Genomic DNA, 72,089 nt, shown 5'->3' with positions numbered 1-72,089 from the left:
AGATAAGGCTTTTACCATTCTTAATAAGTCCTTTACCCAAGCCCCTATCCTCAAACACCCTGATCCTGCTAGTCCGTATGTGGTGGAGGTGGACGCCTCGCAGGTAGCCGTGGGAGGTATCCTTTCTCAGGCAGACAGAGATACTGGTGAACTACATCCTGTAGCTTATTATTCTCACAAATTAACACCAGCTGAGATAAACTATGCTGTGGGGGAAAAGGAACTCCTGGCTATAAAAAAGGTATTGGAGGAATGGAGACAATACTTGTTGGGCACAAATCATACAGTTACTGTTCTAACAGACCACCGTAATGTATTTAAAATCGGCCAGAGCATTGTCTATGCGACAATTGCGGTGGACACAATTCTTCAATGAATACGATTTTACTATCCATTTCAGAGCAGGCAGACAAAAAGGTAAGGCGGATGCTTTATCACGCTTGGGATTTGAGCCATTACCACATGATGATACACCTCCTTGTATCATTGCACCTCAAAAAATCATAGGATCACTAACAGCTGAAGAAGCATTCACATTACAAGTACAAAAGGCCCAACATGACCCTGCAGCCCAAGACATCCTACAACAACACCAATCCGTAGTGAGGACAAACCTCCATTATGTACAAGGACGGTTGTTCATTCCGACGGTACCCCTTCAAAAGCAAGTTATGGAATGGTGTCATACACATGGGGTTGCGGGGCATCCGGGATACAAGAGGACATTAGAATTGATAAGGAGGTATTGTTGGTGGCCCCAAGTAGCTACAGATGTACAACGTTATGTGCGGACATGTCCAATATGTGCACAAGGAAAACCATCACACGAAGGTTTAGTGGGGTTATTGCTACCACTTCCCACACCTGTAGCCCCCTGGCATTCTGTCTCAATGGACTTCATAGTGGAGTTACCCAAAACACAGAGAGGCAATAACACTCTTCTTGTTGTTGTAGACATGTTCACCAAAACAGCTCATTTCATCCCTTTAAAGGGTCTGCCCACCTCCTCTGTTCTGGCGAGTGTATTCCTGCAGAATATAGTCCGACTCCATGGATTGCCCTCTATTCTGATAACAGATAGAGGCTCTCAGTTTATATCCAGATTCTGGAAACAATTATGTACCTCTTTAAAGATGGAAGTCCGCCTATCGTCTAGCCACCATCCCCAGACGGATGGGCAAACAGAGCGAGTAAATCAATGTTTAGAACAATTTCTGAGGTGCCAACTTCTGCAGGACCAGAGGGAGTGGGATGAGTTGATTTGGTTGGCAGAATTGTCATACAATAACAGTCATCATTTTTCCACTCTATTCTCTCCTTTCTATGCTTCTCATGGTTTCCATCCTAAAGTCTTACCCTTTTCTCCTTTGAGACCTTGTGCAGTCCCTGCTATACAGGATGTAGTTTCGCATTTGCAAACTGTACATTCTAATATCCACGACAATTTGGACCGAGCTAAGACACAGTACAAGAAGACTGCCGATTCACATAGACAGGCAGAACCCAAGTACCAACTACATGATAAGGTATGGTTATCTACCAGACATTTGGCGTTGAAAGGTGCATGTAAATTTAAACCCAAATATATAGGTCCTTTTTCTGTTGTCCAAGTCATCAATCCGGTAGCCATGAAATTGGGATTACCATCTTCTATGAGAGTGCACCCTGTTTTTCATGTTTCTTTGTTGAAACCGGTTTTGCCTGATACCCGCCTGCCAGCTATTCCTCTTCCTATACCGTCGGTGGTAGACGATGGTGATGAATACGAGGTGGGTGCTATTATTGATTCCAGACGCGTGCGTCGCCGACTGCAGTATCTGATACATTGGAAAGGTTTTGGGATAGAGGAGAGATCATGGGAACCTGCCAGCCACATACATGCTCCGCGTTTATTGAGAGCGTTTCACAGAAAATACCCTAACAAACCGAAACCGGTGGGGGGCGTTGTGGGAGGGGTATTCTGTCATGCCTGCCGAGTCCAGGAGAACAATGCGTGGTTGGCAACGGTTGGCAAGGAGGAAAATTTGGAACTTGAAGCATGCGCAGTAGCCGCGCATGCGCGAGAGATTAGCGTTGCAGCCTTAAGCCCGCCCCAAACTCACAGGAAACGCTTCGCGTTTAGCCAGTGAGAGTCCCATCTCGTTCCGGGTCTTGTTGTGGCGTCTGAGGAGCTAGGTGTTCGTGTTGGCGTTTCTGGGCCGTTAGGCTGTTGGATTGCTCGTGGCGGGAGTTCGCAAGTTGAGTAGCGGCTTGCTTCTCAGTTTCGATTGCATTCTTGAGTATTGCCTGTATCGTGTTGCTTGGATTTTGACCGTGGTGATGAACGGTAATCCTCGTGATTGAAAGGTCGTTTTCTAGGAGATATTTCCTATATTTAGTGCCACCAATTGGTGTGGTGGAATAGGAGTTCGGTACCTAAGCTTTCAATCAATCAATCAAGACATTTGTAGAGCGCACTACTTACCCGGAGGGTCTCAAGGCGCTTGGGGGGGGGGGGGCTGCTACTGCTCGAACAGCCAGGTCTTGAGCTTCTTCCTGAAGGAGAGGTGGTCTTGGGTCAGGCGCAGGTCGGTCGGTCGGGAGTTCCAGGTCTTGGCGGCCAGGTAGGAGAAGGACCTTCCTCCTGTTGTCGTTCTTCGGATGCGGGGGACGGCGGCGAGGGCGTGACTGGCTGATCGGAGATGGCGTTTGGGAGCGTAGAAGTTGATGCGGTTGTTGAGGTAGCTCGGGCCTTGATCGTGTAGGGCTTTGTGTGCGTGGGTGAGGAGACGGAAGGTGATTCTTTTGTTGACGGGGAGCCAATGCAGGTCTCTCAGATGTCCGGAGATGTGGCTGTGTCGGGGGATGTCGAGGATGAGTCTGGCTGAGGTGTTCTGGATCCGCTGGAGTCTCTTCTGGAGCTTGGCGGTTGTTCCGGCGTAGAGGGCGTTGCCGTAGTCCAGTCGGCTGGTGACGAGGGCCTGGGTGACCGTCTTCCTGGTCTCGGTGGGGATCCACCGGAAGATCTTCCGTAGCATGCGCAGGATGTTGAAGCATGATGAGGAGACGGCGTTGACTTGTCTGGTCATGGAGAGGGAGGAGTCCAAGATGAAGCCCAGGTTGCGTGCGTGGTCTGTCGGTTTGGGTGCGGTGCCCAGGGCGGGGGGCCACCAGGAGTCGTCCCAGGCAGAGGGCGAGGAGCCCAGGATGAGTACTTTCGTCTTGTCTGGGTTCAGTTTCAGGCGGCTGGTCGTCATCCACTCGGCTGCATCTTTCATCCCTTCGTGAAGGTTGGATCTGGCGGCGGCGGGGTCGTTGGTCAGGGAGAGGATCAGCTGGGTGTCGTCAGCGTAGGAGATGATGTTGAGGTTGTGTTGGCGTGCGATGGCCGCGAGGGGGCTCATGTAGACGTTGAAGAGGGTGGGGCTCAGCGAGGATCCATTAGGTATTGGAGTATTTTGTTTGAGCGTGTTCACGTTATTTGAATTGGTGAGTGACTCTTCATTTAGAGAATAGACAACTGTAGGACTATGTATACCATTCATGAGGTCCTTTTTTCCCTTACAGATACAGTGACTAGTAGCCACCAGTTATACTTTCCTCATTTCCAGTTCATTTCATACGTTCCCTATGTTAGAGGCATTCTCCACTTCTCATAAGGTACATTGGTTAGCAGTACTTTCCATATTGTAGGAACAAATAGGGAGGGGATAGTGTGCACTAATTGTTTCTTATATATATTGCAGTGCTCATACCAGAAGAGAAGCCTCATCTGAAGCAGAGGAGGAGTGTGGAGCGCCATCCTTTCTTTTCCTTTCTTACCCTTGTTTTGTTCCCCTGTGTTCCCCTTGGTTACTTGCTGGTTGTTGGTGTCTCTTCCTGACATCCGGGGGGTGACGAGGGGGAGACAGGGTGTTGAGCATCGTGAATCCAGGATACTTCCGAGACAACAAGGTGCGTGCATTACACTTATTGAGCCACCGTTATGTTGCCCTTTAAAATATGGCTCAGCTCTGCCATAGAAGCCTGTATGTGCAGTTTCAAACTGCCAATATAAACATTGTGCCAGGTCAAAACCACCCTCCTTTTTAATGCATATGTCACTCTAAGGTAGACCCTAAACATCCCAGAAGGCAGGGAGTGTTGTATTTAAAAAGGTGGATATATACTTTTACGTTTTACATGCCCAGGTAGTGAAAAACTTCCAAATCCAATGTTCACTATTTCAAGGCCAACCTCTCTCGTAGGATAACATTGGATTACCTAATTATATTTAATAAGTGATTTATTTTATTTTGGAGCAGGTAGGAATGCCTTGTTTGGTGTCTGCATAATTGGAATTTGAAATCCTCGTCAATGGTAAATTCATATTTTAGGTCACAACCATGAAAATGCCAGTTTTAGAAAGTTTTCATATGAAAGGGGGTTTGGCCCTAAACGACAACTAGAAAGGGCCTACTATTAGAAAAACAAAGAGGATCTAGTCATCACATTCATGTTATGCAATTATCATATGGCAAACCAAGAAACAATCATATGGTTTGGAGTATTTATCTACTCAATTATTCATTATTTTTAAATTGAGCATAGTTATTCACATATGTTCAGAACAGGGAAGACATCACAATTCAAACAGTGAATGTACATTAACACAATTGACAAAAAACAGTTGATGAGAAAACATTACAATGCACATGACCATACAAACCAGTCATGGTTTCGAAAAAGAAAGAAAGAAACTTTAAGACCCTTAACGTGGCGCTGTATGTGTGAAAATGCACCATCTTTTCACTTTTTTAAGTAAACGTTTGGAGTGACATTTGGCACTGCACAGGCGCGTGGTCTGGTTCCTGGCGCACATAGCCATGGTTGCAGCGCACAGAGACCCTCCACTGCCGCATACAGAGGAAAAAATTAAAGGGAACATTGGTCAAGACTGATTTGCATATGGCTAGGTTCAAACAGGAATGGCATGGTGAGCAAAAAAACGATGGATTTAGGCCCATATCTCTGTACTGGGGTGAATGTATGACATTGTTCTGAATTCTGTCCATCAACTGTTGTTTTGGCATTTGTCACCCCGAGTGGGACGGGTATGCTCAGACGTGAGTCCTGTGCTCTCCATGCCACTGGAATCAAGCTATCCTGGCTGATGAGGGCTGAAAGCCCGAAACCAGTCCTAGGATGTTTGTTTCCAGTCCATGGAGGACCTGGCTTGGCAGTTCAGGCTGGACTGTTCCCATGGGGCACATAGTCAAGACTGATTTGCATAAGGCTAGGTTCAAACTGGAATGGCATGGTGAGCAATAAAATGATGGATGTAGGCCTAGATCTCTGTACTGGTGTGAATGTATGACATTGTTCGGCATTCTGTCCATTAACTGTTGTTTTTGCTCATGAGAAAGGAGGGCACTAATCTCTTCCAACCTCCAACCTTAATTTATAGCAAAAAGAAAACCCCTTTTTAAAGTCATGTATTTCAGGGAAACTGAAGAAAGGGATCCAAACTGGGAACCCTGAAGTTAAATACCAAAGGGAGGCCCCATGGAGGTACAGGAGAATGGACCACTGGCCTCTCCGGTGGATACTTCTAAACAAATAAGAGGCCAGGGGGTCAAAAGCGGGAAATTAATTAGCCCCTAATTGGTTTAATTATGGTCCGCTGTCTGCAAAGGGTAGAAACAGCCAATCCAAGGAGAGGCCCATCTCTCAGAAATCCCCAAAACACTGTTCTCCTCAAAGGATGTTGGCAGAAGGCCTGTAGAAAAGCACAATTGGGTACAATTACTCCAGTGCCTCCCATAAGTGTTAAGCTTAGTGGCTCTTCAATAGTTTTGTATGAATAAGGCAATCTTGGAAGAACAACGTAGCTATTCCAGCCTCCGCCTCATAATCGCCAGACCCTCAGAGAGAGCTGGCAGAGAGAGAGATTTCCAGCAAGATGGGAAGTCTGATGGGAAGTTGGACTAGAGAAATTCTCAAAGGAGGCTAAACTGCAAGATGAATCAACCACGGAAGGTAGGGTTTTATCTTCCAAAAGAGAACCACCAAGAGAACCTCCGTACTGTGCTCCTGAATTTTATCTATGATTTTGCTGGTCTGACAGCCTGACAGTGTAACGGATTGAGCCCTCGGTTGGATGGGTAAAGTAAATAAACAGCCAGTAGAGCTGGCTGTTAACCTGTTACGAAAAGCAAAACCCAAAAAAAACAGTAGCATAGATTTAAAATATAATTATCTTTTTTCCCCCACTTTGTTTATATTGCAGAATTGTGCAGTCAACTGTGTACATCACTGCGCACATGGTTACAATGTGATAGAAGTGACCTGCTTGGGGCCACCCAGGTCTCCTCGGACTACATCTCAGCCGTCCATACCAAATAAAGAGTCGGACGAACAGTGGAGAATATTCTAATAATTTTTTGCACTCAGAGCGGCGCCCCGTCTGCACAGTCTCGGAGTGTGGTACAGAGGGAACTGAACTCAACAAGCATAAAGATACATTATGTACGTTTCATAGCCGGGCAAGAACACGCCCACAGTGGAATTTTCCAAGCAGGTGCAGCTAGACAGTGAAATACAAAAAAAGGTTTCAGAGCTCATATTTTACACAAACTAGCATAATCCAAGTTTATCCATCCTGAGCCCATTACTAGCAAAGTGGGAGAGGGCCTCTATCTAGTGAGAAAGCTATGCGCTGACATGAACAGTGTACTCATTACTGAAACAAAACCTAACGTGTCAGAAACGAAACTCAGGAGGGGGCATTTCTCGGAATTAAACAAGATGTTTCGAACAGGCTAAAATGGCATCTCAAAAGAAAATGGTGCAGCAAATGCTAACTTACATAGGGCACTGCGTAAGTGCAAACGGGTCTATTCTAACAAATGTGTGAGATTGACATACAGACAAAGAAATGCACTACATACATCTGAGTGCCCTCCTACTGTCTGCAATGAGCCCAAGAATAACCTGGGACTAGATCCGCGCTCAATATCATAAAGAGAATTTTTCCGTGCCAGATGTATTGCACAAATCCCATGGAATAACAAGGGTAACAACAATAAAAAAGGAAATGGAATGCAAAACCAAAAAAACTCTGGCAGTGTTTGGCGGTGGTGATAAAACCTATACTTTCTTGAGTCATATAGACGGTCTTGAATACATTTTGGAATCCACGTCCCCGTGCTGGACCAGCTACTACTCGGGTTGCAAGACTGCGGGCTATGATACGGTGCATCTGGTCAGGTAGCAATTATCAGTTAACATAGACATGGAGTATCCCCAGTATCCAGAGGTGATTTAATAGAGGACTCCAACTGTTTCCCCCAGAAGACCATTAGGGGATGGCCAGTCCCAGCATGGTCTCCGATGCAGGGGTTACCACTCTCAGCACTCTCCCCCAAACCATTCACCTCCGCCAGTAGACATCATTTGACCAGTGTGTTGGCCTCCTGCGCCCCACCTGTGAGGCGGGGGTCTCTGCCTGTGTCGGGTCCACCATGTCCCCCGGCTGCCTAGCTGACTGTAACCTCTCCAACATGTCCACCCAAATCTCCAAGTCATGTTCAGCATTTTCATCCATCTGAACTGAGCGCAGGCAGTGCTCCTCAGTCACCCCCCATTCACACATATCAGTCCTCTATTTGGCCAAGCGAGGGGGCGCATAATGCATCCAACGTATAGCAATACGGCGTTTAGCCAGCACTGGCCCCAATAGAGTTAATTTATATTGCATACGGGTCGTTGGTTTGGGGGCCAGCAAAACCCCCATAAGACAGTGTTTGGCTGACGCCTCAACAGGGACTCCCGTAGTGTCCCACAGCAATTTGAGGACCCTCATCCAGTATGCCTGGAGGCTAGTAGAAGCTCAGGGCATGTGTGTAAATGTCACAGGTTCAGTGCTGCATCAGGGGCACGTCGATGAGTGTGCTGCATTAAGTTGTGCCAATCAGTGAGGGGTCATGTAAGTGCGATGTAGATAGTGAAATTGTGTGAGTTTAAAGTGAACGTTGCTAGCCACTGCTCAAACCTGCGTGAATGCCTAGCTCCACTCCCCCTCCTTAAGGGGAAATGATAAGTCTCCCAGCAATCTACCTTTATACATCGACTTCATGGTTTGCCATCAGGCTTGATATAGATGGGAAATAAATCCCCTGAAGGAACCCGGATCAAGGATCAACATCAAGGTGTGGGTTTCTTCGGGTTCCGAGTCGTCCACAGCTCACGCGCTGTGCGTGATATTTTTGCCTAGTGTAGAAAATGGACCTCTGGGACCTGGTAACATTCTCACACATCAGCAAAGGAGAGGAAAGTCCCATTGAGATATAGGCCACCTGGTCCCACACAAGCATTGTCAAACCATCCAGCCAAGTCCATCACCGTTAGCATGTGATAGAAGCTGTGGAGCCATTGAAGTGGAAGCAAACGCATATATGGGGCCCTTCACAAAACGTGGGTGACCGCTCGCTCCCTGGCCCACCCTGACGGACTATGAAAGGGCAATCCAGCAAGGTTTGGTAACCCATCATAGGATATCTCGGAAGGTCTACCCCTGTGACCCAGTCAGCCAATAGTTTAATCTCTGTGTTTGGACCCTTGGCACACCACTGCTCCAGTTATAAAAGGAGTCCAGCAAAGTATTAAAGGCCAAGGTGCAGAAGGCCTGAGAAAACAGCGATGCAGTACTTTTTATTGCACTCTCCTTGTGACATCAATGATGCGTCATATTTACAGCATGATGCATCATGTCTCCAGGAGTTACAGATACGTCAGTATTTCTGAAGTATCTGTAGCCGCAAAAATTACTCATTGCTGCAGTGTGTCACAAAAGTGACGCACCTCCAGCAACGGATCATTACACATAGGCAAGTCCCAAGTTAAATGTTCCTGCATCACTCTTACGCCTGCAATGAGGCAGGCTTAAGATATTGATGCATTTTCATCCCAGAAGTAGCGCAGTGAAATCCAATAGATTTCACTGCGTCACTTCTACGACCCTTTCTTGCATAGGAACGTCCCCTCTGCATACATTATACCTGGTGCAGGTATAATGTGGCGCAGGGGTTTACAAAAGTGATGCATCTAACTTGATGCTTCACTTTGTAAATATGGCGTGACATGGCACATTTTTTACGGCGCTGGTGCGTCACAAAGAGTGGCACACGTCTGCGCAAATGTGACGCAAGGGCTCATAAATAAGCCCCTCAGTTTTTATATCTCCAGTTTCACCCTGCTGCACTTCACCGCCCACACTGAGATGAGGAGTCTGTTTAGAGTGGTAAAGGTGGCTCTAGGGATATACCAGAAGGAGTTCTGTAGAACATGGAAGCAGCCAGGGCCCACTCATCCCATAATAGACAGGGTAGGCAGTTCGAGAAACAAATAGAGGATTCTAAGCCCAAAAGAACCGCTCCCATGTTCAAAGGTGTATTGGGTCTCAGCCGTATGGGTACCCTTGATACCTAAATAGCGTAAATGATCACATTCCTATTTAAACTCCAAAGCAGGGAGATCTATGATTCCCAGCCAGAGTTGCCAGTTGGAACATAGCCGACTTCTATCAATTAACAATCAACCCCGACTCGGCCCCAAACGCTGACAATATGTCCACGAGGGTGGGCACCGCTTCCTCTGGGTGACAGACACAAAGCAGCACCTCATCTGCATATAAAGATATGACATGGGTATGTCTGCCCACAGTTATGACCCAGCGGGCCAGATTGCACTGCAGCTGGATCACCAACAGTTCCATTGCCAATGCGAAGAAGGGCGGAGAAAGCGGGCATCCCTGTCTCATGCCCGCGCCGTAGAAATAGCAGCAGAAACTACACAGCCATTGCGGACCCATGCTGTTGGTTGACAATATAGTAAACAAACCCAAGAAATAAAGTCCGATCCTAGGCCCATTCTCCCCAAGAACTCCCTCAAGTCCCACATCAGGGTGTCAAATGCTTTCTCAGTATCCAAAGCGACCGCAGCTGCCTGTACATTCATGTCTGCTGTTGAATGCAGTTTAAGAGAGAATCTTTGCAAATTAATATGGGTTCCCCTACCCAGCATAAACTCACATTGGTCATCGAGGACCAAATGCTTCACCACCCTACCTGGACGCATCACCAGCACTTTAGCCAATAGTTTGGTGTCAACCCCCAACATTGATAGGGACCGGTAAAAACCTGGTATAAGCGGGTCCTTGACAGGTTTAGGTAGCAAAACAATCTGGGCCTCCCGCATACAGGAAGGCAGGACCCCTGCACGTTTGGTCTCCTGTAGGGTCTCTAGCAAACAAGGGAGAAATAGGTCTGCAAGTGTCTGAAATATTCCACCGGGAGACCATCTGAACCTGGAGACTTGCAGTGTGCCATATTCTGCACTGCCTCTTGTAGGTCCAAAAGCCGAAGGCGTCTCCGTGGCCCTCCGTGAGGAGTAGAAGTGCTAGATTGTCAAGGAACCACCCTATGTCAGCCCTGTTAGCCATTGCATCCTCCCTTTATACACGTCTTCAGGTGAGTGTGCAGTTAGGAATTGATACCAGTCTGGGTGGAGACGAGGTGTCCATCTGTCTGTCCAAGCAGCAATATGATCGGAGGGACGTTCTCGCCCAAGCAGCCATGCAAAGAGCCTCCCTGGTTTATCTCCTTCCTGATGCAGCAGCTGATGATACTCTTGGTGGACCAGGCAGTACAGCCTATCCCATATGTCTCCAACCCTGCGCCGAGCGTGCAGCAGAGCCTCACTCCGCGCCTCCATGATGGGGTTCTCACCTTGTAGGACAGCCAAGGCATCCTCTGCCTCGGAAAGGTCCTTCTCTAGGTGCTTCCTCATATCACCCACTTTAGACAGACATTCCCTAGGCATCACAACCTACAGCATGTTCCACTCGAACCCCCTGGTAGAAGTGGACAGCCAGTTGGTAGTAAAGTAGCCGCTAGTCATCTCCCTGAGCTCCTCTTGAGTACACTATCTTTCAGAGCCTCCGGCTGTAGACACCAAAGGGGGACCCTCGGCCAACAACTCTCTACTCCCTGCCCCCCACTCCAACACCACAGGGGCTTGATCCGAAACAACGCGGCTTAATACCCGCGTCGGCAAGACCGTAGGGGGAGCCTTAACGGAGAGCAGGAATCGATCCAGATTACTAAAGAATGTGCATGCAGGGGTATAAAATGTGTAGCCCCGTTTATCCAGATGAGTCATACGCACCGTCTACACAACCCAAGTAGTTCATGGCCCCTCGAAGAGCTAAAATCATGTTAGGTTTTGTTTGTGGTTTCAGGGGATGTCTATTTAGTTTGTGCAATCTAACGTACAGTTAAAGTCACCTGCCTACAGTATAGGAATTCCAACATATAGTAATAATTCTTTCTCCAAATCTAGATAAAATTCACCGTCAGCTACATTTGGGGCATATACGTTCAGTAGGCAAACTTGTATCCCATACAACACGCCATGCACCAAAATATACCTCCCCACTATGTCTGCTACCCAACCAGTGAATTTGAACAGGATCTGCGGGGCCACCCAAATCACAACTCCCCAGGCATAAGTGGAGGAAGTGGCCGAGAATATTTGTCATCTCGATTTTTTATAGAGTTTTTTAGTCTCTGCGTATTGTAAATGTGCAATTCCTGTAACATTGCTACATGAATCCCATGTCTATGAAAATGGGTTTGCATCCGATATCATTTTACAAAGGAGTTAAGCCCTCGTACACTCCATGTTACAAAATTTAAACAAGCTTTTTCTTAATCCAAGATCTTGTGAAGTTCCTTCACACACCTCGTCAATGCTACCGCCAGTAATCGCTATAATTATAAACATCCCCACCCTCCCACCGGGTAAACCCAAGAACTATTTGTGCCTCCCCAAGCATGATCCAACCTGCAACTCCCACCTTAAGAAAATCTGGAGTGAACCAATATACGCAGACACCCCACAACCCTTCACAGTTTGGGAATATATGTAAATGCAAACACAAAAGCAAACTGCCATACACACCTCTCACACAACTGTGAAAGTCAATTAATAACAACCTTTGTCAAGAACTGTACAGGCAAAGGTAACCACTAACTCCACTGATCGTTCCTCAGATGCACCGCAGTCAACCTACTATTATTACGTGCTCAGCTGAGGAGACACCCAAACAGCTACACTCACTGGCGAGCCACGGGTATACCCACCCACCTCCAGCCACGCCACTCACCCAATCACACTTACTCAACAGTCACAGTCTTGCTCAAGTACACACTATAAAGAGAGAATGAGCAAAAGGAAGAACAAAGGGGGGTGGCCAGCCCGCATAAGTACCACTTCGGTGCCCATCCCGCTTATATGAAGGTGAGACCGAATAGCCAACCTGTGATGTACACATAAAACACAGGTTGCATCCTGCCCTCCTCACGCACACCAAACTGATAACTACTACTTATTAACGTTCCGCAGTGAAACTCATACTACTCCAGCATCACAATGAACATTCAGGAATTAATGGTCTGGGGGTGTCCTCCACAACATCACCCATGCTAGTATCTGAGTTCAAAGCAGTGACCACTTCCACCAGCACTGTAGCTTCATGGCATTCAGTCTGCAGAAGTGCAGGGCTTATCCAAGGTGGTTGCTTCCCCTCTCTGTCCGAGTCCAACCACTCTAAGTCCAGAGAGCCATCCTGGAGTGCTGATTCCAGAGCGATGCATGTCCGCCTCGCTGTCCACGGTTGTTCGCTCTCCGCAAGCGCTGTGTCTCAAAGGGTCGCCCATTCGATTCTTTCGCAGCCAGGATCCCACCCTCCACTCTCACCTCTAGCCCATCTCAGTCAGCTTCGGGAGTGAGAAAGAAATGTGTGCTACCTCCATGGATGACTTTCAGCTTAGCAGGATAAAGTAGCATGCACTGCAGGTTCATCGCCCTCAGCTTTTGTTTCACACCAATAAAGGACATCCTCTGTTGTTGTACTAGGCACAAGTAATTAGGTAAAATATAGATGGTGTGGCTTTCAGAAACAGGGTCGTCCACCCGTCTTACCTCCCCGAGAATACAATCACAGTCTCAGTAGTTTAGGACCTTGGCTATGAGTGTGCGAGGAGTAGCGCCCACCAGGGGAGCCAGTCCTAGAGCACAATATGTCTGTTCTATTAAGAAGAGGGGGGAGAGGAAGGCCGTTGGGAGTGAGTTTTTAATCCAGTTTTCAAGGTACAGTTCAGGGGTACTTCCCTCCACTCCCTCCAGGAAGCCAACAAATTGAAGATTACATCTTCGGGAGCAGCCCTCTGCATCCTCAGCCCTGCCTGCTGTTTTCGCAGAGAGGGCCGTCTTCAACTTAGAGACCTCACCTGCTCTTTAGAGATAGTAGCCTCTCCAGGGACCTCTCTGCCACAGCGCAGAGGTCAACCCACAGCAGACTGACATCGAGAGAGACAGCGTCAATCTTGGCCTGCACTGAGGCTTCAATAGATGCAAGGATTTGAGCCCCTGTGGGGTCCCCATGTGTGCCCTCAGCAACAAGATCCCTCTATGGAACTGGCCGTGGTGCACCACCCTGCACTGTGTACTGGTCCATCTTGGTATGCTGAACCCCCCTAAGCGGTCTGTCCTTCCTCATGACCGCTACCATCGGTACAAGGAACAGTGTGTGAGGTAGCCAGAGCCTCGCCTAGGGCAGCTTCAATCCCTCCATCCCCATTTAGTGCGGTGCAGGGTGAGTCTCTTAGGAGGGCGTCACAACCAGGGAGCGCCAAATCCAACACCACTCCATCTAGTTGCCACCCCAAGGCAACAACCTGGAAGGGGTGCAAAAGGAGCTCCAGGGGCAATACAGCGCCGGGGGTATGAGGGCAGGCCGTGACCCAATGAGCCATGTGCCACCACACCAACTCTGCAGGTGGTCAGCCCCCCAGTGCATGCGGGGCAGCAATGGCCCACCACTCCCAGCAACATATCCTAGGTCTCCAGGGCGGGCAGTCCACCGCAACAGAAGCCCAGTCTCAGCTGCAACATGCTACAGGACACTGCACTGCAGGACTACCAACCCCCAGCACCGAACTGGGCACCACACATCAGTAGGAGGGCACCAGCGGTCACCCAGTCCTGTAGTACAGCTGTTCACCGCACTCTCCCGCTATCGTCTACTCATTTTGGTTTAGTAGGCAGCAGCAAATGTACAGCATTGCATGCAAGGGCCCCCAATGCAAAACACAGTTCAATCAATCAATCAATCAATCATGCCATTTGTATAGCGCACTACTCACCCGGGAGGGTCTCAAGGCGCTTGGGGGGAGGGGTATGCTACTGCTCGAACAGCCAGGTCTTTAGTTGTTTCCTGAAGGCGAGATGGTCCTGGGTCAGCCGAAGATGGATGGGGAGGGAGTTCCAAGTCTTGGCAGCCAGGTAAGAGAAGGATCTTCCTCCGGCGGTGGCTCTTCGGATGCGTGGTACGGCTGCGAGGGCGAGGCTGGTGGACCGTAGCTGGCGGGTGGGCGTGTAGAAGGTCAGGCGGTCGTTGAGGTACTTGGGGCCCAGGTCGTGGAGAGACTTGTGTGCGTGGGTGAGGAGCCGGAACGTGATCCTCTTGTCGACGGGGAGCCAGTGCAGGTTCCTCAGGTGGCTGGAGATGTGGCTGCGTCGGGGGACATCCAGGATGAGTCGGGCGGAGGCGTTCTGGATGCGCTGGAGTCTTTTCTGTAGCTTGGCTGTGGTTCCGGCGTAGAGGGCGTTTCCGTAGTCCAGTCGGCTGGTGACGAGTGCCTGGGTGACAGTCTTCCTGGTCTCGGTCGGGATCCAGCGGAAGATCTTGCGAAGCATATGCAGGGTGTTGAAGCACGATGAGGAGACGGCGTTGACTTGTCTGGTCATCGAGAGGGAGGGGTCCAGGATGAAGCCCAGGTTGCGTGCGTGGTCGGTTGGCTTGGGTGCCGTGCCCAGGGCTGGGGGCCACCAGGAGTCATCCCAGGTGGAGGGCGAAGATCCCAGGATGAGTACTTCCGTCTTGTCCGAGTTCAGTTTCGGGCGGCTGTCCTTCATCCACTCGGCGACGTCTTTCATCCCTTCGTGTAGGCAGGTTCTGGCGGTGTCGGGGTCTCTGGTGAGGGAGAGGATCAGCTGGGTGTCGTCGGCTTAAGTTCAGTTCAGTTATGCATCAGTTCTATGGATCAGAGATATGGGTGGGCCGCAACAGCTCCCACTAGAGTTCCAGGCAAACTGATGGGTCACTGTGTGCCTCCCAGCCAAGGATCCACAGCACAGCAAGCTGAGCAACACCACTGTGGCACCTGTCATTGGCTACAATGGGGCTCCGGCATCCACAGCCAGTCACACCACCTCCCGCCAAGATCATGAAGGCAAGAGCCCCTCACCTCACTGGATCAATGCAGCTGTGTGGGGTCATCCCTTTAGCCGCTGCCCCGACCAGCACTCCTACCTGGCTCCAGTGGTGTGGTAAGCTGAAGAAAATACCAGGCCGCCGATTTGCCCTCCTAGCTCTGTGGTCATCCAGCAGCATGGAGCCTGCCTCAGCACCGAACCAAACCTCCGGCACAGTGCTTGGACGCCTCAGGGCAGCTATGTGGGCTTTATAAAAATCATTTTCATTTCATTTCATTTCATTTCACAGCAGCTCCACCTCAGGCCGCAGGTATAGGCGGAGGCATGCCCGGCCGCCACAGAGCTCTGCAGTTCCCAGAGCGGCCCAGGGCCTCCAGTATCGGCAGCTGGCCTAGTCCTGCCGCGCCCACGCCCGCAAGGTCTCTGACGTGGGGGCTGTCATGTACATGGGGCCGCCACTCTGCTCTCCTAGCGATTGGCAATGGTCACAGTCAGTCAGCCCGGTCTCCTGCAGTCATCTTGTGTGACAGTAGGCACCTGCACATGCATGCCCGAGGACTCTCGGCCAGCAGCAGGCTGAAAATAGGCCCCAGTGTCACAGCCCCACCGGGCAGCGTCCTCTGACTCAGGACCGTTTCTCCAGGATCACCGGGGCTCACCACATCCAAGGGGACAACAGTAAAAACAATATTATGGTATGTTGTGTAGTTCCTAAAAATACATAGGATCCGCACGTTTAGACAACATAATCTAAGGGATTGGTGTCTAGACTGATTCCAGACACCCTTGCAGGATATTTTGTCTAAACATGCAGATATTATGTATTTTTAGGAACTACACGACATGGCGCCCTACGTTGGACGCCATGGTGTGTAGTTCCTAGAAAATGCATACGATCTGCACGTTTAGACATCATAAACTAATGGATTAGTGTCTACACTGATTCCAGACACTCCCGCAGGATACGTTAGCCTTTGGAACAGCTAGCTCACAGTGCCATCATAAGCCCCCTAACCTTACCAAGGAGCGAATAGTTTCTGGCAACTATCGAACAAGACAACTCGTAATCCTTCAGGGATCATGGAAACAGTACCGTAATTTTCACTGAGTCACTTGTGCTCATTTGGTCTCAGAGAGATACACAGAATAAACGGTGGGGGCGTTTTCAATAAGCATTTATTGAAGCAGCTTCATTCTAGTATAAAGCACGTATAAGATTACGAGCACCAACAGAGTAAATAGAAGGTCGAATTCTACCATGGTGCTAAAACAGTGAATATATGCAGGCATATATAAACATGATATTAATCGAGCATACTCCTATTATGCGGACCCTATCTAAGTGTACCTAAATGTGCCTAGCATGTATGTGAGTGTAAAGCCAAGAATCCACTAGGAAAGAGCCAACCCCATTACCCGATGGGAGAGAACGAAGGACCCCGTCTTGGTCTGGAGTTGGATACCCTGCAAGGGATGCCAGACCACAGCGTGATGGAGTTTCTGCGTGCAGGGACCTCAGTGTCTTATGTCAGCGTGGAAGCTTCTCCTCTGTCTATCTAGTATAGGTATGGTTTTTTTATACCATACTAGCTTACCAGTCGCGCGTTGCTGCAATCTCTGAAGAAAGGAAATTTAAGGAAACACGTTATAATAACATTCAATTTACATTGTGTCATTTTTATTGAAACATTCATTTTAATATGGAAAACATTTCAAAGTGTCGTTTTAATTCTATTTATTTATTTGAGTGCTTGTGGATACACGATTTTTTTGTTTTTCCGTCTGGTGCGTACATCAGGATTCAAAAGATTATGAGGGCCCTGGGGGGGCCGATATTAAAAATCTTTTATGCCAGAAACCTTCGCGGGAGTGTACTCAACAACTTCCCAAAGTTTCCTGGCGATCGGATGAATGCTGTTTTAATTCTATTTATTTATTCGAGTGCTTGTGGATACACAATGTTTTGTTTTTCCATCTTGTGCGTACATCAGTATTCTAAAGATTATGAGGGCCCTAGGGGGCCGATATTTAAAAAATAATTCTGCCAGAAACGTTCACTGGAGTGTACTCAACAACTTCTTAAAGTTTCATGGCGATCGGATGAATGATGTTTTATTTCAATTTTTTTATTCGAGTGCTTGTGGATACGCGATTTGTTGTTTTTCCGTCTGGTGCGTACAATTCGAAAGATTATGAGGGTCCTGGGGGGGCGATATTTAAAACATTTTATGCCAGAAACCTTCGCGGGAGTGTACTCAACAACTTCCCAAAGTTTCATGGCGATCGGATGAATGGTGTAGTAACGCATAAAGGACAAACAGACAGACAGAAATACATTCGTTTTTATATATATAGATTGATAGCTCTTGGGTTCCTTACACAATCAATGTGTTGTGAGTAGGATTATGTAAATGAGCCTACATCAATACATGCACTTATGCAAAGTAGTTCTTTCGCCCTAGGTTGAAGATGACCATGACTTTTATACAGAGTATATTCATGCTGTTATGTACATCATGTGCAGGGGACTTTTCTAAGAATCCTCGTGCATAATAAATGAGGCTAGTTTCATGGAAACTGATCGACATTTATTCAGCACATAACTGGGTAAAAGGTAGGTGAAAGGTAATTTAGCTATTTAGGCCTATCTCGGGGTACATAACAGGAAGGATGTGCTGGATTACGGAGGCTAGGTAACGGGCCGGCTACGGAGCTCCCTAGAGTGCGTCTATTGTGGCTGCCATCTTGGCCATGCCCCAAATATAATTATCTTAACTCAGGTGATAGGTGTACTTCATCTGAGACACAGAAACTGAAGCAGGCAGCATCTTGCTAGATTCCACCTATTAGTAAACGTTACAGTTGACTTCCTGTGCAGCCATCTTGCTATGGGCATATGTACTTTTTAGGTCGAGACATGCTGTATTTACTTTGTGGGCTTAGACCCCGCCCACTGCTTTTCATTGGTTTGTTTCAGTGACCTTTACTAATCCTTGCTTTTAAGGGTGTATTTGTCCCGATTTTCCCACCTTTTCATAGTTTGTAGCCTTCCACTTGTGTGCATTTAGGCTAGTGGTGAGCACTACTTTTTTCTTTTGTTTCTGGAGGCGGCATGGGAAGGCTGCCTGGTCAGGCTCTCGGAGCGCACAGCTGCTCCCCATGCTTTTTGATTTCAAACCGCAGTGAAAGTAGGTCTGTAAAGAGAGCTCTTGAAAACAAGCCTGCAAATCCTGTTTTGGTTTGTTTTCTGCGCTTGTTCCTTGCTCGTGTTGCGAGCATCACTTTTTGTTTTATTTCCAATTATACCTTCTTATTAGCACAACACAAGGCAATGTGTTTTTGTGCGTTGCATGCCCTCTACAGCCACTGATGCTCCATCCCAGCTGAAGAGAGAGGCAGCAGAGTTGCGGCTGGTACTCCTCCACTTTTGGTTGCTTACCCAGTAGCTCTCACTACAGAGGGGCTGCTGCCATGTTTACTCCCTTCATACTGCTGGCCTTTCTACAAAGTACAGAGGTTTTATTGCCATCTAGTTTCTAAATGGTACAAAAGGGGGTGGTGATGGACGGGGCATCTGAATCAATCAAACACTCACACCCAGTCAAAAGATCTGGGTTTAATCCATCACCGTTCTTTAGCCCACGCTGCCACCCCAGTTCAGACATGGCTATATGCAAATCAGTCTGACCCTGTGCCTCATGGGAACAGTCCAGCCCGAACTGCCAAGCCATGTCTTCCCTGGACCGGAAACAAGCTTCCGAGGACCGGTTTCTGGCATTCCAGCCGTCTTCAGCCCGGCTTGCTTGAATCCAGTGGCAAAGTGAGCAAGGGACTCACGTCTGAGGTCTGAGCATACCCTGCCACACTTATGGCAGCCAAAAGCGGTACAAAAGGGGGTGGTGATGGACGGAGCATCTGAATCAATCAAACACTCACACCCAGTCAAAAGATCTGGGTTTAATCCATCACCGTTCTTTAGCCCACTCTGCCACCCCAGTTCAGACATGGCTATATGCAAATCAGTCTGGCCCTGTGCCTCATGGGAACAGTCCAGCCCGAACTGCCAAGCCATGTCTTCCCTCGACCGGAAACAAGCTGCCAAGGACTGGTTTCTGGCATTCCAGCCGTCTTCAGCCCGGCATGCTTGAATCCAGTGGCAAAGTGAGCAAGGGACTCACGTCTGAGCATACTCTGCCACACTTATGGCGGCCAAAAGCGGTACAAAAGGGGGTGGTGATGGACGGAGCATCTGAATCAATCAAACACTCACACCCAGTCAAAAGATCTGGGTTTAATCCATCACCGTTCTTTAGCCCACTCTGCCACCCCAGTTCAGACATGGCTATATGCAAATCAGTCTGACCCTGTGCCTCATGGAACAGTCCAGCCCGAACTGCCAAGCCATGTCTTCCCTGGACCGGAAACAAGCTTACGAGGACCGGTTTCTGGCATTGCAGCCGTCTTCAGCCCGGCTTGCTTGAATCCATTGGCAAAGTGAGCAAGGGACTCACGTCTGAGGATTTTGGGCAGTTTGTTCAACAGTGGGGGTGCCTCAGTACTTGGTGAGAGTGCATGGGTCTCTCATGACATGACAGTATGACTGCAAACAAGCTTTCAGGCCAAAACTGATTAGGTGGGTAGAGCAATGGATGTGCCGCAAAAGGTCTGGATAAATTCTGGAGTGTGATGGGAGACTCCTAATGTACATATAGTTGCTGTCAGCAAGCCTCTAGGGGCTTTTGACCCTTTGCTTTCTGGGTTTTTGTGGCCATGAGGAGAATTGACTGGTGTCGGTGAGTGTTAAAAGGGAGGTGGTACATTCTGAAGATAGCATTGTCTTGCTATGGGTTGGTACCCACAGGCTTTTGGTCTCCACCAAATGATAAGGTGGAGGTATAAGTGAGAAACGGACTGCAATCTTAAGTTGTGAAGGTGCTTCCTTCATCTGGTTGGCAGCATTCATGCAGAACACTTTGCTAGGCACTCAACGGCCAAGCACTTGTTAAATCAATATGCATTGACTTTGAGACCTATTGACTTTGCTAATGCTATATAGCACAACCAAGGCTGTGCAACATGGGAAGAAATAAAAAAATGCAATGATGTAGCAGTATCACAATGCTCGTATGTGTGTTCCTTACAAAAGTATGCAAGTGCCTTTTTTATATTTACCAATCCGACATCGGTGAGGCAGCAACACAGAGTGTGTGTGCAAAAGAAGTACATCGCCATGAAAGAGGAACACAGAGGGCAGGGGTCAGAGATGCACACAAGAGTGGTTGGGTTTGAGAAGCACACAGGTGAGAGAATGCAACGTGAGCATGAGAGAGAAGTACAAAAATTAGATATAGAAACACAGATAGCTTGGTTAGCAGAATTGCACATGGGCGAGATGAAGAGGGAGAGTGAGAGTGTATAGAGGTACACGTGCGAGAGAAATTAACACAGAGCAGGGGAGTAGAAAAGCAAATGAGAGAGAGAGAAGAGAACACAAGTGCAGGTGGGTGATAGAAGCGCACGGGTGAGAGAGAGCAGCCCAGAGCATACGGGAGAGAAGCACGTGATTGAGACTGCTAAAAAAGACATGCTCTTACATGGAGTGCTCAAGCTAAAAATGTTCCAGTGGGGTACACGGGGCTTTAAGTGGGTCCGGTCTCACTGGTGCTGAGCACCATCAGTTTTTTAAAGGGGGCTTCAAAACGGGTCTCTATCGGGCTCTGTTTTGTGCCTTGGCAAAGACGCTCCATTTTTTCCGGACTGCAGTGACAGCAGGCACATCAATATGGGTGCTCACCCAGCTTACTTATCTCAGTGGAGAAGTTACACGGCATGACATCCAGGGCCGGACTGGGAACCACAACAGGCCCAAGCAAAGCGCTCGGCCACCCCCCCTCCCCTCTCTGGAGGTGCTGCCGAGTTCTTTGCCAGGGCGTTTTTCGGCTGATTTTGGTACAGGCCCTGTAACAAAAACAGCCCCCAGGAGCCCAAAACCGTCCACCACCCGTGCGGCGCACCGGGGGATTGCCCGGTGCCCGCAATGGCCAGTCCGGCCCTGATAACATCATTCCAGGTGAGTGTTGTAGGGGAAGGGAAATCCTTTAAAGAGTCCTTTTCTCTCTGGATTTCCATTCTCTCTCTTGAAACTCAGGAGCAGCAACAATGTTGTGGTGTCACAAGGGCTTTAGGTGGAAGCTTTTTCAATATAATATTCAAGCTATAGTTGCTGCTTATTTATCTTATGCAATTACAACCATTGACAAAGCCAATAGTCCTGAATTGTTGTAGGTATGATGTTACTTGTTGTATCATATATCTGGATGCAATGACAGAAAAAGCAAAATACAAGTCGGACGACACATTATGCTAAGCACAGATTTTTAGCTTACTGTGTTTTAAGCCACGCCCTTGATTACAGTGGCCACGCCCCTTTGAGAGACCCCCCAGTTTTTTCATCCCACTTAAAGCCCTGGAGGTACATACAAAAGATTGGAAGGCAATAAGCTAAAGGAAGCTCTTAGAACGTCACAATAGGTCTGTCACAGTAGGTAGGCTTGACGTTAAAAGTAAAATGTGATACAGTACTGAGGCACATGGTGGCTTAATGAAGCCTAACACAGGTTGGTGTAACCAGTGGCACATTGAGAAACAGAGCCCTAAAAGGTGCGTATTGCTGCAGAAGTGTAGCATGAAGACACTACCACCCAGTCGTTCATAGACAGCTGGGCACAGGGAGCACAAGTGTCCTCTTTAGAGTGTGGGGTGTATGAGTGTTGCTGTTCAAGAATAGACTGAACACTCCAGGGGACGTAAAGCTATTTTATTAAAGAAGTTGAGATTAATGAAAGAGCCCAGCCCTAGGGTTGGACAAAGGGATGTGCAGGTGGGCACAAAGCTTTGGAAACCTTTCTTCTGTCATTTCACAAGAGGCATTGAACAGCATTTGCCAATGAGCTTGGCAACATTTTTTATTAAAGATGACTGCAATATTTTTCACATACCCAATATTAGAAAAGTAAATTGGTTTATTGTCTACTGCTCTATGCTTCCAAAACTTAGCTCCATCACTTATATTTTAATAGATTCACTGGAAAAGTAACAATATGTAACCTTTTGAGATTTTTCTTTCAAGATCCACCCACTGGGCATTGAAATAAATTATGAAAATACTTTGCAATTTTTCTGAGAATTTGATAGGAGTACACCTTAGCTCACTCCCTGGGAGACAACCATTGGTCCCTCCTGCACCTTAAAAATCTCTTCTGCCTTCAAAGCTGAACCCCCCTCTAATTAACAGAATATTGCTCCCTTATCTCAGCACCAGTTCCTGAGGATCCACGGCATGCGCCCAGTAGTCCGACATATTAGTTTATAAACTGCGATGCGGCATGCACCCTTGCACCAATACTGGAATCAGTACAGTCAAACTAGGGGATACCAAATATTACACCACACCGGTAGTGGCTGTGGACTAGACAAGAACGTGGGGCAGACCAAAACTAACCCTCATAAAAGAGAAGGATTTGAAAAGAGCATCACCGGAATAAAGATTGAAAGATAAATAAGGAAAAGTGGTGCAGTACTAGGCTGATATGCACACTGTGCGTCATGACTGAGCTGTGGTCTGTAATATTAAAAACACATGAAAGAACAAACAGAAGCATGGAGGAGGGGGCAAAGGAGAGACAGAAAAGAAACAGGATAGAGTAAAGCAACACAAGGGAGTGCAGGAGGGGAAGCAACACAATACGTGGAAGCTGTGCAGGGGAAGTCAAAAGAGACAGTAAAGGTAACATGAGGTAGCGCATGGGTGGGGAACGCAATAACATGATCCAGGAATGCAAACGGGACTAGCACACAGGAAGGGCACCAATGAGGGGGTGGGGAGAAGCACTCTGTCGACAAAGAACAGGGAGTGTAGGAAGGAGATAACTATACAGGCGACAGATAAAATACATGCCCTTTCATGGAGTGCTGTTGTTATGTATTACCTCTAGATGGTACATTCCATTTCCTTGTTTTCCTTCCCTTACTCTTAGTGTTCTATGCCAAAACGCTGTTTAGAATGCTGGTATTGCACTGGGCTCCCGGTGAAGTCACCTAGATGACTGGTACCGGTACCTGCCACACAATAAAATATACGCACTCAAGTCTCGAAGTATGGGCGGGAGATCCTGTTAGGTCTGCAGCTCTTTTTTTAGGTCGAGCCTATAGCGGCAGCACGCATGCGCTGCTCGCTTTGCGAGGCCTGCAGTATTCAGTATGGCGTGAAAGTTCAGTGGAAGCTCCACACACTTTCAGCCCATCTTTTTCATTGGCTTAGGTCCTAAATGCTGCCTTCTGATTGGTTTTAGGCTTGTTACTCACTCCTCATGACAGCCATGTCATCATTTGTATCCTTCCATGGCCACCTGCCCCTTTACTTCAAACACTATTTTCTTTCTGTGCCTCCCCCTTCCTCCTGCAGTCTGTGACTTCTCAGCCCCCCCCCGCACTCACGGTCATGCCTTCTCGCCCGCCGGCACTCCCCTTTCCAATGCAATAGGTCTTGCGTAAGTGCGAGTCACTGGGGAGAGGATGTAGCCTTACGGCCACAGCAGTGACCACGTAGCTAGGGAACCGGGTTCGAGTCTCGACAGCGACCTCAACATCCTGTGATTCTGGGCAAATCACTTAATCTCCCTGTGCCTAACAAAAAAAAATGAATGTGTTCTTCTGTAATGAAACTGGTGCTCATGTAAAGCGCTCTGATACTCGATGTCTCGGGTCTAGTTTGCACTATATAAAACCCTAAAAAAAATATATATATATTGCATTGTAAATGCTTGTTTTTAGAGTTCTAAGAATTATTTTCTTTATTGAGTTTGTCCTACCTACTTCGGGCAGGATGTCGGGCTTTATTTACAATGCAACACAAATCAGTGAATGACGGATCCATGAACCTAACCTAGGGAGTGGGGGTTCAGCTAAATGTGAGAAACACACCCCTGTACTGAGAAAAGAAAAATCCTTTTCTTTAGTCCCCTCACTCACCAAGGGTGCCACAATCCATGTCAATGTATATAATCCATCAAGATACTGGGACTGGCTTTGTGGAGGATTTAATTGTAATAGCACCCCTCTTGAAATAGATTTCAATCTGGTTAAGCCCCGCACTAGAACTGAATCGTGAAGTTATGAGAGATTGTTTGGCTCTAGATCAAGCAAGTCGTATTCCCTGGTTGAGTCATGTCCAAAGGCTGGCAGCAAAACTGGGATGGCCAGAGCTGTTTAATTCTCCAGATAAACTAGTAAAAGGTGATATTCAATGGGTAAAGAAATCGCATCTGTATATTGCTTCTATGGAAAGAGAAGAAAGGGAGTTGGTTAAACCAACTGTGCATGCTCATCAGTTGCTAAAAACGTTGGGTGCAATGGAACCCTACTTGATTATGGTATCTAATCCTAACCACCGTTCTCTCCTGGTAAGATTTAGGCTGAATCAGCTACATTTTCTTCGATCAATCAATAATTTGTAGAGCGCGCTACATACCCGTGAGAGTCTCAAGGAGCTGGGGGGGGATGGGGGCTGCTGCTACTCGAAGAGCCAGGTCTTGAGAAGTCATCTGAAGGCCAGCAGGTCCTGGGTCTGATGTAGGCCGGTAGGGAGAGTGTTCCAGGTCTTGGCGGCGAGGTGGGAGAAGGATCTGCCACCGGCGGTGGTTTTCCGGATGCGTGGTACTGTGGCGAGGGCGAGGTTGGCTGAGCGGAGGCTGCGGGTGAGGGTGTAGAAGCTGAAGCGACCGTTAAGGTATGCTGGTCCGGCGTTGTGTAGGGCTTTGTGTGCATGGATGAGGAGTTTGAAGGTGATCCTCTTGTTGACGGGGAGTCAATGCAGGTCTCTCAGGTGGGGTGTGATGTCGTTGCATCGGGAGACGTCGAGGACCAGTCGTGCCGAGGCGTTCTGTATGCATTGGAGCCGTCTCAGGAGCTTGGTTGTTGTTCCTGCGTAGAGGGCGTTCCCGTAGTCCAGTCTGCTGGTGATGAGGGCCTGGGTGACGTTTTTTCTCGTCTCGGAGGGGATCCAATTGAAGATCCTGCGGAGCATTCGGAGGGTGATGAAGCAGGAAGTGGAGACGGCGTTGACCTGCTTGGTCATGGAGAGGGCAGAATCGAGGATGACCCCCAGATTGCATGCGTGGTTGGTGGGTTCTGGGGGTGTTCCTAGCGATGTTGGCCACCAGGAGTCGTCCTAGGCTAAGGGGGTGGAGCCGAGGATGAGGACCTCCGTCTTGTCTGAATTCAGCTTCAGTCTGCTCTCCTTCATCCATTCGGCGACGGCCTTCATTCCTATGTGGAGTTTTGTTTTGGCGGTGTGGGGGTCTTCGATGAGGGATATGATCAGCTGTGTGTCATCGGCATAGGAGATGATGTTGAAGCTGTGCTTTCGGACGACGTGGGCGAGTGGCGCCATCTAGATGTTGAACAGTGTCGGGCTGAGGGATGATCCCTGTGGAACGCCGCAGATGATCTTGGTGGTGTTGGAGCGGAAGGGGGGGAGGCGGACGCTCTGGGATCTGCCGGAGAGGAAGGATGTAGTCCAGGCCAGGGCCTTCTCTTGGATTCCGGCTTCGCGGAGGCGTGTGAAGAACCGGGTTATTTATGCTCATAATTCGACACATTTTGGCTCTAAAATTCATTTCTTCAACAGGTCTCTCCATCTTGAAAAACTCCATCCTCTAACCTTGCTGCTCGTGGCGGTAGGGTGTTCCGTGCTAAGGAATGCGTCTGTCAGTCCAGGGAAACGCCCTAGGACCAACCAGAACCGTCGACCTTGTGTCTTCGGTTTGCACTCCAAAGACTTGACGCCGCGACCCTACAGCTGAACCCGGATGGCGGTTCAAAAAACAAAAACTCGATCAAAACAGTTTCTCAGATGGGAGAGCTGAACTTTCAAAAATAGTGAAGAAAAGGATTTTTATTTTATTAGTCCCATGACTCTTGGTCACAAATTATAACGGCTTGTGCCAGGTGTTGTGTGATCGCAGAATAAGAGTTCAGGCTCGGTAGTGTCCAGTCGAGCTGATGGTGGCACAGTTTCTTGCAAAAGATCGTCACTTTCACGCTCAGAACTTGTCTCAATTAAACGTGCATCGCTAAAAGGCAGAAAACAAGGCACGGTTTCAGTTTCAGAATCAGGAATACCCTCCTGGACCCACCGGTCGTACGGCAGAGGCAAAGGGACCCTCTTACAATGTACGCCGTGGATCCAGTTCTTTTTTTCCTTGCACTCGCACTGCAGTTCGCGTTGCTAAGAGTACCAAATAGGGGCCAATCCAGCGGGGCTGGTCGTTCTTTGTCCGCTGAAAGTTCTTGATCAGTATCCACGATCCAGGATCGATTACATGCCCTGGATCTTCAGAAGCCTGAGGCAATGTATCATGAACCTGTTGGTGTAAGACACGCAATTTAGCCGTCAAGTCATACAAGTAATCAAGCAGTATAGGGTGTTCAATCTCACTGAATTTTGTCGGCCTCGGCACTCCCCATATGTTTGCCGGGCGACCAAAAATTATTTCGTAAGGACTAAGTCCCACTCGTGAATGCACAGTCATCCTAGTCGACAGGAGTGCTAGTGGCAACGCGTCAGGCCATTTAAGACCAGAGCTCGCTTGTATCTTTGCCAACTTCAATTTGAGGGTGCCATTATAACATTCTACTAGTCCAGCTGATTGGGGATGATTTGCAGCGTGGAACTTTTGGCGGATTCCTAAGCCTTCGCACACTCTCTTCATCACTTGACCCACAAATTCACTCCCATTATCACTCCAGACCATTCTCGGCAAACCAAATCTAGGGAAAAACTCTTTGACAAGGGCTTTAGCTGTGGACAAGGCAGAATTATCTTTCAGGGGATATGCTTCAACCCATCTCGAAAAGGCACAAACAACCACGAGCACATATTTCAGGTTGTTACATCTCTCCATGTGAATGAAATCTAGCTGCAAAACCTCGAACGGATACGTTGGAGGTGCAAAGTGATCAGCTGGAGTTGGAGTTCCCTTTCCAGGATTGTACTTCAGGCAAACCATACAATTCTTGACCACATTCTCTGCACACTTAGGAATTCCAGCATTTTGCCATACTGGAGCCAACAACTTACAAATTCCTTTCGTACTGATATGAGCCATTCCATGCGCCATTGTAACCACTGCAAGCACGTACGCATCAGGTATCAACCATCGCTGATGCTCTGACAATTCAACCCAACAACCATTCGCATCTAATTTACCCGTACTCTCTCTCCATACACTCAACTCCTTCTCTGTAGCTTCAGCTTGGATAGACTTCACACTCTCTATTGTATCCTCACACATTCCTTTATCCGGAACCCATCTCGCCAGACCCTCAACATACATTCGACTCATCACATCTCTTGCCGTTTCTTTCGCCACTTCATCAGCAAACGCATTACCACGACCAACATCATCGGTAATCTTCTTGTGTGCACTGCATTTCACAATCGCAACTTGCAATGGCAAAGTAAGTGACTCAAGGAGCTCATTCACCAACTGACCATGCTGAATTTTAGTTCCATGAGAAGTGAGGAACCCACGTTCCTTCCACAATCATCCAAAACTATGAGCCACACCAAACGCATACTGGCTGTCAGTATATATGGTCACTTTCTTTCCTTTTGATAATACACATGCTCTCGTAAGTGCAATCAACTCTGCTGCTTGAGCTGAATTATGTGGGATACGTGCAGCTTCAACAATCGTATGCAAAGTCGTAACAGCATATGCCGCAGTCGTATCACCATTTGGAAGCTTGAAGCATGAGCCATCCACCCATAAGGTACCATCACACTTCACAAGAGGAGTGTCCCTAAGATCTACTCTCCCTTTCGTTTCCTCTTCTGTCCTGAGAAAACAATCATGCTGTTCAGAAACATCTGTCTCTGCTGAAATCGGCAATAACGTAGTTGGATTCAACCTGTTGCATCTCTTTATGTGCACATGACTCGCTAAAAGTGTCAACTCATAACCTGACAATCGAGCACTAGTTAAGTGCTGTGTCTTGGTCCTGTTTAGCAAAGTATCCACTGCATGTGGAACCATTACAATCAATGTATTATTCATCACCAAACCAGCAGACTATCGAATAGAAACAGCTACTGCCGCTGTGGCTCTCAAACAACTCGGCAACGCTCTAGCTACCGGATCCAAAGTCGACGAGAAATACGCTCATGGAGGCTGCTTGTCCCCAAAAGATTGTGTCAACACTGACAACGCACATCCTTCTCTCTCGTGGACATACAGTGTAAAGGGCTTACTGTAGTCGGGGGTACCCAACACAGGAGCCAAACACAATGCATCGCGCAATTCCGAAAAACTCTTCTGACAATCATCAGACCACGGGAGGGGATTTGGTGTATCTTTCAAGTCAATGCCAACAAAGGTTTGGCCAGCAAAGAAAAATTCGGTATCCATTGTCTGCAATATGACGTGATACCCAAGAAAGCACGCACTTCTCTCTGTGTAATTGGCACACTCAATTTTGCAATCGTTTGAATTTGTTCTGGGGTCAATCTTCTTCCCTCCTTCGATAAGAGATGACCTAAGTAGGTCACTTCTTGTCGACAATATTGTAATTTCGAAAGAGACACTTTATGGTGCAAATCAGACAAATGACGCAACAACGATAAGGTGGCTTCTTTACAAATCTCCTCAGTATCTGCAGCGACTTACAAATCGTCGACGTACTGGATAAGAGCAGCACCATTAGGTAAAACAATCGTATCAAGCTGTGTTTTCAAAGCCTGACTATATATTGATGGACTCTAACAATAGCCTTGAGGAGCGCGCTTGAACCGGAAGCTTCGACCTCCTAAAGAGAAGCCGAAAATATCCCTACTCTCCTCGGCAATCGGGATGCTGAAGAAAGCATTCTTCAAATCAATCACAGAGAACCAAGTGGCTGAAGCTGGAATCATGGTCAGTAAGGCAGTGATATCTGGAACGACGGGAAATTGCGGAACTACAATCTTATTCACCTCGCGAAGATCGATCACGAACCTATATGCAGGTGGTTGTGAGGAATCAGTCCTTTTTAGAACAGGCAAAACCGGACTATTGCACACATTACCTCTCGTTTCTTCAATTACATCTTTCTCAATCAGGTCATGAATGATCGCTAGCAACGCCCTTTCACCTTCACTAGAGATCTTGTATTGGGGAGTACGTGGCATTTTAACATTCGCTTTCAACGTCACAACATATGGTGGTATTTCCATAAGACCCACATCATTAGGACCAGTAGCCCAAAGAATATCAGGAAGAGAAGACAATTCTGTCGGAATTTTATCCTTCGATAAATACATCGGGGAGACCACTTTCTTACCCAATGTAAGTTGTACTCCCGAAGGAGAACAATACAATGTCGCGTACAATCTCTTCAACAGATCCAATCCCAACAAGTTCTCACCACAACCTGTCGTCAGAATAAGGGGTGCTTCGAATTCACAAGGTCCAACAGAAAGAGACATAGGACTAGAAACTGGGTTTCTAACTGGGGCGCCAGAAAAACCTACCGAGACATTCGTTAAGCCAGACAAAGGTGCGCCAGGGAGTTTAGAGTGCATCATAGAACTCTTTGTAGCACCAGTATCCAACAGAAAAGGCTCTGACACACCTGATGTAATCACTTCAACATAAGGTCCACTCTTATCTACTGGAACTGAAACAACTCCCTCTCTTTGTCTATGGCTGTCCTAGCAATCATCACCTTCCATATTCTCACCTTCTGCATAGTAGTCATCAGCATAGTACTGAGTCGTCCTACCAGACGCGTTATTCTGCTGATCAAAACTATTCATTGAATTTTGAGGAGGAAAGGAGCGTGTGTTCTGGGGGAACCCTCCGCGTCCCCTTCCTCTAGAAGCTTGTGGAACACCCCGGCCTCTTACACTAGTAACACCATTCATACGCTGTAACAAAACAGGGCAGCTACTCTTAAAATGACCATCTTCTTTGCAATATGCACATTGATTGGGGCCTACGGGAAAACGTGGTTGAGAAGGCTCGAACCTTTGCGAGTTTCGCTGAAACTGCTGAGGTTGCTGATAGTCACGCTGACCACTACGAGGCGGGTACACTTTAGTCTTTTTCTCTGCTCTATCCTTCTCATCCTTATCCCTATTTTCGTAGTAATGTGCAGTAGCCAATATCTGTGCTGATGAGGAAACAGCCCAAGAACTCTCGGAATCCTTCAACTTGGTACATAACTCGGGAAGCAAATTATGCACAAACTTATCGACAAACAACCGTTGACCACCTTCAGTACTCATGTCTTGACCACTGTGGTCAATAAATGTTTCTTCAAACCTAGTGAAGAAATCGGACACAGTTTCATCTTTCTTCAGCTTACACACAGATAATTTATCCCAATTTACCCGCATCACAGGCATTAGAGTCTTCATGTAAGTAACTATCTTACCAGGGAGTTCTGCAACTACAGGCTAAGGTTTAGCACCACCAACTTGTCGACCATCCGCAGCAGCAATATTAACCCAGGTATCACATAACTCTTGCGCATGATCCGTGTGGCGAATCAATCCCCATAAAGGCTGTGGGACCACATTTCCAAACAACATGTCTATATCAGCTAAATTCATAACACATGAGTCTGCGGTCTGTGATAATTCCTTATAATACCCTGCAGGATTTTTACGGGGGTCAGGTAAGGTCTGCTTAAGAGCCAAAACTTCAGCTCGCTTCCATGGAACATGTACCCAAACACGCTGAAAGTGAGCCGGTGGGGCTGCAATACCAAGACCTACATCAGCCTGAACTGCTTCCTTCCATACCGGAGGAACTTCTCTCATTGGATATTGTCGCACCTTCCTCCTAACAGAAGGGTCAGGCTCAAACAACGACCGAGAAATAGCCTCACTCCTAAACGACAACAATGTCGCAACTGCTCTCTCAACATCGGAACCCACAATCGTGCCTTTCGCAAACTCGAACCGTACACGGCACAACTCAGGCGGATTGGGTTCCAAATCATTATCCTCCAATTCTTCACAAAGAAAAGCACACATTTTGTCAAAAACATATCTCTGCTTCGGTGCTTCCCATTGGCGGAAGACATCCATAACAGACTCTAACTCATATCTTGTAGGGTCAGTAACCCATTTATGCGCCAAATGATCCAATACTTCCTTCTCTCTAGAATCAGGCAGTTGGTTACGCAACTGTTTACGCTCTGAAGCGGGGGTCGTGCTCAATGACCCAAAGAAAGGAGACAAAAGACTAGTAACAGTATCCGTCATTCTCTGTCGGACAGAAGGAGAAGTTGACAGGAGAGGAGATAAAGTGGATTGAGAGGAAGCTAATGTAGGAGCAGTAGCAGAGGAGGCAGCGAGAAAAGGTGGATAAGTCGTAGGAATTAAAGACGGAGCAGGTAGCAAAGTCGGCGGCCCTTGAGAAGGCTGCACCAGAGGAGTAGGAGCCAGCTGAAGAGGAGCTGGCGGCTGTGCAATAGCAAGAGGCAAAGCAACCTGCCACTAAAGGTTGGGGAGGTGCTGTAGCACTCTGCGCATAAGGGGGTGGCAAACTCAACAAATGGGACTTTAAAGGATCTTTCTCAAGTTCCTTCGCTGCATCTTGCTGAAGAAGCGGCAGAACTGGATAACATTTATCAATTGCCATTTTATGTTGCCTGTGCAACTGCTCACTCGCTTGTTCTTCTTCGTTATCTTTATACTGCATAGCAGCTTGCATTATCGAGATACCCTTTTCTCTTTTATTCCTCTTTGCTAATTTAATTTCTTTCTGTTTGGCTTCCTTTCGCCATAGGCGGAAAGAGTCAAACATCGCCGGCCGGGCTTTCTTCTTAAAAAGTCTAACCTCTAGATTATCTAAAACTTCCGTGTCAAAACTACCATATTGGGGCCACTGTAGGACACCGTCCTTTCTTGTGTATCGAATCCACACTTCATTATACGTGATAGGACCCACGCCATGCTTCACATAGAGCTCATAGGTTGGAGTTCCAATCGGAGGAACCGGACACAAATCATCCAATCGGGAATCTCTATTACAACCACAACCAAATAACTTTCCAAGTCTGCTAAAACCAGGCATCTTCGCTCACTAGTCTACCTTCAAACTTCAAAGGATTATCGAATATGATAGTCTCGTGAATACACGAGCCCTTCGGCTTTGGTACTTGCAAGTTCCAAATCAAAGATCCCAAGGGGATACCTAAAACTAAGGACTGGGAGACGCTCCACTCATACTTAACTGAGGTATCGATGTCGTCACCAGAAGACCCGTCTATCGTCTCGCTTTACAAATCATCAAAGGGTCCAAGACAGGGCGACAGTCAGGGCAGCAGTCCTTTGTAGCCGTCGGAAAGCGGGGAACCTCGCAGCAAAGACTTTCGGACCACGACGACATACAGGGGTCGATGAAGTGGCAGGCCTTCCTCCAGAATTTTCACACGAAGCTCCTCACAAACCTCAGGCTTGGACCGGTACTGCTGAAGTCGCCCCGCGTTGGGTGCCAAATGAAGAACCGGGTTATTTAAGACCCAGCGGCGCCAGGGGAAACGCCCTTGTCTCCGGGTCCACCTGTCTTGGAGTACAGAGACACGGGATACTTCTTGGTGACGTCAAAGATCAAATTTATTAGCTGCAGCCTATAACAGAGATCCTAGAAGTACAACACGGTGTATGTTCTCAGGAGACTGCTCAACCTTACAAAGCCAGTCATCTCTTTTTATACCAAATATTATGCTTCAGGCAAACATTCCTTATTTACAGTTGACCACTCATATGTTTTCACGACAAATTAACAGCAGGAGCATGATGACAAGCCCATTTTGCAGTTTGCCCAGCCCATAATCAATTATTGGTCAAACCTAACATTCTTCATCAGACAGGTCGATCGAACCCATAATAAAAACGGGCACATCCCCCTTGTAAACGGACCATAAAGAAAGGAGCAGAGACAGGAGTAAGATAAGACATAGCTGTGTGCAATAAAAGGGTTTATGATGTCCTATGCCTTGATCCTCAATCTTGATCAGCTACTGGGAAAGGAACTGGTCTAACAAGTTTGGCTTCGGGCAACGGAGTCAACTTGCCCAGGTCACACAGAAGTCAGCTAAAGGTGTACGTGTCCCAAGGACTCGTTCGACCTTAGTCATCGGCCTATGTGAGGGCAACCACAAAATGGCTACCGTACACAAAATGGAACCCGAGGGTTCAGAACGGAATCCCATATTTCATGGTGATCTCGTCACTTGAACATGACGAAAACACTCGTACATCTTACACTCGCCATTTTCGGTCCGCTGATACCAAAATCGTCATGATACGACGACTTTTATGAAACGGGTTCTGAGTTTCAATACCTCACATGCTGTTAGGGTGCGGTGGCAGACTGTGTCGAAGGCGGCTGATAGGTCCAGGAGGAGGAGAGCGGCTGTTTCTCCTTTGTCCATGATGATCCTGATGTCATCGGTGGCGGCGATGAGGGCGGTCTCGGTGCTGTGGTTGCTGCGGAATCCAGATTGGGAAGGGCCCAGGATGTTGTTGTCTTCGCGGTAGCGGGTCAGCTGGCTGTTGACTATCTTCTCCGTGACTTTTGCCGGGAAAGGGAGCAGGGAGATGGGCCGGAAGTTCTTGGGGTCCTTGGGGTCCGCCTTGGGTTTCTTTAGTAGGGGTTGATCGCTGCGTGCTTCCAGCTCTCCGGGAAGGTTGCTGTCTCGAAGGAGATGTTGATTGTTTTCCGGAGGTGGGGTGTGATGGCTTGTTGAAAACGTGGTGTGGGCATGGGTCAGATGGTGATCCGGAGTGGATGGAGTTTATGGTCTTGATGGTGTCTTTGTCGCTGACGTTGAACCAGGCGGCCAGGCGGCTGGTGCGGGTGGTGGTTGCGGAGGTCTTGGTCTCAGCGGCAGAGGCTGGGGTGGCAGGGTGAAAGAAGGTGGCCAGTGAGTCGTACAGACCTTGCAATGGGGGAATGTCGTTGGTGTTGGAGCTGGGGTTGGAGAGTTCTGTCACGATGCTGAAGAGCTTTTGCTGTCGAGGAGGTCCCAGAGTTCGATGGCGTGCTTGCGAGCGGAGCGGGTGTTGAGGAAGATGCATCGGAGGTGGTTGGGTTCTCTGGATAATGGTTTGGCGGTCCGGATGCTGGTGAAGCTGCAATTCCAGCAGGTGAAGGGTCCTCCTTGGGTGTGCTTCGGGGTGGCCTGGTATCAGGAGTGATTACGTCCTGGGTTGAGTGCGTGGAGGGTTCTGGCGTCGTAGTGCAGACCGGTGTTTTGGCGGCTCCGGGGTCCAGGGGTTCTGGCGCTGGGTGCGGTCCAGGCCCAGATGGGCTTGCCTTTGGCGCGCCCGCTGTGCGCGTCCGGGCGGTGGTCGCCATAAGAGGCGAAGAGGGAGGGAGGAGCAGCTGGGAGGCAGGAGCGGGGCGACGAGGGGGCATGGCCGTAAGGGAAGGGCGGGAACAGCTGGGCACAGAAGGCAAAAAGTGGGGGGTTAAGGGGGGGGCGAGGGGTGCAGCCAAGGAATGGAGTAAGGGAAAAACAACAGAAAAGCAACAGTCAGAAAACAAAACAAAGTATGCAAAAACGAGAGACAAACCGCGGCTGATCTGGGCACAGGCTCGAACCCCAGTCAGGACGGCAGCAGTGGGGGAGAGTGCTCACAGGTGGTGCTGAGGCGGCAGGGGAGCGACCCGGCCCTGGAGCAGGGTCGAAGGTCACTTCGGGATGGAGAAGGGTGGAGGACCTGGGTGTATGGTCATGCGATAACGTTTCCGCCCAGGACACATTGCACTTTATTTTCTTTTGTAAGTACTTTTTGCATATTCGAAAGCGTTTTATCCTCCCAATTTTAAAGGACAAAGGCTTTTTACAAGTAAAACCAGCACTTATGTATTTACAGCTGCTATCCAATGTCTGGGAGATTTTTAGTACACAAGTTTTCGTGCTGCGGCAGTTAGAATAAGGAGGAAAAAATGAGAGTGATTTTTATGATCTAGCTTATACTAATTAATTTTAACAAATTGAGGATCTTTTTTATAATGTCACATTTTAGGTTGTTTTGTCCCTGATTATCCAATGTTTACAATTAATGTAATATCTTAGCTGCTAATTAGTCTTTTATCAATTAAAATTTTGTGTATAAAATGCTTTTATGGTTTTAATTACCCGAATAAAGTACTTTTAACTGACTGACTGATATGCATCACAGTGTTTCATGAGAGGGGAAGTTTATATGTGTTCGAAAAGCTCGTGTTTGGGTTCCATGCCGAAGAAAGATGTCAAAAGCCGTTGGTAATGTTTTGTTTTTCTGTTGAAAAAGTTGTAAATGGAAGTGAAGAAATTGGGGTTATGCAGGTGAGGTGCTTATAATGGAATGCTTGACATTTATGCAAGTGTCCAGAGTATTTCTGTTAATAGAGTGCCATATGGAGAAGGCACTGTGATTGGCGCGAGACGATCGCAGTTATCAATTTTCTGCCACACCACATATACGTGTGTAGAGAGGGGGGTATGTTTTTTCAGTGTTTGGGATTGCATAGGCTTCGTAATTGAGCCCTATGCCCAATAATGTTTACATGCTGCCTTGTTTTTTGAGGAGAAGAACACAGAGGAGTTTTGCCCGCTGCCTTCACCTGTCCAGCCAGCCCGATAGCTATCGTGTTCGACAATGGGTCAGCGGGAGTGCCGGTCATTACTGATTGACGGTAGCCATGTCAGATAGGTGCTGGCTATTGCAACATCCATGTTTTCTGCAAGTTGTAGTCATCCCTTCTCATATGGCTGTTTAGGATTTTGTAATAGTAAAACTCTAAAAACTTTCAGGGTCATCCTCTGTAGTGTAGTTCCTATATTCCCAATAGGCTCTGCGCATTGGAATACTTTATTCAGCAGTGTAGACGTAGGACTGAGGTCGACTAGGTCTCTACTGACTATATTAGACTTAAGGTTTGCCAGCTAGCTCAGAGGTCACTAGAAACTTTCTCGAATAAACAAGGAGTTTAACCTCCCTGGATAGACAAGAAGGGATTAGCTTCTGACAACCATAAAACATGACAACTTTGCTCCCTCAGAATAAGAGTGCATCTCTAGAGTCGTGTGAAAACAATAGACAGCTATTTCACTCAGTCAAGTGTGCATACTTAGTTTCACCAGATTGCAGAGAATAGAGAGACGGGCGTTTTCAATAAAAGGTGTAATTTATTGAGCAGTCTTCTTTCTCATGCAAGAGAAATGAATTGCCACAATTGCAATACTCATAGTAAAGTAAAGTGCGTACAGTAAAAGGAGGTTATAAAATAATACTGTAAAAGCATTGATATGGTTTCTTAGCCATATGATACTTTAAAATAGATAAAATATATACATACATATATACATTGACTAACGTACTCAACTGGTGCTTCTAAATACGCCTACCCCGGTGTACCTGACCTAAGCCTAATACGTCGGAAGGAGTAAGTAAGTAGCAGTTTAAGTTCAGTTGGTTTTGCCAAGAATCTGACTCAAGAATTCTCTTTAAGGGTTTAGTCAACTCCGTACCTGGGTATTAGAAAGCAGGAGGTCTGGTATCTCTCTCTCAGGACTCGATATCCCAGTAACCCGCGAAGGTATCTGGAAACACCGGAGCTGGATTTCTCGGCAGGAGAAAAGACAGCGTCTCTCTGAGTGCGTCAAAAGGGAGGGGCAGCGTCCGTGGGCTCTCGCATCAGCTGGGCTCTCGGGCAAGTAGATAGCTGCTCTGCTTCAAAACCACCACCGTGTGTTTGCTTAGGGCAACGTTGGTATATTTATACCTGAAAGGTGCCGGGTTTGACGTAAGGTTGGACATAAGACGTCAATAAAGATGTCACTAAGAACTGGCCGTTCTTACAGTGCTTCACAGGAGTTGTAGGACAAAATCAAAACAAAAGCAATGGGGATTTCCCAGGTTGCAGGAGGTTTGGTTTGTTTAGAGAACTCGCTGTGCTTTCTAGGAGTCTGGGGAAGTAGCCTTGCTTAATGTGACTGCACGGGCTACGACTAAATATGGATATGATTCTTATGCCTTTATAGGGATATTATTTATTATAACCGTACAAGGGCATAAAATCGAAATATCGATTTAGGTTCCTAGATAAAAACACAATACCCACTCCACGATCTAATGTCCATCATTACTAAAACTAAGCAATAGTAAACATATAAAGGTGCTTGTGTATTCCAACCCACCCCAAAATACATTTATTGCATTTGAAATGGTGTATGCGAAATACAGGAAAATGATTATTGGTACTGTACGCTATTCAAACGGTGTAATCATTCAGGTAAAAGGATGCATATATATAACAGCTGAATGATTTGCGAAATTTACACATGAAATGGCTCTTATTACAGAAAAGAAGGTCGAGACCATTCCATCACATATAAATACAGTTGTTGTAAATGTGCTAGAGAAAAGGGGGTGGTGATGAACAGAGTGTCTGAATTAAGCAGACCACTCTTACCCAGTCCAAAGATCAGGGCTTGATCCATCACCGTTATTTAGCTCACTGCCCCATCCCAGCTCAGAACCTGGCTATATGCAAATTAGTCTGTCCCTGGCCCAGTGCATCATGGGAACAGGGCAGACCAAACTACCAAGCCAATTCTTCACCAGAAAGGAGACAAGCTACCGGGGACCGGTTTCTGGCATTTCAGCCTCGTCGGCCCGGCTTGCTTGAATCCTGATGGAGCAGTGAGCAAGGGACTCACGTCTGAGTATACCCTGCCACACCTATAGTGGCCAAAAACGATTCAGAAAAGGGGGTGGTGATGAACAGAGTGTCTGAATTAAGCAGACCACTCTTACCCAGTCCAAAGATCAGGGCTTGATCCATCACCGTTATTTAGCTCACTGCCCCATCCCAGCTCAGAACCTGGCTATATGCAAATTAGTCTGTCCCTGGCCCAGTGCATCATGGGAACAGGGCAGACCAAGCTACCAAGCCAATTCTTCACCAGAAAGGAGACAAGCTACCGGGGACCGGTTTCTGGCATTTCAGCCTCGTCGGCCCGGCTTGCTTGAATCCTGATGGAGCAGTGAGCAAGGGACTCACGTCTGAGTATACCCTGCCACACCTATAGTGGCCAAAAACGATTCAGAAAAGGGGGTGGTGATGAACAGAGTGTCTGAATTAAGCAGACCACTCTTACCCAGTCCAAAGATCAGGGCTTGATCCATCACCGTTATTTAGCTCACTGCCCCATCCCAGCTCAGAACCTGGCTATATGCAAATTAGTCTGTCCCTGGCCCAGTGCATCATGGGAACAGGGCAGACCAAACTACCAAGCCAATTCTTCACCAGAAAGGAGACAAGCTACCGGGGAACGGTTTCTGGCATTTCAGCCTCGTCGGCCCGGCTTGCTTGAATCCTGATGGAGCAGTGAGCAAGGGACTCACGTCTGAGTATACCCTGCCACACCTATAGTATCCAAAAACGATTCAGAAAAGGGGGTGGTGATGAACAGAGTGTCTGAATTAAGCAGACCACTCTTACCCAGTCCAAAGATCAGGGCTTGATCCATCACCGTTATTTAGCTCACTGCCCCATCCCAGCTCAGAACCTGGCTATATGCAAATTAGTCTGTCCCTGGCCCAGTGCATCATGGGAACAGGGCAGACCAAACTACCAAGCCAATTCTTCACCAGAAAGGAGACAAGCTACCGGGGACCGGTTTCTGGCATTTCAGCCTCGTCGGCCCGGCTTGCTTGAATCCTGATGGAGCAGTGAGCAAGGGACTCACGTCTGAGTATACCCTGCCACACCTATAGTGGCCAAAAACGATTCAGAAAAGGGGGTGGTGATGAACAGAGTGTCTGAATTAAGCAGACCACTCTTACCCAGTCCAAAGATCAGGGCTTGATCCATCACCGTTATTTAGCTCACTGCCCCATCCCAGCTCAGAACCTGGCTATATGCAAATTAGTCTGTCCCTGGCCCAGTGCATCATGGGAACAGGGCAGACCAAACTACCAAGCCAATTCTTCACCAGAAAGGAGACAAGCTACCGGGGACCGGTTTCTGGCATTTCAGCCTCGTCGGCCCGGCTTGCTTGAATCCTGATGGAGCAGTGAGCAAGGGACTCACGTCTGAGTATACCCTGCCACACCTATAGTGGCCAAAAACGATTCAGAAAAGGGGGTGGTGATGAACAGAGTGTCTGAATTAAGCAGACCACTCTTACCCAGTCCAAAGATCAGGGCTTGATCCATCACCGTTATTTAGCTCACTGCCCCATCCCAGCTCAGAACCTGGCTATATGCAAATTAGTCTGTCCCTGGCCCAGTGCATCATGGGAACAGGGCAGACCAAACTACCAAGCCAATTCTTCACCAGAAAGGAGACAAGCTACCGGGGACCGGTTTCTGGCATTTCAGCCTCGTCGGCCCGGCTTGCTTGAATCCTGATGGAGCAGTGAGCAAGGGACTCACATCTGAGTATACCCTGCCACACCTATAGTGGCTAAAAACGATTCAGAAAAGGGGGTGGTGATGAACAGATGTCTGAATTAAGCAGACCACTCTTACCCAGTCCAAAGATCAGGGCTTGATCCATCACCGTTATTTAGCTCACTGCCCCATCCCAGCTCAGAACCTGGCTATATGCAAATTAGTCTGTCCCTGGCCCAGTGCATCATGGGAACAGGGCAGACCAAACTACCAAGCCAATTCTTCACCAGAAAGGAGACAAGCTACCGGGGACCGGTTTCTGGCATTTCAGCCTCGTCGGCCCGGCTTGCTTGAATCCTGATGGAGCAGTGAGCAAGGGACTCACGTCTGAGTATACCCTGCCACACCTATAGTGGCCAAAAACGATTCAGAAAAGGGGGTGGTGATGAACAGAGTGTCTGAATTAAGCAGACCACTCTTACCCAGTCCAAAGATCAGGGCTTGATCCATCACCGTTATTTAGCTCACTGCCCCATCCCAGCTCAGAACCTGGCTATATGCAAATTAGTCTGTCCCTGGCCCAGTGCATCATGGGAACAGGGCAGACCAAACTACCAAGCCAATTCTTCACCAGAAAGGAGACAAGCTACCGGGGACCGGTTTCTGGCATTTCAGCCTCGTCTGCCCGGCTTGCTTGAATCCTGATGGAGCAGTGAGCAAGGGACTCACGTCTGAGTATACCCTGCCACACCTATAGTGGCCAAAAACGATTCAGAAAAGGGGGTGGTGATGAACAGAGTGTCTGAATTAAGCAGACCACTCTTACCCAGTCCAAAGATCAGGGCTTGATCCATCACCGTTATTTAGCTCACTGCCCCATCCCAGCACAGAACCTGGCTATATGCAAATTAGTCTGTCCCTGGCCCAGTGCATCATGGGAACAGGGCAGACCAAACTACCAAGCCAATTCTTCACCAGAACGGAGACAAGCTACCGGGGACCGGTTTCTGGCATTTCAGCCTCGTCGGCCCGGCTTGCTTGAATCCTGATGGAGCAGTGAGCAAGGGACTCACGTCTGAGTATACCCTACCACACCTATAGTGGCCAAAAACGATTCAGAAAAGGGGGTGGTGATGAACAGAGTGTCTGAATTAAGCAGACCACTCTTACCCAGTCCAAAGATCAGGGCTTGATCCATCACCGTTATTTAGCTCACTGCCCCATCCCAGCTCAGAACCTAGCTATATGCAAATTAGTCTGTCCCTGGCCCAGTGCATCATGGGAACAGGGCAGACCAAACTACCAAGCCAATTCTTCACCAGAAAGGAGACAAGCTACCGGGGACCGGTTTCTGGCATTTCAGCCTCGTCGGCCCGGCTTGCTTGAATCCTGATGGAGCAGTGAGCAAGGGACTCACGTCTGAGTATACCCTGCCACACCTATAGTGGCCAAAATCGATTCAGAAAAGGGGGTGGTGATGAACAGAGTGTCTGAATTAAGCAGACCACTCTTACCCAGTCCAAAGATCAGGGCTAGATCCATCACCGTTATTTAGCTCACTGCCCCATCCCAGCTCAGAACCTGGCTATATGCAAATTAGTCTGTCCCTGGCCCAGTGCATCATGGGAACAGGGCAGACCAAACTACCAAGCCAATTCTTCACCAGAAAGGAGACAAGCTACCGGGACCGGTTTCTGGCATTTCAGCCTCGTCGGCCCGGCTTGCTTGAATCCTGATGGAGCAGTGAGCAAGGGACTCACGTCTGAGTATACCCTGCCACACCTATAGTGGCCAAAAACGATTCAGAAAAGGGGGTGGTGATGAACAGAGTGTCTGAATTAAGCAGACCACTCTTACCCAGTCCAAAGATCAGGGCTTGATCCATCACCGTTATTTAGCTCACTGCCCCATCCCAGCTCAGAACCTGGCTATATGCAAATTAGTCTGTCCCTGGCCCAGTGCATCATGGGAACAGGGCAGACCAAACTACCAAGCCAATTCTTCACCAGAAAGGAGACAAGCTACCGGGGACCGGTTTCTGGCATTTCAGCCTCGTCGGCCCGGCTTGCTTGAATCCTGATGGAGCAGTGAGCAAGGGACTCACATCTGAGTATACCCTGCCACACCTATAGTGGCTAAAAACGATTCAGAAAAGGGGGTGGTGATGAACAGAGTGTCTGAATTAAGCAGACCACTCTTACCCAGTCCAAAGATCAGGGCTTGATCCATCACCGTTATTTAGCTCACTGCCCCATCCCAGCTCAGAACCTGGCTATATGCAAATTAGTCTGTCCCTGGCCCAGTGCATCATGGGAACAGGGCAGACCAAACTACCAAGCCAATTCTTCACCAGAAAGGAGACAAGCTACCGGGGACCGGTTTCTGGCATTTCAGCCTCGTCGGCCCGGCTTGCTTGAATCCTGATGGAGCAGTGAGCAAGGGACTCACGTCTGAGTATACCCTGCCACACCTATAGTGGCCAAAAACGATTCAGAAAAGGGGGTGGTGATGAACAGAGTGTCTGAATTAAGCAGACCACTCTTACCCAGTCCAAAGATCAGGGCTTGATCCATCACCGTTATTTAGCTCACTGCCCCATCCCAGCTCAGAACCTGGCTATATGCAAATTAGTCTGTCCCTGGCCCAGTGCATCATGGGAACAGGGCAGACCAAACTACCAAGCCAATTCTTCACCAGAAAGGAGACAAGCTACCGGGGACCGGTTTCTGGCATTTCAGCCTCGTCTGCCCGGCTTGCTTGAATCCTGATGGAGCAGTGAGCAAGGGACTCACGTCTGAGTATACCCTGCCACACCTATAGTGGCCAAAAACGATTCAGAAAAGGGGGTGGTGATGAACAGAGTGTCTGAATTAAGCAGACCACTCTTACCCAGTCCAAAGATCAGGGCTTGATCCATCACCGTTATTTAGCTCACTGCCCCATCCCAGCACAGAACCTGGCTATATGCAAATTAGTCTGTCCCTGGCCCAGTGCATCATGGGAACAGGGCAGACCAAACTACCAAGCCAATTCTTCACCAGAACGGAGACAAGCTACCGGGGACCGGTTTCTGGCATTTCAGCCTCGTCGGCCCGGCTTGCTTGAATCCTGATGGAGCAGTGAGCAAGGGACTCACGTCTGAGTATACCCTACCACACCTATAGTGGCCAAAAACGATTCAGAAAAGGGGGTGGTGATGAACAGAGTGTCTGAATTAAGCAGACCACTCTTACCCAGTCCAAAGATCAGGGCTTGATCCATCACCGTTATTTAGCTCACTGCCCCATCCCAGCTCAGAACCTAGCTATATGCAAATTAGTCTGTCCCTGGCCCAGTGCATCATGGGAACAGGGCAGACCAAACTACCAAGCCAATTCTTCACCAGAAAGGAGACAAGCTACCGGGGACCGGTTTCTGGCATTTCAGCCTCGTCGGCCCGGCTTGCTTGAATCCTGATGGAGCAGTGAGCAAGGGACTCACGTCTGAGTATACCCTGCCACACCTATAGTGGCCAAAATCGATTCAGAAAAGGGGGTGGTGATGAACAGAGTGTCTGAATTAAGCAGACCACTCTTACCCAGTCCAAAGATCAGGGCTAGATCCATCACCGTTATTTAGCTCACTGCCCCATCCCAGCTCAGAACCTGGCTATATGCAAATTAGTCTGTCCCTGGCCCAGTGCATCATGGGAACAGGGCAGACCAAACTACCAAGCCAATTCTTCACCAGAAAGGAGACAAGCTACCGGGACCGGTTTCTGGCATTTCAGCCTCGTCGGCCCGGCTTGCTTGAATCCTGATGGAGCAGTGAGCAAGGGACTCACGTCTGAGTATACCCTGCCACACCTATAGTGGCCAAAAACGATTCAGAAAAGGGGGTGGTGATGAACAGAGTGTCTGAATTAAGCAGACCACTCTTACCCAGTCCAAAGATCAGGGCTTGATCCATCACCGTTATTTAGCTCACTTCCCCATCCCAGCTCAGAACCTGGCTATATGCAAATTAGTCTGTCCCTGGCCCAGTGCATCATGGGAACAGGGCAGACCAAACTACCAAGCCAATTCTTCACCAGAAAGGAGACAAGCTACCGGGGACCGGTTTCTGGCATTTCAGCCTCGTCGGCCCGGCTTGCTTGAATCCTGATGGAGCAGTGAGCAAGGGACTCACGTCTGAGTATATCCTGCCACACCTATAGTGGCCAAAAACCGGGCCGGTCCTCGGATGCTTGTTTCCGTTCTGGGAAGGACATGGCTTTTGTAGTTCGGACTGGACTGTTCCCATGGGGCACAGGGTCAGCGCTGATTTGCATATCGCCATTGTCTAACCCAGGGTGGTGTGGAGTGGAAAAACAATGGATTTGGGCCCAGATCTTTGGACTGGGGTGAATGTGTCACATTGATCCACATTCTGTCCATCATTGTTGTGTTTGCAGTTACCGCTCTAAGTGTACTGGGGATGCTCAGACGTGAGTCCCAGGCACTCCACACCACTGGAGTCAAGCTAGCCGGGCTGAAGAGAGGTGTTACCTCGAAACCGGTCCGGTCCTCGGATGCTTGTTTCCGTTCTGGGAAGGACATGGCTTTTGTAGTTCGGACTGGACTGTTCCCATGGGGCACAGGGTCAGCGCTGATTTGCATATCGCCATTGTCTAACCCAGGGTGGTGTGGAGTGGAAAAACTATGGATTTGGGCCCAGATCTTTGGACTGGGGTGAATGTGTGACATTGATCCACATTCTGTCCATCATTGTTGTGTTTGCAGTTACCGCTCTAAGTGTACTGGGGATGCTCAGACGTGAGTCCCAGGCACTCCACACCACTGGAGTCAAGCTAGCCGGGCTGAAGAGAGGTGTTACCTCGAAACCGGGCCGGTCCTCGGATGCTTGTTTCCGTTCTGGGAAGGACATGGCTTTTGTAGTTCGGACTGGACTGTTCCCATGGGGCACAGGGTCAGCGCTGATTTGCATATCGCCATTGTCTAACCCAGGGTGGTGTGGAGTGGAAAAACTATGGATTTGGGCCCAGATCTTTGGACTGGGGTGAATGTGTGACATTGATCCACATTCTGTCCATCATTGTTGTGTTTGCAGTTACCGCTCTAAGTGTACTGGGGATGCTCAGACGTGAGTCCCAGGCACTCCACACCACTGGAGTCAAGCTAGCCGGGCTGAAGAGAGGTGTTACCTCGAAACCGGGCCGGTCCTCGGATGCTTGTTTCCGTTCTGGGAAGGACATGGCTTTTGTAGTTCGGACTGGACTGTTCCCATGGGGCACAGGGTCAGCGCTGATTTGCATATCGCCATTGTCTAACCCAGGGTGGTGTGGAGTGGAAAAACGATGGATTTGGGCCCAGATCTTTGGACTGGGGTGAATGTGTGACATTGATCCACATTCTGTCCATCATTGTTGTGTTTGCAGTTACCGCTCTAAGTGTACTGGGGATGCTCAGACGTGAGTCCCAGGCACTCCACACCACTGGAGTCAAGCTAGCCGGGCTGAAGAGAGGTGTTACCTCGAAACCGGGCCGGTCCTCGGATGCTTGTTTCCGTTCTGGGAAGGACATGGCTTTTGTAGTTCGGACTGGACTGTTCCCATGGGGCACAGGGTCAGCGCTGATTTGCATATTGCCATTGTCTAACCCAGGGTGGTGTGGAGTGGAAAAACGATGGATTTGGGCCCAGATCTTTGGACTGGGGTGAATGTGTGACATTGATCCACATTCTGTCCATCATTGTTGTGTTTGCAGTTACCGCTCTAAGTGTACTGGGGATGCTCAGACGTGAGTCCCAGGCACTCCACACCACTGGAGTCAAGCTAGCCGGGCTGAAGAGAGGTGTTACCTCGAAACCAGGCCGGTCCTCGGATGCTTGTTTCCGTTCTGGGAAGGACATGGCTTTTGTAGTTCGGACTGGACTGTTCCCATGGGGCACAGGGTCAGCGCTGATTTGCATATCGCCATTGTCTAACCCAGGGTGGTGTGGAGTGGAAAAACGATGGATTTGGGCCCAGATCTTTGGACTGGGGTGAATGTGTGACATTGATCCACATTCTGTCCATCATTGTTGTGTTTGCAGTTACCACTCTAAGTGTACGAGGGATGCTCAGACGTGAGTCCCAGGCACTCCACACCACTGGAGTCAAGCTAGCCGGGCTGAAGAGAGGTGTTACCTCGAAACCGGGCCGGTCCTCGGATGCTTGTTTCCGTTCTGGGAAGGGCATGGCTTTTGTAGTTCGGACTGGACTGTTCCCATGGGGCACAGGGTCAGCGCTGATTTGCATATCGCCATTGTCTAACCCAGGGTGGTGTGGAGTGGAAAAACGATGGATTTGGGCCCAGATCTTTGGACTGGGGTGAATGTGTGACATTGATCCACATTCTGTCCATCATTGTTGTGTTTGCAGTTACCGCTCTAAGTGTACTGGGGATGCTCAGACGTGAGTCCCAGGCACTCCACACCACTGGAGTCAAGCTAGCCGGGCTGAAGAGAGGCGTTACCTCGAAACCGGGCCGGTCCTCGGATGCTTGTTTCCGTTCTGGGAAGGACATGGCTTTTGTAGTTCGGACTGGACTGTTCCCATGGGGCACAGGGTCAGCGCTGATTTGCATATCGCCATTGTCTAACCCAGGGTGGTGTGGAGTGGAAAAACGATGGATTTGGGCCCAGATCTTTGGACTGGGGTGAATGTGTGACATTGATCCACATTCTGTCCATCATTGTTGTGTTTGCAGTTACCGCTCTAAGTGTACTGGGGATGCTCAGACGTGAGTCCCAGGCACTCCACACCACTGGAGTCAAGCTAGCCGGGCTGAAGAGAGGTGTTACCTCGAAACCGGGCCGGTCCTCGGATGCTTGTTTCCGTTCTGGGAAGGACATGGCTTTTGTAGTTCGGACTGGACTGTTCCCATGGGGCACAGGGTCAGCGCTGATTTGCATATCGCCATTGTCTAACCCAGGGTGGTGTGGAGTGGAAAAACGATGGATTTGGGCCCAGATCTTTGGACTGGGGTGAATGTGTGACATTGATCCACATTCTGTCCATCATTGTTGTGTTTGCAGTTACCGCTCTAAGTGTACTGGGGATGCTCAGACGTGAGTCCCAGGCACTCCACACCACTGGAGTCAAGCTAGCCGGGCTGAAGAGAGGTGTTACCTCGAAACCGGGCCGGTCCTCGGATGCTTGTTTCCGTTCTGGGAAGGACATGGCTTTTGTAGTTCGGACTGGACTGTTCCCATGGGGCACAGGGTCAGCGCTGATTTGCATATCGCCATTGTCTAACCCAGGGTGGTGTGGAGTGGAAAAACGATGGATTTGGGCCCAGATCTTTGGACTGGGGTGAATGTGTGACATTGATCCACATTCTGTCCATCATTGTTGTGTTTGCAGTTACCGCTCTAAGTGTACTAGGGATGCTCAGACGTGAGTCCCAGGCACTCCACACCACTGGAGTCAAGCTAGCCGGGCTGAAGAGAGGTGTTACCTCGAAACCGGGCCGGTCCTCGGATGCTTGTTTCCGTTCTGGGAAGGACATGGCTTTTGTAGTTCGGACTGGACTGTTCCCATGGGGCACAGGGTCAGCGCTGATTTGCATATCGCCATTGTCTAACCCAGGGTGGTGTGGAGTGGAAAAACGATGGATTTGGGCCCAGATCTTTGGACTGGGGTGAATGTGTGACATTGATCCACATTCTGTCCATCATTGTTGTGTTTGCAGTTACCGCTGTAAATGTGCTAGAGGCTGAAGTAATATATTGTCTCTAGAGTTCCTAAAAATAGAAGCTCTGTTCTTTAAGAATAGTTCTACTTTAAGCAGAGTACATGTGCCAGAAAAAAAGGTAAATATTTTGGAATTGGAAAAAATATATATTTTGCTTTCAGGGGAAAAAAATAGTTCCAAATATTTTCAGTAGCTTTTGTTTATCAAAGCTGAAGGCCGAATTCAGAGTTCAGGGAACGCTGTGTGCTCGTTGCTTAAAAGTTATTCTTTTTGTTCAGGGGAGAACATCATTTCAGACAGACTTTCAAAAAAGTGGTCTACCGCTTCAGGTGAAAGTTCGACCAAGTTTGAAAATGCCGCAACAGTGCAGTCTTGAGCATGATTGCTATCGTCGATATCAGGATCAGCAATGCTCACAGAAGGTCCTACCTGGGTGATGCTGCTCTCATCTCGCACTTCACTACCACCTAATCGTAGTGGCGAAGTTTCAACGAATGCCGTCATCAGAATGGGTAGCCGCTGGGGACAACAAAAACAATTTGATTAGGGTCTGGGCGGGAATTTAAAGACCAAGCTCTAGTAAGTCCCAGCTGTACAATAAACTACAAAGGTACTAGAGGGTCTAAATGAATGCAAGACAGTAAAGAACAGGAAATCAACTTATCATCCCTCGTGTACGGTCCACCCACAGTAACCCTTCACCACGACCCTCATGGTGGTCAGGAAAGGATGCCCATCAGTCACCACACGAAACCGCCCTTCATCATTTGGGTTTCTTTTAAGACCACCACGACGGGTACCACTCGTCTAGCATGACGAGGGCCCAGATGTTAGAACAAGTCTGCAGTTGTTCAGACAGATCTTATGTGGTCTTTTAACTCATTGTGAGAATGTAGAAGTGACCGGGACTGATGTTGCAGTGCAAAAAAGTGTGTAAAAAAAGAGAAAGAAGTGCATTAAAATTGGATTAGTGGGCACTGATAACTTTATTCTGTTGTTACCCACTATGCCAATATTAAAAAGTAGTCAGAGACAATCAAGACATTACAAATTGTCTAGATGTGTGTTAGGGTCGACATGTTTCAGGAAATTTGGCATGATATGCCGTTGCTTTCTTCAGGACCAATCTCTATTTCTAGCTACTGCAACCTAGTGAAAAAGAAAATGTGCTAAAAAACCATACATGATACAAAGATCACCTGAATCTACTAGGTGTCCTTATCGTTTTCCACCTTCCCACTTCAGGCGAGTTTCCGATTTGGGAGGTGTATGAACTTCACCCCACCTGGCCACAGCTCAGGGATAGGGGAAGCACCGCTCTCTCCGTCGGTACTCCACGATCGGCTCAGAAGGTGCACTTCTTTCTCTTTTTTTACACACTTTTTTGCACTGCAACATCAGTCCCGGTCACTTCTACATTCTCACAATGAGTTATAAGACCACATAAGATCTGTCTGAACAACTGCAGACTTGTTCTAACATCTGGGCCCTCGTAGTGCTAGACGAGTGGTACCCGTCGTGGTGGTCTTAAAAGAAACCCAAATGATGAAGGGCGGTTTCGTGTGGTGACTGATGGGCATCCTTTCCTGACCACCATGAGTGTCGTGGTGAAGGGTGACTGTGGGTGGACCGTACACGAGGGATGATAAGTTGATTTCCTGTTCTTTACTGTCTTGCATTCATTTAGACCCTCTAGTACCTTTGTAGTTTATTGTAGCCGCTGGGGACAACACGATGCATGAGCCGTTACAGGACTAAGCAAAGTATCTGTATCCAATGGTACTGCTGATGGTAGTGTAAGACAGACGTCCAACACGCATTCTTCTCCGCATAGCATACATCGAAGCACAGGTAAGATGTAATTCTGCCAGATGGGTCTGAATGAAAGAAACCAGGTCATATTCAGATCTCTTAGCCGGGCTAATCCAAGGACTTTAGTTATGCGGTCCCGATAGCGTATAGCCAGGATCGTTTCTTCCATCGTTGCTGGAGTCTTGTCTGCGACTTGGCTTGCCATATCGGAGCAGAAGTATCAAAAATAAAATTCCTGCTACGAGACCCAAAAGAAGTGGTAGGCCGCCAAAGACAGAATGAACAAAATTAGGAAAAATGCCCAGAACTGTTTCGAAGGGTGTTAACAGTCTCGAAAAAATCGTCTTAAATACATGTGGGATACCACTGGTATCTGACATATTTAGGATTTGGCTTAGCATTTCTGCAAAATGCACCGGGCAATTTGTTGATAAAAGGATATGTATCTCTGCCGTTGTTCTTGAAACTTGCAGATCATACGTTTCTTTTGATGACGTTAAGGGCACAGTTGTCTGTAACAGAACAGACTTTATTCTGCTTAAAGTATCAATTCGAATAAAAGAGCTATTCAAAGCAGGCCAAATTGTTGCCTCCGTATCTGGAGTGCTGTTTGGATACAATACTTGCATACAGCAAGTGACCATGGAACTCACGCTCACGAGATAGGCTTTCCCTGGCACCATGCCACAACAGCTGTGGTCCACTATTAGAATATAGCTCCCGTTAGAAAGCTGTCTAAAGAATGGCTCTATTTGTGTTGCAGGTGTGCCGTGCTGGTGACATGAAAGGTTATTTGAAGTCCCCTCACAGGCCCCATGCAAGTTAATACCTTGACACAGAAGTATACCGCTTAGTTATAGTTTACAATTGTTACTACTAAGAAATAATTCTGTTTCTTTTCACTATAACATGTGTGTGTGTAAGGCAATTTCCATGATGACTTAATGTACCCTTTACCCAACCTTTCATACTGGCCCGCTGGTATATACTCTTGGCAGTATTTAAATTGGAAAGTTGTTATCGGAATTGTAATTATTCCGTGTATTATCCATTCAATGAAAGATCTTTCTGACATTGTCAATGGTAATCTCTCAAGTTTTTCAATGCTCAGAATCGTATAGTCTGCTCCTTTTTGTGCCAAACTGATTTGTGTATCAGTAAGGTTAAAGATAGAGAATAATGACGTTATGTTGATTAAACGCCATGGTACGTAGCCTGAACGCAGATTTTGCAACGTCCAGCCAAGCTGTACAATAGAACGTAATTGGGACTGATCATGTTGTAACATTAAAGTAAAGTAAAGTCCACATTTGTAAAGTGCACAATCACCCGTAAGGGTCTCTAGGCGCTGGGGGCCGTCGGGAAGATTAAGCGAGCTATTGCCCAGAGTCACATGGTGCTGGGCTAACCTGTCGCCGGAGCCGGGGATCGAACCGTGGTCCCCAGATTCCAGCATCAGTCGCCCTGGCCGCGGCGCCACACCTCTCCCACTTATTTTAGTAAGTCCTGCTCTATTATATCAATAGCAGATGATACAATACTGTCCAGTGAATATATTCTGGAGGACAGTCATTAACTCATTGTCCACAACAGAAAGTGATTTTTCCAAATGAATACGATCAGTTTCTCGTATTTTTTTCTGCTGTTTCAATTTGCATTTCTTTCCAAGCTTCGTTGTATGCAGCGTATATACCGGCCGCTATGAAACGTTTTTGACACTGTTTGCGTGGTCCCATTATGAAATCACGCAAGTCAGCACCGTCTTTAAGTAAAGTCAAGTGTTGCTTAATTTCTGCCAGTGTGGATTTTTGTAGCCATTCGAGGCATAGTTTCCCTACACTGTATGTTGTAACTATCCCTGGATGTTGTCTCTGGGAGTATCTAGGGTCTGGCCTGGTCAATTTGAACCCCTGTATTTTGTTCAAGAATCTATCTTGACAGTTATTTGTGTCTGTGGGCCAGATCAACCATTTTTTCCAATCAGGATGTGTTCTGTTCTGGTTAAAAATGTGGGATACGTCTATCTCAACATATGTAGTGCTATTACTGTCAGGCGTTGGCTTTGGAATAGACGGTTTGTTTAAGTCTTTAATTTTGGCTAGGCCAAGACAGGTTGTCTGTTGAATGGTGTCATTCAAGAATATAATTTGTTCTGGGATCATGCAGGCTCTAAATAATGCTTCTAAACCTTGGACCTGCCAATCTTTGGTACCCCAGATGGTTTTTGTTTCAATGTTGTTTTTCCAGAAATCAAAACCAAATGTGATCATTTTTTCATAAAATGTTTCCGAATAGATCAATTTAGTATTTATCAGCATTGTTTGCATTCCTGTCTTATTTAACATTTTGAAATAAAACGTTTCTGCATCACTTGTGTTAAACCCTGAGAAGTACGGGAATTTCTCGTAAAATGTTTTCGAACTGCTTTTTGGTGGAGTTGCATAATGTTCCCATTGATTATAATTTAAAACATTTCTAGGCTGAGCAGATTTATGCAAATAGTGATGTGCAAAGTGATTATAACAATACATTTCTTCATAATTTGATGAACCCTGTAAGTAATCATGTTCTGTAAATGTTGCTGACATTACTAAATCTGACATCATATCATTAATACTTTCAAAGTCCCAATCATCAGAGAATGTGCTCGGTTTTACAAAGTCACTTAATGAAACCTTGAACTGGTGTGGATATTTCAAGAGCTCGACCGGGCCATAGATTTCGTAATCCGTTTTGTCCCAAACTACCCCACCGGGTATTGGATTGGCTGTGAAATTCACTGATGATAGTTCTCTTTTCTCGATGTGAGATGACTTGTGTGGCTTTAGGACCAAGTTGATGTTCTGACTTGCTGTGTCCATTGTACAGTATTTTCCCTCAATGAATTTTCCCAAACAAAGAACCATGATGAGCCAAAGCAGGAGGAAAAGTACACCTAACACAATCCAAAATTCAATCCATGGAGAAATCAGGTAGGTTTCTTTGAGTTGATGAAGGAGTTCAGTTGCTTTGTTTTTAAAAGTTTTTGTTGCTGGCGATTCTTCTGGTTCGCGTGGATCTTCAGAAAAGTTATCGAAATTGATGAAGTAGCCAGATGCAGTTCTGTCAATTGTTGGAATTGCTTCCGGATTTTCATTTGCCTTTGCATTTTTTCTTTCATTAGCATAGTCTGAGGATACATCGTTGTAGATAGGTGTTTCTTGACAAACTGTTGCAATTTGGGTTTTAAGAGGCATAAGTTCCATGGCTTTGTTGCATAGTTCTTTTTCATTTACTGCAGGTTTATCAAATGTGATTAGTCTCTCAGTTTGAACCTCTTGTAGCATGTTTTGGTACTCTGCTATTTCTTGGGAGTCCAGTGGGCCTACTACTTATTATTGGCCACATGATTGTGGTTTTACCAGGTCGATGGATACAACTCGGTTCTCCTTTTTACCAGCAAGGGGCGGTAGCACAACTGGTCTTGTTCTGCTGACAGCTAAGACAGGTACTGCTTTTCTGTAAGAAGGCCCAAATTCCTTCTTCACCGCGATCTTCTCTCTGACCAGATCCCCAATCTTTGGAATCCAGACAGGCCTTGCTGGGACAGGTGGTTTATCTTCAGTGGCTGTTGGCTGCTGTTTTAACTTTACGTTGCTCATGCCTTTTCTTGTTTCATTTAAGTCCTGTAAAATAGCCAAACGATCTTTGATATCAAAGCATTTTTCTTCTACCACTGAAGTCTGACTATCTAAGTCCTGAATATGCATTCTAGTCCCGAACAATAGTTCGTACGGACTGAAACCTTTCAGAGAATTTCTTGGCAGAATATTAAGACTACGTTGGACACTTGTTAAATGTTGGACCCACCCATCACCCGAACCTAATACCCTCGCCGTTATAGATTGCTTTATGTCCCGGTTTTTTCTTTCCACAATCCCATTTCCCTCAGGATGGAAGGGACAAGAGTACCGCAATACAATGCCCATGCTGGTCATGGTCTCCTTATAAGCCCGAGAGCTAAAAGCAGGACCCTGGTCAGAATGTAGCATGCCAATTGCGTATGTGCCGATAAAGACTCGCAAATCTTATATAACAGTTCTGGCGTCAGCGCTGGGGCCACATCCGAATCTCGTGCAGGAATCCACTGCGACCATGATATATTTATAGTTGCCATCCCTTTGTAAGGGACCACAGTGGTCCAGGTAAACACAGGCTAATGGTTTATCTGAGATTAGAAGGGGCGTCTGTGCTGGTCGTTTCACTGTTGATACTTTCATTCTTTGGCATATTTCACATTCTAGAACATAGTTCCTAGTTTGTTTTCTCAAGCGCGGCCACCAATATCTCTGTTTTAATAACGATATTGTGGCGGAAACACCAGCGTGCGCAGAAGCCAACCCTTCGTGTGCCGCTGTAATTAGTCCTAACCTGTGTTCCATGTTTGGAATTACCCTATCCCCCACTCCAAGGATTCGAGCAAATGGAACATTATTCGCATCAGTTATGTATGAGTATTTTACTGGAAAGCCTTTCCGGAGTGATTTTATATCATCTTTTACCGTAGCACTGACAGATTGCAATATATTGCTGTCTATTTTTGTTTTTGACCGGGGGATGGCAGCTACGGAAGCCGTTTGCACAACTGCCTTCGCGGCCTCATCAGCCAATGAATTCAACATATGGATCACGTGAGTCTTTCGTAGTTCTTTCTGTAAAAGAACTACTTGTTCCCAAAGCGTTTTATGCTTGATTGTGCCACCTTTTGCATCTTTGAAACCGTTTTGAACCCAGTTCTGCAAGTATTCATTATAAGACTGAATGCAGTAATATGAATCGCACACTATTAGTGTGGGGAATTCGCGATCGGTATTTTCAAGCGCCATCTTAAATGCTAGTAGTTCAGCTCGCTGAACTGTACAGTCACCTAGAGATTGCGTCTTAGTGACCAGTGGTCTAAATTTCCCTTCGTGCCAACGATCTTTAACAATCGCGCACGCAGCATTGTAGGATTTCTTCTCTACAACGTAATGTTGTGCAAATCTGTCCATGTAGATTACACATGTGTACTGTTCGAGAGGTAGAATTTCGATTGGCAGAGGATATTCTTTTTCATATGTTAGATCTTTCAGTTTTTTCATGTTCGGGTCAAAATAGTATTTCACTTTTTCTGTAGCAAGAGAATTTTCCCATTGTATCCATTTTGGATCTAATGCCACGGTAGTTAAATTGCGTGGGCTTGTTAATGCCTCAAAGGCTGATTCTGCTGTTAAAACAGTTATCTGTATGCCTTGGGCTTGGGCTCTTTCTTTTGCTAAAGCTGTTAGAACCGCATTTACAATATTGTCCGCAAGACTGAATGTTTTTTCAGCTTGTGTGTACAAATGTGATTTGTAAGCTATTGGTACCGTTTCTCCCTCATTAGAGGTCAGGTACGTGAATCCGCATCTTCATGGGATGACTCTGATTACAAGGTTGCGTGTGTTTTCGCGAGTTTGCAATTTTGTTTTAGCTAACATGTCTGTTTGCAATGATCTCAAAATTTCTGTGTGTTTTTGAGTCCAATTGATTGGTTTGAAATCAGGTTTTATTAATTCATAGAGAGGTTTAACCCTCTCTGCATAATTTAGGATGTACGTTCTTCCAAAATTCAGGAAACCTAGTATTGATTGTAAGTTCTTCAGCGTTTTTGGTGCTTGGAGGACAGCGCATTTCTCTAAGAAATTGTCCGCTAGGCTTTTGCCTTCACTTGATAATTCATATCCTAAAAACAGGACTGTTAGATGGGCAATTCGTGACTTTTTAAAGTTGAATTTGTAACCTTCTGCAGCAAACCCAAGTATTATGGTGTTTACTCTTTCCAAGTGAGTATCCAAGTCATCATCTGTTAGATAGATGTCATCGACATATGATAATGCCTCATCATCATATATTTGTAGTAACTCTGTTACCCTTGCTGAGAATAATCCTGGGCTATTCTTGAATCCCTGTGGGAGTCGACAGAAATTTTTCTACGACCCCATTATTGAGAAAGCGGTCAAATACCTGCTTTCAGGTGCAATGTTTTGACAAAAGAATCCATTAGAGATGTCTAATGTCATTTTGTATTTTTTGCGCACAATGTTATTCATTAGTGCTGCACTGTGTGAGTTTTGTACTGCAAATGTCTTGCAACATGAGTTAAGGTGTCTGTAGTCCAAAACTAGACGATATGAATCGTCTGGCTTGGAGACAGGAAACAAAGGATTGTTCATTTGCGAGGTGCATGTTTCAATCATTCCCTGGTATTCAAGTTGATCTAAGATCTCCCTGACTTGTTTTTTAGCTTCTTGCTTAATTGGGTACTGCCTTTGCGCAGTTGGTTGACATTTTAACTGGATTTTGTGAGGAGGAGAGTCCTCATCCCATCCTACATGATTTTTATATAATGCAGGAGCTTGGGCTACGGCCCATTTTCTTGCATATAATTCTTTTTTATGAATTGAAATATGATCTGAGAAGGCAGGCATAATAATTTCTTCGCCATGAGGGCACTCCCTGACAAACTCTGGTGGCCAGTCTTTCTCAGCTAAAAGGATGTTATAGCCTTTTGAAAGGTTATCCCAAAATAGACCCCTTACTTTCCTAGTCTTATCTCCCTCTATACGTAATGTTATTTCGTATATTTTATGAGGTTTGCTAACTCTGGTATCTGCAGTTTCTACCTGAATGTATTCATTCGTGTCCACTGTCTCCAGATGATTCATCAGGATCTTGCAAGCTATGGTCACTTCTGCTGCGCTGTCTAGCATTGTCTGGTCCCACTCTCCGTTTTTCAGCTGTGTCCTCTGTATCCTCGGCATGTTTAATTATTTTAATACTGGCTACCTTCTTTCTTGGAAATTGTAATTTTTTATTTTGATGAGCAGGTTCCTTGTCTTTGGACTTGACGTGCTCTTCCCTGTGTTCTGACCGTCCTCTTCTTTCCGATTTCTGCGAGGAAGTCTGAAAAGATCGAGAGGGACGTGTATCAATATCTTGATATCTATCAGGTTTCTTTAGATTATCCCTATTTCTAAGGTTGTATCTTTTCTCAGAGGGCTCCCTCTGGGGAGACTTGTGCCCTTGGTCCGGAGATCTTTCTCTCCGCCGAGGAGACCTTCCTCTGGGCTGGAATCTTTTTTCTTTGGGAGTGGATTGTTTATTTCCATCCCAGCTCTTTTTTGGAGTGTTTAGATTATTTTTAATAAATATCTTTTCAGGATTTTCAGTTAGTTGGGGTTTTACTGGTTTCCCACCCAAACTATCTCTTCCTAGTTCTTCATAGGATTTTTCTAAGATTCTGGCAAGTTCAAATGGCTATTCTGCTATATCTGTTTCTTTCAATTTCTGGAGGTAAGTTATATCCTCCGTTGCCAATTGAACTAACTCTCTATATGCCTTTGTTAATTCTTTTATTTTAACTAAGAGTTCTTTCCCTGATATTTTATTAATGTCTGGGTGTGGTGTGTAGCTGGCTAGAACCGGCCACGTTGCTCCTGGTCTACCTAGTGGACCGAGCCTAGTGATGTGATTATTATGTTTTAGGGCACCTTTAAACCAGAGCAGGTGCTCTTGGTAATTTAATGGGATTTTCACCTCCTCGAAAGGGGTGTATTCTTCCGGAGGTTCCTCTATTTTGTAATAGTGGAAGTCGTGCGTGACAGCGTTTGCTGCTGGAAAGTTTATCCATGAATAGAATACCTCTGTCTGCCGATATTCATGGGCCTCAATTACGAATATGACTGTACCACCTCGTGATGTCAGTCCGTTTTCTATAAGTTTAATACTTATAGTTCTTCTTATGTTGACCGGAATGAGTATAGCATTCAGGTCATTCTGTTGGAGAGTTGTGTCTTCCAACAACAGTTGAGACGCTGTAGCATCTCTTTCTTCGTCTCCGTCAGGCATTTTACTGACAGAAAGTTCTTTTTTAATATGCAGATCAAGTTTCAAGGAAACAAAGATTAGGTGCACAATATTTTGGAACACTGTATCCTTCAACGTTGACTAAACCAAAAACTATACATAGGAATCTCTTCCTACTAAGTTCCGGCGGATTTTAACCTCTTACCCACTCCAGACATCTTTTGGAGTATTTACGGGAAAAAGGGTCTGTGTGAAAAAGCACGACTGAGTTACTCTAATGTCTTGCGTTAGATTTATCGCCTTACCAACCGTTGGGCGCCATGTAGTGTAGTTCCTATATTCCCAATAGGCTCTGCACATTGGAATAATATATTCAGCAGTGTAGACGTAGGACTGAGGTCGACTAGGTCTCTACTGACTATATTAGACTTAAGGTTTGCCAGCTAGCTCAGAGGTCACTAGAAACTTTCTCGAAAAACGAGGAGGAGTTTAACCTCCCTGGATAGACAAGAAGGGATTAGCTTCTGACAACCATAAAACATGCCAACTTTGCTCCCCCAGAATAAGAGTGTATCTCTAGAGTCGTGTGAAAACAATAGACAGCTATTTCACTCAGTCAAGTGTGCATACTTAGTTTCACCAGATTGCAGAGAATAGAGAGACGGGCGTTTTCAATAAAAGGTGTAATTTATTGAGCAGTCTTCTTTCTCATGCAAGAGAAATGAATTGCCACAATTGCAATACTCATAGTAAAGTAAAGTGCGTACAGTAAAAGGAGGATTATAAAATAATACTGTAAAAGCATTGATATGGTTTCTTAGCCATATGATTCTTTAAATAAAATATATACATACATATATACATTGACTAACGTACTCAACTGGTGCTTCTAAATACGCCTACCCCGGTGTACCTGACCTAAGCCTAATACGTGGGAAGGAGTAAGTAAGTAGCAGTTTAAGTTAAGTTGGTTTTGCCAAGAATCTGACTCAAGAATTCTCTTTAAGGGTTTAGTCAGCTCCGTACCTGGGTATTAGAAAGCAGGAGGTCTGGTATCTCTCTCTCAGGACTTGATATCCCAGTACCCCGCGAAGGTATCTGGAAACACCGGAGCTGGATTTCTCGGCAGGAGAAAAGACAGCGTCTCTCTCAGTGCGTCAAAAGGGAGGGGCAGCGTCCGTGGACTCTCGCATCAGCTGGGTTCTTGGGTAAGTAGATAGCTGCTCTGCTCCAAAACCACCACCGTGTGTTTGCTTAGGGCAACGTTGGTATATTTATACCTGAAAGGTGCCGGGTTTGACGTAAGGTTGGACATAAGACGTCAATAAAGATGTCACTAAGAACTGGCCGTTCTTACAGTGCTTCACAGGAGTTCTAGGACGAAATCAAAACAAAAGCAATGGGGATTTCCCAGGTTTCTGGAGGTTTGGTTTGTTTAGAGAACTTGTTGTGCTTTCTAGGAGTCCGGGGAAGTAGCCTTGCTTAATGTGACTGCATGGGCTACGACTAAATATGGATATGATTCTTATGCCTTTATAGGGATATTATTTGTTATAACCGTACAAGGGCATAACATAGAAATATCAATTTATTTTCCTAGATAAAAACACAATACCTCCTTCCCTAGGTTTTCTTTCTGTTGAAACCCCTCTCACATTCCCCAACAGTCGCTCTTTCATCTCCCATGTATCTGTTTACTTACCCTCTTTCCGTATTCTCAGCCCCATCTCTTCTCCCTCACATATATTTCATAATTTCATATTACATCTCTTTGCCTTGCCTGATAACTTCTCCCCGCCCCGTCATTTTCCATCGTCCCCTCCTTTCATCCACACAGTCTTCACTTCTGTCCTTTTCCATCATACTGAGAAGAAGAGAATCTGCGCTCTGAGATTCCCTTAGAGGCCAAGGGATTGGTGAACTATGCAAAATATATTTAAAAAAAATCTCTCCTCCTTCTAATTCACTATCTAAAATATTTTCCAATTCCTTTCTTAATTTTCCTCTTTTATCCCACCAACCCTTTTTTCTTCATGTTCACTTCTCCTACCCAGTTTCCTCCTTCTCAGTCTCCTTGTTTTACGTTTCCAGTGTCACTGAGAACAAATGCTCTTTTCATCCGCTTATTGCTGAGGGGTTCACTGCTTGCCAACTATGTTTGCTCCCTGGAAATACTCCTGGACGTGCCCTTCTCAAACATTTGTAACATGTCTTCAGTTCTCGTGGTTCAGCTAATGTGTTTAAGTACTACTGAGGATGTAGCTGTCATTAATGCAGCAGGAATAGTGGTGTCTGGGCTCTGAAGAACAGAGTTAAGGTGGTCACCTCCCTGGGATCTGAAGAAATGAGTTAAGGTGGCCACCTCACTCTGTGCCATCACATAGTTTCCAGTCCTAGACTTTCATATGACAACCAAATGCCTTCTTGGTATTGTAGTTTTATATTGCTAACATTGCACTAATTAGACAAAAAAAAATGAAAGTGGTGATTTGTAAATCAAAAGTCCAATAATGGAAACGCTGTAGCATACTGCACCTCAGATATGCATTGTTTTCCTAAAACAGATGGGCAGTGTGTCTATTTTCCTTCAATGCATTAGAACTTATTGGCCTATCTAATGTCCCCTCGCTCATTCCAGTCCCTCACTTTTCAAGCAGTCCCCAAAAAGGAAAGCAGAGGTTTTCTCCATCACATTTTTGTGGACTGTTGTTTTTTCCTTCCTTATCCCATCTAGTTTTGCCTCTCTAGAAGCAGTTTTATTTATTTATCATCTTTCAATCTCCTCCTTTGGTCATCAACTTTCTTTCCACTACACTTCCATCTTGCTGTCTGCAATTTTGAACATGTGGTTATGGTCAATTTATTTAATCATTTCCAAGTTTTTTTAATTTTTTTTACTGTTGCCCCTTGGCCTCTTCTACTTCGCAGTCTATTTAGGTCAAAATCTTAGCATAATTTCATAATTGAAAGGCAATCTTTGTTTATGTGATGCTGTCAAGCCAATATGGGTTGAGGTAACTACCTTGAAGAAGACCCACCCAGGTGTTTATTTACTTTCTAGTACTCAATTTATTTTCTACTGCATATTTGAATGCATCCTTATATACTTAAATTTGTACTTACTTTTCCCTAGGCGTCATTTCATTGCTGCTTCCACTCAAGTTTCACTTCTATCAAAATATGTGAACTGCATCACTACAAATTCCCACACATGAAAAAAAAACATGTATGTGGTTGTTAAATAGCTTTGAGATTAGGCTGTGTTTGGTTGACAGTCACTGATAGAGTGAAAATTGTGTTTGGCAACATTTTTTACTTTAGAATTGGGTGGACTTACATGTTCTAAAGTGCACTGCGTGTAGAGGTTGAGTAAGGTCTGGGTGTGTTGTCACCTCCCTTGTAAGCTCTTCAGAGTAAGTCGAGCAAATAAATGCAGAACACCGGTGTAACCACGTAATCAGTCCAGTTCACTGCAGTCTAAGGGAGGTATAGGCAAATCAGCAATCCGTGTAATACGTATTGACAGTTGTCCTGGTCCCAGATACTACTGCAAGCTCACTCAATGCCAAGAACCTCCCTTTTAGGTCTTGCCTACTAGACAGCGCATGCACTGACTGTTGCGAAACAGTGGATTTAGACCCTGCCAATTGCTCACCATCGGTTGGCTTCATTGCTGGGCTCATTTGCCTGTATTGTAATTGCATTTATATAGCGCTTACTACCCCTTGACGAGGCGTCGAAGCGCTTTTTCGGCGAGTAGCACGCTACTCCGGGACCCATAGAGGATTAGTGTTGAATTAGTATAGTGAAACATGCAAGTACATTTTAAGTGGTGGATAGGTTACTCAGTTATTTGGATTTGGAATGATAGCAGAAGGATAGAGGAGGACAAAGGTTTGTATTTATATAGCACTTGTTGATGCACGCTATTCAGGAAGCCTACAAAGGATTAGTGGTGAATTAATATGGTGAAATATGAAGTAATTTCAGTGGTGGATATTAGTCAGTTACTTGGAGTGAGAAGGATAGCGGAGGGATAAAAGGGGGAGAAAGATTTGCATTCATATAGCACTTGTTACCCCTGATGGGTGTTGAATCGCTTTTCTGGCGAGTAGCACGCCACTCCGGAACCCATAAAGGATTACTGTTGAAAATTAGCATAGTAAAAAAAAATATGAAGTAATTTGAGTAGTGGATATGCTATTCAGTTATTTGGGTAGTATATTAGTATAGTTTAATATGGAATTTGAGAAGTGAACATGTTAGTCTGTTAATTTCGATTGAAAAGGATAGTGGAGGGATAAAAGAGTGAAAGATTTTTTTTTTTTTTTTTTAGGTCTTAGCAATAGGAGGAGGCTTTTGGATGAGTAAAAAGGAGTTTTGGAGGGGAGGACTCAGAGGAAAGGGTTTGGAAAGGGTTGTTTTAGGGGATGGGTATAGTAAAAGAGGTGTCAGATGATGCAAGGAGGGGTAGAGTAGGAGAGAGTCTAGAAAGGGTGATTTTGGCAATCATAGTAGTGGTATGAGGTTTGGGATAAATGAGAGAGTGGATGTAGAGGATATATTGATAGATGTATAGGATGAGAGATAGGGTAGTGCATTGGAAAGAGTAGTAGAAGAAGTTTGAGATGAGTCAGAAGGTTGGGCTAGAAGATATATTGAGCGAAGTATAGGCTGAGAAATAGGGTAGTGCATTGGAAATGCTAAATTAGAAGAAAGTGATAAATATATAGATCCATAATTATATTGGAAGTATATAGATACATAAAGGAGGTAAGTATATGTAGATTAAAGATATTGATAGAGGCACAGGATGAGAAATAGGGTAGTGCATTGGATATGTTTTTTCAGGAGAAAAGTAACAGACACACAGATCCAAGTACATGGAAGGTACATAGATGCACAATGGAAGTATGTACATGTAGACCAAAGATGATTTTTATTTGTTTATTATTATTATTTTTTCTCTCAACAACATAATTATTTTACATGTTTATACAAAGTAATACACAAGGATAGGTACATATCTATAGTGGAAATAAATGCTTGTATACAGAGGGATATGCTGTAAATTTCTGTTTGCATATGGTGCTTATGTGGGGAAGAGCCAAATCTTGAGTAGTTTTCTGAAGATAAGGTGGTTGTCGGTGGATCTTATGTTGGGGGGTAAAGAGTTCCATTGTTTGGCTGCTTGAACAGAGAAGGAAGTGCCACCCATGGTTTTTATCTTGTATGGTTGGATTTTGAGGTGAGATGCTCCTTTAGAGCGGAGTTTCCTTTGTTGATTGTGTTTGGTGATTTTATTCCTGATGAACAGTGGTCCTATTCCATGTATTGCTTTGTGGGTGATACAAAGTAGCTTGAACATGGATCTTCTGGCAACTGGTAACCACTGCAGGGCTTTCAAGGCAGGGGAGATGTGGTCTCGTGGTTTAATATGCAAGAGTAGTCTGGCAGCCGAGTTCTGAATCCGTTGTTGTCCTTTCATGGTCGTTAAAGGTGATCCGTGGTAGAGGCTACTGGCGTAATCGAGTTTGGACAGAACAAGGGAAATGGTAGCTTGGACCATGTGTGGAAATTCCAAATGAGGGAAAATTTGTCGCAGCGTTTTTATAGTAGCAAGGCTTGATCTTGCTACTTTATTCACTTGGGCATTCATCGACAGCTTGGAGTCCATGGTCATTCCGAGGTTTCTTACTTCCTTCAATACTTTAGGCAGGGATCCCAGTTAATCAGGCCATGCAGAAAGCGGGTTGTAATGTTTCCAATCACCACAAACGAGTATTTCAGTTTTTGAAGCATTCAATTTGAGATGGCTCCAGGTCATCCACTGATCTACGGCTTTGAGACAGCTCAAAATTGGTGATTTTCCAATGTCTTTGGGGCATTCCAGTTGAAGGAGTATTTGCGTGTCATCTGCATAGTTATAGCACGTGAGGTGAAATTTATTGATCAGTATTGGTAATGACTTCATGTAGATGTTGAAAAGCATGGGCAAAATGATAGAACCTTGAGGGACCCTTGCTTTTGTGGAGTATGGCTTGGACGAGAAAGTTGAGGTATGGATGACATTAGTTCTGTTTCGAAGGTAGGATGCCATCCAGTCTAAAGCAGTTCCCTCTATGCCGGCTTCATAGAGTCTTTGTTTCAGAGTGTCATGGTCAACAGTGTCAAAGGCAGCTGAGAGGTCCAAGAGGAGTAGCGCAGCAACCCTGTTGCGGTCAACTGCTTCTTGTCTTACAACCGCTACTTTTTTCTTTTTCTTTAAGCGCTCCATGAGAGGCTTATGTTTTCCAGCTGTCTCTCTCATGTACTTTCTTCCCCCTTCACCCGTGTTCCTCTCTGCCACCCATGTGCTTCTCCCCTCCAGGTCTATCTCGCCTGGTTAATTTTGTCCAACCTAAACCCGCCATGTTTCTTCTGCCTCATACATGCGCCCTCCTGTGCTTCCGCCCCTACCCTCCCTATGCTTACCCCAACCACACCCTGTGCTGCTTCCGCACCTCCTACCTATACCTCCATATTGTTTCCACCTTCCATTGTTTCTGCCCCCATGCTGCCTCACCCACCAAAGAATGCCCACACTTGTTTTTGTTGTTGTTGGTTACCGATCCAACTTGGATTGGCTGCTAAACAGAAAAAAGCAGCAGCAGCGTCTTTTTGTTGGCACGCATATGTGTGGTGAGCATGGCAAAAATATGACGCATGGCTAAAAACCACTGGCAAAGCCACGAGGCACTAAAGGAAACACTTTTTTGCTGATTGGCCAAAGCACGTTAGAGTTTGACTTCCAAAGAGGTAGTGGTGGCAACCAGCCAAGCTATATTCTTTAAGGATGGTGTTGGGTATAATGCTTAGGTACAGATAGCACAATAAAGAAAACGCCTAGGCAGCTATGACTGCATACACATTTCAAGAATATTCGCAACTGAAGGATACATGATTTTGTAAAAGAATGTTTATTTTTAACATCACAGTAAGTTCCTTCCAGAATATAAACATGGACTTTCTGGCTTTGCCAGTTTAGCATGGGCATCATGCATGTATTTATAGTCGCTTTAAATGCATTTGCTGCATTAGCGCTGTTATGGCGGTACATTGTTTTGCCGAAAGAGGTAAATAAAAAGTTCTGCATGGACAGCCATTTTGAGTTGTACTGGAACTTTGGGGTGGGGAGGAAGCCGAGTCTTTCAAGTGGGGGAAAACAACTACGGGGTGGCTCTAATAAGCAAGGCTGAGCCAAAATATCAATAAACAGAAGAGGATGCCAGTGCTGATGTAAGTCAAATTCATGCAACGAGTGACCAAACCGGACTTGAAAAAAATCAAGGGCGGGGATAACTATTTAATAGTTTTTTATTTTAGCAGTGCTTTGGAAAAAAGAAGAAGGCTTCTCTATTTTTCATTTACAAAGTGACATATTTGCAAAAGGACACATACATCTTAAAGGAATAAATGTGGGTAGTCAGTCAAACAGTATTCCAAACATATCACAAGCATTCAACACACATTCATACCACTCGGTGACAGGAATAGAATTCTTAAAATATGTACACGATATACTACAAAGTGAGCAAGGTGTATACTGCAGGGTAAACAAAGAAACAGGCCACAGTCTGCGCATAACATTTACAGAAATTGAGAAACAATTAATTTTTTTGCTGTACAATCCTACTTAGATCAATAAAAAAACTTTTTAAAGAAAAATTTGAACAACTAGGTAATGTACTAGCGACTAAGGGACAACTATGGACTCTTGTCGCTCTTGCAGACGCCGTGTGGCAAGGGCCTACGCGTTTCGAATCCCGCTGGTTTTCCTGGGATTCTCTTCAGGGCCTTATGTAGTATCTGAATGGGAAAAATGAAACAAGGGAGAGAGTGTTGAGAACACAGATTTAGAGAAGAGCTGTTAACGACATTAGCTAAAAATTAAAAAGACCAAACATCAGAGACCATAGCAGAGTGAAATTCCATAACTCTGGAGTCAATCCAGTGGCCGGGAGTCACATTTGAAGAGAAAAGGGGGGAGGCCTACAATACTGTCATTAAGTGCACACCGCATGGCTGGACTTAACCTTCAGAAGTAAAGAAGACAGTTTCCTTGCCTGATGTACATGCGGTGAAGGCCTTCGTCTTTGAGCGGTGTAATCAATGAGCACGCAAGGAAGACCCGGGGTTTCTGCCTGAAAAAGGGAACAACCTTAGAGGTTCTACTCGTATATTATCAAATCTGGTGAAGGTACAGGGTAAGGAGACATGCTTACCCGTGGCACTTGATGACAAAAGTTCCAGGCGGCGTGACGTCTTCTATAATTCGAGGCGCGGTTCTATAAAATCAAGAAGGAGTGCAAGAGAGGCGAAAATTAACGAGTCACTTACTATCGAGCGTGTTGGATGTCAAACAACTGGTAACTCGCTATTACCTCATCAGGTCTAGGAATTTACTATAGACCAGTTCGGAGAATTTGTAATTAATACGGCGGTTCTGCAGATTGGAGAAAAGAAAACAGCACCGGGATCAAAGAAAGGAAGGGGTTGGGACTTCGGACTATTCTATCCAGCGATCGCTAATCGGTTCTACTTACCGCTGTCTGGGACAGACATGTAAGGAAATCAAAACGTCCCCGGTTCAAAGGGCTGGTACCGCCTGGTTTATGCACAGACGAGTTATCCGACTGGATGATATACGCTGGGAAGACTTAGTTTAAGATCAAGCTGGAAAACAAGCAATAAACGCCTAGTTAAAAACCAAATGTTGGAAAAAACCTTGGAAAAAGGGGGTAAACAGGTTCTTAACTTACTTGAAAAGCCTACCGGTAGCCGCCGGTCTGCTCGCGTGGCAACAGGTACTAATCTTTGGCGCATGCGTATAGCAGGCCCGAGTTCGCTGCTATCAGGCTTATATGGAATAAAGCGCGCGCTCAAGCAGCCGGTGCAAAAGCCCGGACTGGAGTCGAGGAAGCGTAACATGGAAGGAACCGAGGCGTCACTCGAGACTAGTAATGGAATAGAGGCGATGTTATTTAAAAGGAAAAATAAATAAATAATAATAATAATAATAAAAAGAATTGTGTTCAAAGCAGAACCCACCTCAAGGAGGTATACCTAGAAAGGTTGGGTGGTGGCACTACAAATTCGATCATCACCTGGATTATATAGCGTGCAGTGGTCTCGCTAAAGGTGGTTGAGACCCCATTTTTCCCTTGACTTCTGGGGTACTTCCTGCAAGGCAGTTATTACAGTTTAAAGATTTCACTCAGTTCATTCAGACCGGAGGTCGTCGTATCAAATTTAACGATAAGGTATGCCTCCCGTTTTGACAGTTGTACATTCATGTCACCCCCACGGGGATCTTTTTCAATGCGTGATATCACCGTCCATTTAAGGTCGCTGACCTTGTGTTGCATTTGTGTCCAATGTTGCACCAATGGGGCATTCTCAACTTTATTTCGCAGCCGCGATTTATGTTGGGATATGCGTTGTCGTGCTTCTTGACTGGTTTTGCCTATATACAACAATAGACAAGGACATGTTATGCCATATACAACATACTTACTTTTGCAATTACTAAATGAATTGTGTTTCCACGATATTCCATTATGTTGGAACAAGGAACCTTCCATTGTGGATTCACAACACAAGCAACTGCCACATTTATGGTGTCCCGTCACTGGGGGCATTCCCATCATTTGTCGTAACGTGGGCGGCTTCGAGGTAGGCAAAGCCGCACGGACGATGTGATTGGCAATATTGTTTTCTTTCTTGAAAGCGAATAGGGGCAATTCTTGCAGATTTGCATCTAAGTTGTTTAATAGGTGCCAATTTTGCCTTATAACTTTTTTGAGCTGGTTGGCATTGGGGCAAAAGGTTGTTACACACACTTGTCGCTTTACATCAGGTTTTTCTTTCCGTTCTAGAAGGGTTTCACGTGGAGTCCACTGGGCTCGCTTCTTACAATTTCTCACCAGCTTCTTGGGGTAACCTCTGTCGCAAAGCTTAGATATTAATTTCTCTGAGTGCAGGTGGAAGTCTTCATTAAACGTGCAGTTTCGCCGGACCCGCAGAAACTGCCCGTAAGGAAGATTTTCCTTGAGGCTACGAGGGTGGTTACTGTTGAACATCAAGGATTTATTGCGGTCAGTGGGTTTGATAAACAGTGTGGTAGCCATTTTACCATCTCTTGGAAAAACCTCAACGTCTAGAAATGAAATATTACTCATGGACTGTGTCAAACTGAATTGTATATCAGCAGTCCTAGAGTTTAGCCATTGATGGAATAGGGACAAGGTGTTACTGTCTCCTGTCCATAGCAAAAACACATCGTCAATAAATCGGAACCATGTTCCGATGTATTGATGAAAGGGGTTGTTATTGTGTATAAAGGTGTTCTCATATAGAGACATGAAGAGCACTGCTAATTCGGGCGCAAAGGGACAGCCCATCGCTACACCTTTAACTTGGAAGAAGAATTCCCTATTAAAACAGAAGTAGTTCTTCCTCAAAGCGAATGAAGCGAGGTCAAGTAGAAATTTGGTTGGTACTCGCATTGGGCGTGGTCTTTGGAGGTCAATGGTCGGATCCTTATCTATCTTGCGATAGCAGGTAGAATCGTTCAATTGCTTCATTACTTCCGCGGTGTAATCAATAGTGTCCCATACCACTATGGCACCGCCTTTGTCGGCTTGCTTAACTACTACAGAGGTGTCATTTTTTAGGTTATTCAATGCAGTCATCTGTTTTTTGGTGGTATTAAACTTAACAAACTTTCTTTGTTTTTCCATTGCTGAAATTGCTGAAAGGACGCTTTTTTCGAAGGTCAAGAGTTCTTTCGGCATTTTGTGTGACGGGGGACAGAAAGTAGATTTATTTCTAGGACCGGTCACCTCCATTTGATTTTGTATTGGGGTGCCGTTGAAAAAAAGAGTGAGTCGTATCTTCCTACAGAACTCAATGAACTCTGATTTCATTTTTATAAAATCTGTTCTTTTTGATGGAACAAATGATAAGCCCTTAGCCAGAATGCTCTCTTCCTCTTGTGTGAGTGTTCTTTTAGAGAGGTTAAAGATGGGTGACATTTTCAGTTCTTGTAGTGCTGGCGTCGTGTTTTCATTTCCCATGGGACCGTGTATCTCCTGGGGCGCGTCTGGCCTCTTCCTAAAAAATGAGGGTTAGGGGATTGATTTGTTTGTTGTTGATTGTTATTCCAGTTGTTCCTGTTTCTATTGGGGCGGTTATAATTACCACTAGTGTCACTATCTGTCCCTGATGATGACGTGTCGGAAAAGGAAATGAACTGTTTTCTTGACCTACCTTGATTATCGGAAAGGAAGCGGCGTGATTCAGTACTTGAGTAAAAATCTACCTTCAAATAAGGATAGATGTTTTCCAAAGAGAAGGATTTTTTGTCTTTCTCAAATTGGTTACTTTTTTGAGTTACAGTATAATCTTTGAACTCTTGAATCTCCTTTGCTACCTTATCTAATAATGCTTTAGCGTCGGCAATGGTGGGATTGGTACTGATTTCTGTTATAAAATGAAATCAGAGTTCAAAATGAAAAAATGAAATCAGAGTTCATTGAGTTCTGTAGGAAGATACGACTCACTCTTTTTTTCAACGGCACCCCAATACAAAATCAAATGGAGGTGACCGGTCTTAGAAATAAATCTACGTTCTGTCCCCCGTCACACAAAATGCCGAAAGAACTCTTGACCATCGAAAAAAGCGTCCTTTCAGCTATTTCAGTAATGGAAAAACAAAGAAAGTTTGTTAAGTTTAATACCACCAAAAAAAAGATGACTGCATTGAATAACCTAAAAAATGACACCTCTGTAGTAGTTAAGCAAGCCGACAAAGGCGGTGCCATAGTGGTATGGGACACTATTGATTACACCGCGGAAGTAATGAAGCAAGTGAACTATTCTACCTGCTATCGCAAGATAGATAAGGATCCGACCATAGACCTCCAAAATGAACTCTTTCTGATAATACAAGATGGGTTCGATCAAGGCTTTGTCGGCCCAAAGGAATTAGAATACCTTAAGATCAAACACCCTAAGATCCCGGTATTCTACGTACTACCTAAAATCCATAAAAACGAGAACCACCCTCCGGGCAGACCCATCGTGGCAGGATGTGGTTCTTTGCTCGAGCCGATCTCGAAGTACGTAGATTGCTTCTTGAAGGAATATATGTGTCAGGTAACTTCCTACTTACAAGACACTACTGATTTTATCAACAAATTGTCCAACATTGAGTTTTGCGAACACAGGGATATTTTAGTCACCTTAGACGTGACATCCCTGTACACACAAATTCCCCAGGACGAGGCGATTGCTGTCTTGTCTCATTTTTTGGACTCAAGACCACGCCCAATGCGAGTACCAACCAAATTTCTACTTGACCTCGCTTCATTCGCTTTGAGGAAGAACTACTTCTGTTTTAATAGGGAATTCTTCTTCCAAGTTAAAGGTGTAGCGATGGGCTGTCCCTTTGCGCCCGAATTAGCAGTGCTCTTCATGTCTCTATATGAGAACACCTTTATACACAATAACAACCCCTTTCATCAATACATCGGAACATGGTTCCGATTTATTGACGATGTGTTTTTGCTATGGACAGGAGACAGTAACACCTTGTCCCTATTCCATCAATGGCTAAACTCTAGGACTGCTGATATACAATTCAGTTTGACACAGTCCATGAGTAATATTTCATTTCTAGACGTTGAGGTTTTTCCAAGAGATGGTAAATTGGCTACCACACTGTTTATCAAACCCACTGACCGCAATAAATCCTTGATGTTCAACAGTAACCACCCTCGTAGCCTCAAGGAAAATCTTCCTTACGGGCAGTTTCTGCGGGTCCGGCGAAACTGCACGTTTAATGAAGACTTCCACCTGCACTCAGAGAAATTAATATCTAAGCTTTGCGACAGAGGTTACCCCAAGAAGCTGGTGAGAAATTGTAAGAAGCGAGCCCAGTGGACTCCACGTGAAACCCTTCTAGAACGGAAAGAAAAACCTGATGTAAAGCGACAAGTGTGTGTAACAACCTTTTGCCCCAATGCCAACCAGCTCAAAAAAGTTATAAGGCAAAATTGGCACCTATTAAACAACTTAGATGCAAATCTGCAAGAATTGCCCCTATTCGCTTTCAAGAAAGAAAACAATATTGCCAATCACATCGTCCGTGCGGCTTTGCCTACCTCGAAGCCGCCCACGTTACGACAAATGATGGGAATGCCCCCAGTGACGGGACACCATAAATGTGGCAGTTGCTTGTGTTGTGAATCCACAATGGAAGGTTCCTTGTTCCAACATAATGGAATATCGTGGAAACACAATTCATTTAGTAATTGCAAAAGTAAGTATGTCGTATATGGCATAACATGTCCTTGTCTATTGTTGTATATAGGCAAAACCAGTCAAGAAGCACGACAACGCATATCCCAACATAAATCGCGGCTGCGAAATAAAGTTGAGAATGCCCCATTGGTGCAACATTGGACACAAATGCAACACAAGGTCAGCGACCTTAAATGGACGGTGATATCACGCATTGAAAAAGATCCCCGTGGAGGTGACATGAATGTACAACTGTCAAAACGGGAGGCATACCTTATCGTTAAATTTGATACGACGACCTCCAGTCTGAATGAACTGAGTGAAATCTTTAAACTGTAATAACTGCCTTGCAGGAAGTACCCCAGCAGTCAAGGGAAAAATGGGGTCTCAACCATCTTTAGCGAGACCACTGCACGCTATATAATCCAGGTGATGATCGAATTTGTAGTGCCACCACCCAACCTTTCTAGGTATACCTCCTTGAGGTGGGTTCTGCTTTGAACACAATTCTTTTCATTATTATTATTATTATTTATTTATTTTTCCTTTTAAATAACATTGCCTCTGTTCCATTACTAGTCTCGAGTGACGCCTCGGTTCCTTCCATGTTACGCTTCCTCGACTCCAGTCCGGGCTTTTGCACCGGCTGCTTGAGCGCGCGCTTTATTCCATATAAGCCTGATAGCAGCGAACTCGGGCCTGCTATACGCATGCGCCAAAGATTAGTACCTGTTGCCACGCGAGCAGACCGGCGGCTGCCGGTAGGCTTTTCAAGTAAGTTAAGAACCTGTTTACCCCCTTTTTCCAAGGTTTTTTCCAACATTTGGTTTTTAACTAGGCGTTTATTGCTTGTTTTCCAGCTTGATCTTAAACTAAGTCTTCCCAGCGTATATCTTCCAGTCGGACAACTCGTCTGTGCATAAACCAGGCGGTACCAGCCCTTTGAACCGGGGACGTTTTGATTTCCTTACATGTCTGTCCCAGACAGCGGTAAGTAGAACCGATTAGCGATCGCGGGATAGAATAGTCCGAAGTCCCAACACCTTCCTTTCTTTGATCCCGGTGCTGTTTTCTTTTCTCCAATCTGCAGAACCGCCGTATTAATTACAAATTCTCCGAACTGGTCTATAGTAAATTCCTAGACCTGATGAGGTAATAGCGAGTTACCAGTTGTTTGACATCCAACACGCTCGATAGTAAGTGACTCGTTAATTTTCGCCTCTCTTGCACTCCTTCTTGATTTTATAGAACCGCGCCTCGAATTATAGAAGACGTCACGCCGCCTGGAACTTTTGTCATCAAGTGCCACGGGTAAGCATGTCTCCTTACCCTGTACCTTCACCAGATTTGATAATATACGAGTAGAACCTCTAAGGTTGTTCCCTTTTTCAGGCAGAAACCCCGGGTCTTCCTTGCGTGCTCATTGATTACACCGCTCAAAGACGAAGGCCTTCACCGCATGTACATCAGGCAAGGAAACTGTCTTCTTTACATCTGAAGGTTAAGTCCAGCCATGCGGTGTGCACTTAATGACAGTATTGTAGGCCTCCCCCCTTTTCTCTTCAAATGTGACTCCCGGCCACTGGCTTGACTCCAGAGTTATGGAATTTCAC

The sequence above is a fragment of the Lissotriton helveticus genome, chromosome 2_1 (genome assembly GCF_964261635.1).
Source record: "Lissotriton helveticus chromosome 2_1, aLisHel1.1, whole genome shotgun sequence".
In the NCBI taxonomy this organism is placed as follows: domain Eukaryota; kingdom Metazoa; phylum Chordata; class Amphibia; order Caudata; family Salamandridae; genus Lissotriton; species Lissotriton helveticus.
The sequence above is the reverse complement of the archived record's forward strand: the minus strand, read 5'-3'. Positions refer to the sequence as shown.